Source organism: Hirundo rustica, chromosome 6 (genome assembly GCF_015227805.2).
Source record: "Hirundo rustica isolate bHirRus1 chromosome 6, bHirRus1.pri.v3, whole genome shotgun sequence".
Lineage (NCBI taxonomy): Eukaryota > Metazoa > Chordata > Aves > Passeriformes > Hirundinidae > Hirundo > Hirundo rustica.
This window is the reverse complement of record NC_053455.1, coordinates 149,412-220,280: the sequence shown is the minus strand read 5'-3', so window position 1 is coordinate 220,280 and position 70,869 is coordinate 149,412. Positions and strand designations below refer to the sequence as shown.

At 56.5% G+C, this 70,869-nt stretch overlaps 1 protein-coding gene across 3 annotated transcripts; it reads right to left on the bottom strand.

Annotated features, from left to right (window-relative positions):
- Positions 1-19,982: 19,982 nt before the first annotated feature.
- Positions 19,983-62,883, bottom strand: LRFN5 (leucine rich repeat and fibronectin type III domain containing 5). Of its 3 annotated transcripts, XM_040068671.2 has the most exons (4): positions 62,789-62,883; positions 29,696-31,103; positions 28,025-28,737; positions 19,983-20,405 (listed from the first exon to the last, which is right to left on the bottom strand). In XM_040068671.2, the coding sequence occupies exons 2-4, from the start codon at positions 31,081-31,083 to the stop codon at positions 20,296-20,298; spliced, it is 2,211 nt and encodes a 736-aa protein (XP_039924605.1). In that variant the 5' UTR covers positions 31,084-31,103; positions 62,789-62,883; the 3' UTR covers positions 19,983-20,295. The 3 variants fall into 3 exon arrangements, with proteins under 3 accessions (XP_039924605.1, XP_039924602.1, XP_039924603.1); XM_040068668.2 differs by lacking the exon at positions 19,983-20,405 and having other exon boundaries at positions 27,203-28,737; XM_040068669.2 differs by lacking the exons at positions 19,983-20,405; positions 62,789-62,883 and adding an exon at positions 62,448-62,509 and having other exon boundaries at positions 27,203-28,737.
- Between the last annotated feature and the right edge of the window lie 7,986 nt (positions 62,884-70,869).

Below are 70,869 nucleotides of genomic sequence, written 5' to 3'. Positions count from 1 at the left end.
CAAGGCAATAAAATCATTTTATGGCATAAAACTGTTTATGACAAGTCTTATCAACAATCATGCATGAGACTCACACGCATATGGGGATCAGAGAATTTCAGAACTTCACCTCCACCAAAATCATGGATTAGTAACTTCAGTCTTTCGTGGTTGGCTCTGGCTACCATTTTTTAGAAAAGTTGATTTAAAAACACATCATATCCATGTACCTCAAAAGAGCCTATAAATCAGGGCAGGAAGCAGGTCCTAAAGAGTTAATACACAGGGAGCTCTTTGTGACATATAATTATCAATTTGTGCAGTGACTGCATAATTAATATGTGGTCTCATCTCATTCTCTTTTAAATGTATTCCCACACTGCCTAGAAGTTGTTGGCTAATGAATTAAACAGTTTGATGTTGATGAATCACAATTTTGCCTATCAATATTAAAATAATGCCAGAGGTATGTTTTCAGTTTGGGTCATGAAAGTTTAAATTGTAATACTGTCAGAAATGCAGCATCCTGTGTTCCCAAGCTTTGCTGCAAAATCAGAAGAGCACAAGTTTTGTTTTCAGATTTGGGGGCTTTGAACTATCTTTATTTGCTTTCTTCCATTGACGAAATGACAGGAACATAAGGTATCTCGCAAAACTTCAGACTTATCAATAATAGCATCTAAAACAGAGAGATTTTCAGTTACTCGGGAAACCTCAACCCAAAACTGGCTTGTTCCTTGGGCTGTGATTAATGTGGTAAGTGAGACCAGATGGTGAACACTTCAAGAAGCCTCTGTGCTCCAAAGAAGTGTTAATTACCTCCAGAGCTGCAGCTAAAGGATAATGGGGAAGAACAGATCCCAGCCCTGCACCAAAGGGACAAGGAGCAAAGGATACCTTGGCAAGGGACGCAGAAGGAAGGGCTGGATGGGAGATTGGGAATTCCCGGCTGGGAGGGTGGGCAGCCCTGGCACAGGGTGCCCAGAGCAGCTGCGGCTGCCCCTGGATCCCTGGCAGTGCCCAAGGCCAGGCTGGACATTGGGCTGGGAGCAGCCTGGGACATGGGAGAGGGTGGAACAGGAGGGTGTGCAAGGTCACTTTCAAACCGAACCACGGTTCTACAAAACGCTCCCACAGCTGGGGGAGCGGAGCCCTGCACATCTGCTCAACTCCCGGCCGCGGTGACCTGCAGGGACAGGAGCCACAGCCCCACCCAGCCCTGCACTCCCTGCCGTGTCCCGGCCCTGGCTGTCACAGCAGCTCTCTCTTTGCTCTGTTGCCTAACAAAGACATTTCTTGCACACTCGTAAGTCACACGGGCTCACGCAGAGCTTCTGAGGCTCTGTGAATGGTGCAATGTCCAGGTAAAACCCACACAAGGCACAGGGCTGTGCTCAGAGCCCCTGGGAGGGACAGCAGGCTCAGCTGGGGAGGAGCAGGGCTGCGCGGCAGAGCTCTGGGGTAACAAGTCTGGGATTGCAGCTGGCTGGGCTCGGACCAAGAGCCACATTCAGGGAAGAGGTAAAGGCAGAAAACCCATGGCAGCCAGGGAAACTCGCTCCCTGGAGACCCCTGCGGGGCCCAGGCTGCACGGGAAGATGGAGGAGTGGGAGCAGTTAATGGTACTGGGGAGAGAAAAAGATGATGTAGGTGAGCTGAGATTCCCCCCTGATTCCGTGGCCTCTGAGGGCACGGACCTGGCTGAGGATCTGTATTCCACAATTCCAGGTCTCCCAAAAGTCTTGTGGATCAGCGCCTCATTTCATGGAATAAAGGGAAAAAAAGAAAAAAAATAAAGACAAGATAAAGGACATTGAGAGCATCATCAGCCTCTCCGAGCAGTGCCGATGTTGTGTCGGACGGAAACTTCTCAGAGGTACAAAACGAACAGCCGGAAAGCGAGCCCAAGGTAAAGCAGATTTCAGTTCCACAGCAGTGAGATTTGCTGTTTCACTGCGGATTTCCTGTAGGGAAAAAAAGACCCAACAAATGAAACCACAGCTGTCTCGTGAGTTGCCACACCTAAACCCCGGGCAGTGAAGCCGGGCTCGGCTGTCCCTGGCCCCGCCTGGCTGTCCCTGCCACGCCGAGGGCAGCCCCGGGATGAGCGGGTCCGGATCCACTGCACACGCAGATCCACCGGGCTGACAGCCACAGCCCCCCGGGGCACCAGGGAGATCCTCGCAGCGGTTTAAGACAGAAAGCGAAGAGTTACTTGGGTTGTTTTACAGGCGAAAAGAGTAAGTCTTGGAAGCGAGTGTGATGAGGGCTCTGCTGCTTTGGTAATTTCACAGCTGAAAAGGTCACATTGCAGAAAAGCCAGTTCTTTTAAAAACTCCTTCAGAGGTGAGTCTGGAGAGAGTGCCCGAGGAAAGTGGTTGTTAATGTACACTTAACCTCTGCACAGCTGAGAAGGAAATACCTCAGAGCAGCTGCACCACCAGCAGCATTGAAAAACGTGAATTCAGCTCCACAAAATGTCACTTAAAAATGGAACAGTCCCGTCAGCACGGCTGGGGCTGCAGGACTGGCCCAAAAGCTGTAAAAGGAGGTCTGGAGAGGGGTATTTTGCAAGGGCAGGCAAGTGACGGGACAAGGGGAAATGGCTCTAAGCTGAAAGAGAGGAGATTTAGATGGGATATTGGGAAGAAATTCTTCCCTGGGAGAGTGGGGAGGCCCTGGCACAGGGTCCCCAGAGAAGCTGTGACTGCCTCATCTCTGGGAACGTCCAAGGCCAGGTTGGATGGGATTTGGAGCAACCTGGGATAGTGGAAGGTGTCCCTGCCTGGGGCAGGGGTGGAACAGGATGAGCTGTAAGGTCCCTTCCGAGCCAAACCCGTCTGTGATTGTGTGGTTTGAAAAGGGCCCTTGTTTCACACACCTGGTTCTCTGTCTCCTGCCGTACCACTGGGAGGCACAGAGAGCTCCCTTCCTGCCCCTCCCAGCACCCAGGGGAGCTGAAGCCCCTCAGCTCAGGCACGAGTGGTGTTTTCCACCTGGCCGTGATTCCAGCCCCCAGCCCAGCCCTGCACGAGGCTCTGCTGGCTTCACTTCCACAGGAGATGAGGAGTGATTTTCCGTTCAGAACGCAGTGAGGATGGCCATGGTCTCTACAGCTTCTGCACACAATGAAACACCGACGACGCCGAGAAGAACCAGAGCCCAAGAGCTCCACCAGCACTGCACGCTGGCATCAGAGGGGCTCTGGAGCAGGGACAGCGCAGCCCTGCCCTCAGAGCCGCCCTGCAGGGCCGTCCCAGTGACACAGGAGACAGCCGCAGGCCAGGAGACAGGGGAGAGGCTGCAGGGACACCAGGGCAGCCCTGCTCCCGAGGCAGGGCTCGTTCCGCTGCTGGCATCGGCACGGAGCGCACGGAGAGCTCCTCTCCTGGACAAGCTGCTGTGCTGACGGGAGGAGCAGGGGTGCCCCAGTGCCCCGGGAATCTCTGTCAGGGTGCCTCAGTGCCCCGGGAATCTCTGTCAGGGGTGCCTCAGTGCCCCGGGAATGTCTGCCAGGGTGCCTCAGTGCCCCGGGAATGTCTGTCAGGGTGTCTCAGTACACTGGGAATGTCTGTCAGGGGTGCCTCAGTGCCCCAGGAATCTCTGTCAGTGGTTTCTCAGCACACCTGTAATCTCTGTCATGGATGTCTCAGTGCCCCGGGAATGTCTGTCAGGGTGCCTCAGTGCCCCAGGAATGTCTGTCAGGGGTGTCTCAGTGCCCCGGGAATGTCTGTCAGGGGTGTCTCAGTACCCCGGGAATGTCTGTCAGGGTGCCTCAGTGCCCCGGGAATGTCTGTCAGGGTGCCTCAGTACCCCGGGAATGTCTGTCAGGGTGCCTCAGTACCCCGGGAATGTCTGTCAGGGTGCCCCAGTACCCCGGGAATGTCTGTCAGGGTGCCTCAGTGCCCCGGGAATGTCTGTCAGGGTGCCTCAGTACCCCGGGAATGTCTGTCAGGGGTGTCTCAGTGCCCCGGGAATGTCTGTCAGGGGTGCCCCAGTGCCCCGGGAATGTCTGTCAGGGGTGTCTCAGTGCCCCGGGAATGTCTGTCAGGGGTGCCCCAGTGCCCCGGGAATGTCTGTCAGGGGTGTCTCAGTGCCCCGGGAATGTCTGTCAGGGTGCCCCAGTGCTCAGGGAATGTCTGTCAGGGTGCCTCAGTGCCCCGGGAATCTCTGTCAGGGTGTGCTCCGGGAATGTCTGTCAGGGTGCCTCAGTGCCCCGGGAATGTCTGTCAGGGTGCCCCAGTGCTCAGGGAATGTCTGTCAGGGTGCCCCAGTGCTCAGGGAATGTCTGTCAGGGTGCCCCAGTGCCCCGGGAATGTCTGTCAGGGTGCCCCAGTGCTCAGGGAATGTCTGTCAGGGTGCCCCAGTGCTCAGGGAATGTCTGTCAGGGTGCCCCAGTGCTCAGGGAATGTCTGTCAGGGTGCCCCAGTGCTCAGGGAATGTCTGTCAGGGTGCCCCAGTGCCCCGGGAATCTCTGTCAGGGTGCCCCAGTGCTCAGGGAATGTCTGTCAGGGTGCCCCAGTGCTCAGGGAATGTCTGTCAGGGTGCCCCAGTGCCCCGGGAATGTCTGTCAGGGGTGTCCCAGTGCCCCGGGAATGTCTGTCAGGGTGCCCCAGTGCTCAGGGAATGTCTGTCAGGGTGCCCCAGTGCCCCGGGAATGTCTGTCAGGGTGTGCTCCGGGAATGTCTGTCAGGGGTGCCTCAGTGCCCCGGGAATCTCTGTCATGGGTTTCTCAGCACACTGGGAATCTCTGTCATGGATGTCCCAGTACACTGGGAATCTCTGTCAGGGGTTTCTCAGCACACCTGGAATCTCTGTCAAGGGTGTCTCAGCCGAGTTCTGCTCCGCTAGCAGGGCAGGAGCTCTCTGAAAGCCTGAGAGATAAAATTCCCCACATCATTCATCACACGAGGAATTTTACAATTCATGGATGAGGGGGGACTGAACAGTCACATTTCAGCCATCTTTCAAGGAAATTGTCAACACTAATGTTATTGCTCACTAAGCCCAAGGAAAGAGGGGAACGGTGAAAAATAATGTACAGGTTCCTCTACTGACGTTTCATAGCATCTCAGAATCATTAATTTTGGAAAAAAGCCTCCAGGATTGCCAAGTCCCACCATCAATATAGCACCACCACTACGTTCACCACCAAACCATGTCCTCAAATTTGAGCTCCAATGGTCTGAACCCCACAGAGATAACATCCCAGCCATCCATCCAGTCTTGTGTGTGCTACCCTGCCCGAGTTTGTCAGGTTTTAGTTCTCACTGGCTGCCTTTTCTAGACTTTATTTCTGCTGGATGAAAAGAGCTGTTAGGAGCTGTTTGTATTTCTGGCTGCCAGCTCTGCAAACCTCTCCAAGGCTCTGACAACTGAGCCAAGTCTTTTCCTGGGAATAGGGGAAGCATGAGCTCCAAATAATAGACTTCATATGCTAAACTTAATCTTCAGTGACACCTGTGCAAACAAAATGCCTTTGAAGGCATTGCTAAAGTGTAATTGACTGGCCACATGAGCAGAAACCACTGGAGATGCAGGAGACAGCTCAGCTTGCTGCTCCCTCTGTGTCGGGGCTCCAGAAGGAAAAAGAAGCTCAGACGGGTTTTGTGTCACTCAGGCATAGGGACACTCCTCACAGGAAATAAATATCTCTGAAAAGCTTTGAGCATGCAATTCCCCGATCCAGTGGTGATCCATGGCCAACAGGGAAGTGGGACTAGGTCCTGAACGTGAGGGTGGCACGAGGATGGTGCAGCAGCATCACCCCTCTGTAGAAGCAAGGGGACAGGATCGCGTGGAAGGGGAATTCCAGGGCATTCCCCACATTTCTCACACCCAGCTTGGCCCTGGCAGCGGGCAGACAAACCTCACAGGTGCCAGCGTGCTCCCAGGGGCTCACAAGGCACAAGCAGCATCACTCCAGCACACGAGGCATCTTTCCCACCCTGGTTCCCAGGTACTTACCCAGCTAAGTGCAGCAGAGCCAATTATTTCGTGTCTGTGTCTGCGTGAAGCACTGTTTAATTGATAAATTGACCAGAGAAACAAGCAAGGAAATTTCCCCCTGCCCACACCTCCAAGCACCAGCTTGAGCTCTCCTGCAGCACGGGGAGGAGCCTTTGAACAGGGAGTGAAGTGTCACCTGGACCTAGAAGAAACCTTAATTGGATAGAAGAAAAGATTTTGTATATTCGGTGTAAAGGAGACTAAGCCACTTAGGAAAGGATCAGACAAATCCTCTGAAGTGGGTCGGTACCGTTTGATCAGCACTCGGTGCCTCGGAACCCAGCAGTTTCTCCCCTTTGGCTGGGGAAGGAGCGTTCCCGGGCAAGCAGCAGGGTGTAACAGAGAGAGATCGTCATTCCCGCGGCAGGAATCGCCAGCCTCCCGTGCCGAGCAGGGCTCCTGCGCTCTGGGATCCCCAGCTCGGCTGTGCTGCCGCTGGCCGCCGTGGGGAAGGCTGGTGTCACCCGGCCCCGGGCCCTGCTCCTCCCTTTCCCTGCGCAGGATGAGGAGGAGGAGCGCTGCTCTGCCTGTGCCTGCCTGAGCCAGAGGCGATTCCTGCTGGACACCATCTGCTCAGGACCCTGACAGTCTGTAGCACAGAGCGTTCCTGCCTCCCAGCCCATCCGCAGAGCTGAAACAGCCGTGCCCCGCAGAGCTCCGCCGGCCTGTGGATTTCCTTGTGCCCGCTGTTTGCAGCCTGGCAGCTCAGCACAGGGTTTGTTCCAGGAATGCCCTCGATCCCTGCCGGAGCCAGGCCCTCTCCAGCCTCTCCCACCTTCCCAGATGGCGAGAGAGTGAGCAGGGTCTCTCGCAGGGCTGTAGGAACTCCCCTACAAGCACAGGGCATCCCTCGGAGAATGCGAGGCTCGCTGCTGTCTCCCGCTGCGCCTCACACGGGAACTCAAACCCAGCATCCCTGTGGGAACAACCGGCAGAGCCACGTTCCGTGCCAGCCGCCCTTCTCCTCTGCATCATCCCTTGAGGAGCTGCTGACAGCGCCGGGGCAGCAAGAGGGGTCCCAGAGCAGAGCTGAAGTCCGCGGGGCAGCGCTGGTGACTGCCGTGGGGCACAGCCACCCTCCCACGGCCCACAAGACCCCGATGTAGACCCCCTGAGCCGGCCAGAGGCCCCTTTTCCATGGCAAAGGCTGCCCGGGGCAGGCTCACAGGGGCTCAGCAGAGATTTCCCACCCCACCTGTGCACTCCCCGGTGCCAAGGTCCCAATAAATCAGATGATTTTCCAGAAATATTCCCGTCTGTGTTTCTGTGCAGGACAGCTGCTGCCCTGTGCCATTATGGAAACATTCATCTGGAGGCTTTTCCAAGAGGCAGAGGAAAATGCTTTTTCCTCATACAGCAACGAGACACTGGCACAGGAGGAACCAAAGCAATGCCAGGCATCCAAAGCACGTGGAGCCCAGTTAGTTATTACTCTTTAAAACAAACTGCAAAACCTCTCATTATCTGAGATAGAAGTTCATTTTCAATTTCAGCAGAACAGGAGTCCTGCATGTCAGAGCAAAGGCCATTTCTAGAGATGAACAGGGTGCTCTGGGAGGACGGAGGCCAGGGCTCGCCTCTGTGCCTGAGCACAGAGTAAATCTGGTGACGAGTGTCAGATCCGCAGTCGGAGATGTTTCAAAAAAACAAAACAAAACAAAACAAAACAAAACAAAAAAACCACCAGGATTTTTCCCACCCTGAGATGTCGATTTGCCCAGGCTGGGCCAGTGCTCTACTCTGTCAGTGAGCCAAGGTGCACAAAGGGACTTGAGGCTCAAGTAAAGTCCTTTTTGGCTCAGAGGTGAGAGCTGCAAGGCACCAGCAGCACCAGAAAAATCCCCACACTGAGGCTTAAGCAGGCTCTTGGCACAGACAGGGAGCTGCAGTTTCTGTCCCTCTTCTTTTATTCCATTCCCCATCCTGATCATTCATCAGTCACTCCACTTAAATAGCCCCACCAGCATTCCCGGAGCAGGGCAGGGGGAGCACAGGTTCCCACAGGACATCCCATAAATTCATTTATCCTCCCTTTTCTTGGGACCAGAGCTCTGGTTTTTGCCTGAGCCATCTCCTGTACTCTCGACAGACGTGGAGAGCTCTGGTCCATGTCAGTCTGGTGCAAGTGTGGGGTTTACATCAATAGGAGTGGAAAGTTTTAAAGGATTTGCAAAACCTTAGTTCAGTGGCTGTGCCTGCTTCTTACATGTTCTCTGTTTGCATTTGTTTTCCAGTCAAAAAACCTTCCACGAAAACACCCTCAGATGACAAATTACTTTTCTAAGCTCTTGGTCTTTACTTAAGTCAATGTAAATCAGATAGTGAGTATGATTATTCATACCCTTAAAATGTGCTGTATTTTAAATCCTTTCTTCACTGAAACGCCAGCAAGAACGGGGTGGGGGGAAGTGCCATCTCAAAGAGCTGTGCCGCCGGTACAGTTGTCTCAGCCTCTGAAACAAATTTCAGTTTTTGTTTGTTTATTCCACGAGTATAAACTCACTTTCACATGTTTATAAAATACTTCCAGTGAAGGGTGTGTGGATTACGAGCCAAAGCTGCTGTGGACTGAATTGTCCTTCCAAGGAAGGCTGGGGCCAGGACGGTCCCTGCCAGGCTCTCCCGGTCCCCAGAGGGCCATGAGGAGTTGGTTATCCAAGAGGAGTCAAAGACCAGCCCCCCTCCAGCAGCGACTCCAGCAGCAGAAACGACGGAGGAATGCCACACAGCAACCCTGGGTCTGCAGTAAGGATGTCTGGCAGGGTATCACCACTGAACAGTCACTTTCCCTGCCTAAAAATCATCATTTCAATTAACAGTGGAGTTTTCTCAATAATGAACTCAAGGACAATTAGCTGAAATCATCCAGCAAAACCCAAGAAACCTCAGAGGAAGTGTTACGGCTTGCCGTAAAAATGCATCCCCTTAATTTGTCACACCCCGAGCAGTGTCACGGGCAGAGGCAGCGCCGTGCGAGGGGCCGTGTCTGCTGCTGCTCCCATTAATGTTCCACCGGCCTCATCCAAACAAGAGCAGCAGTTATTATTAGTCCAGTTACGGCAGCACTACCATTTGTACTCCAGACTGGCTAAGCATTATTTAAAAGCCATTAAAAAATACAGCTCAATCTCCCCAGTGAATTCCGCAGTGTTCTGGAAGGAGGAGCTCCTGGAGCTGGGGGTGCTGGCCCCCTCCTGCACTGCGCTTCTCCACGCCACACTCGGATGAACCGGGGGTCACAGAGGGGTCCCGCCCCTCAGCAGAGCTGCTCATTAGCATGAGCAAGTCTTTCATTAAAGGAAGATAAAGCACAGCCAAAGCAAACTCTGGCAGCAGGAGTTTGTTCTGCCCACGCACGGCGGTGGCAGGCCCTGCCCCAGCTCAAAGCTGGCTCTGGGATGGGACCTCCCGACCCCACAGAGCCCACAGTGCTCTCTCAGAACAGCAAAATTAAGATTAATGAGATGTTGGAGAGTTCATTCAGTGAGGAAAGTGCCAGAACCATCTGAGGCATTGTAGAATACTGGGGAAGGCGCTCAGGGAGCAGGAGGCAGCCAAGAACAATGGCCGGAGGCAGCAGCTGGCCCAGAGCCCTGCCCAGCATCCCATCCCATGGATCCCATCCCATCCCATCCCATCCCATGGATCCCATCCCATGGATCCCATCCCATCCCATCCCATGGATCCCATCCCATGGATCCCATCCCATGGATCCCATCCCATGGATCCCATCCCATCCCATCCCATGGATCCCATCCCATTGATCCCATCCCATGGATCCCATCCCATCCCATCCCATGGATCCCATCCCATTGATCCCATCCCATGGATCCCATCCCATCCCATCCCATGGATCCCATCCCATTGATCCCATCCCATGGATCCCATCCCATCCCATCCCATCCCATCCCATCCCATCCCATCCCATCCCATCCCATGGATCCCATCCCATCCTATCCCATGGATCCCATCCCATCCCATCCCATCCCATCCCATGGATCCCATCCCATGGATCCCATCCCATGGATCCCATCCCATTATCCCATCCCATCCCATCCCATCCCATCCCATCCCATCCCATGGATCCCATCCCATCCCATGGATCCCATCCCATCCCATCCCATCCCATCCCATCCCATCCCATGGATCCCATCCCATCCCATGGATCCCATCCCATCCCATGGATCCCATCCCATCCCATCCCATCCCATCCCATCCCATCCCATCCCATCCCATCCCATCCCATGGATCCCATCCCATCCCATGGATCCCATCCCATCCCATGGATCCCATCCCATCCCATCCCATCCCATCCCATCCCATCCCATCCCATGGATCCCATCCCATGGATCCCATCCCATCCCATCCCATCCAATCCCATCCCATCCCATGGATCCCATCCCATCCCATCCCATCCCATCCCATCCCATGGATCCCATCCCATCCCATGGATTCCATCCCATCCCATCCCATCCCATCCCATCCCATCCCATCCCATCCCATCCCATCCCATCCCATCCCATCCCATCCCATCCCATCCCATCCCATCCCATGGATTCCATCCCATCCCATCCCATCCCATCCCATCCCATCCCATCCCATCCCATCCCATCCCATCCCATCCCATCCCATTATCCCATCCCATTATCCTATCCCATCCCATCCCATGGATCCCATCCTATCCCATCCCATCCCATCCCATGGATCCCACCCCACCCCATCCCATTATCCCATCCCTTCCCTGTCGGAGCCAGCAGTGCCCCACACCGCACGGTTCCCCTGGGACAGGCCGGGAGGGGCCGGGGTGAGGGCAGCGCCCAGCAGCGCCCCGCGGCTCCGCTCCCGGGCAGCGAGTGCGCGCAGCGAGGGACGGGGCCCGGCTCCGGCGGCTCACCCGCACAGCCGCGCACGGGGCCGGGCTGGGACAGCGCAGCCCGACAGGGATGTGCCCGGGCTGGCAGCAGGGATTCATCCACCCTTAGCGGGATTTATCCACCCTTAGCGGGATTTATCCACCCTTAGCGGCGCAGAACAATGAAACAACCGGGCGAGCCTGCCGGATGAGCACGGGAGCTCACACCTCTTCTCCCAGAGCGCTCAGGGCTGCAGGGTTGTGTCTCACACCTGAGCTCATCCCTGGAATAACGAGGAGTTCCCTCTGGTTCAGAGCGCTCAAAATGCAGGGTATTGGCAGTTTTGGCCCGACTGTCCCGGCGGCAGCTTTTCAAAGGACACTCTGTGCGAAACAGCTCGTCACATCCCGAGCAGAGCCTTCAGAGCCGCCCGGAGGAACCTGCTGCAGTCCCAGCCCCGGCTGCCAGCGTGGCTCTGGGCCACGCGCAAACACAGGGGCAAATTCAAATGCCGTCTTTTGAGAAATTCATACTGTCTTGTACCATTGATATCAAAGCAACTGGATGCAAATTCGATACTCAGTACTCATTTTCTTACAGAAAACAACTCCAAAGGGATGACTAAATTACTTCTCATTCCAGCTTGGATTTATGACTTTCTCAAATATCACATGGATGCATTTGCCTGCCTCTTTTTTCACCCTTCCAAGGTCAGGAAACTTCTTTAGCCTAAGTTTATGGGCAAACAGCCAAGAATGCAGGATTTTCAGTGTTTTAGAGAGAAATATCCATACCAAACAGCAGGACTGCCCAGTGTCTGAGCAGAACTAAAAGTAAAGTGCTGAAGCAATTCATCACAACCTGTCAGCAGCTCGGAACATTTGATCCAAGCCCTCGCGGGGCTGCAGAGCCGTCGATAATCCAGACACTGCCACAGCTCAGCCGAGCGCTGCTTATCCCGCGACATCGCACCCAAGGGTGCACCGGGCGCTCCCTCTGCACTCCCCTGCCCTGACACTGGGACCAGGGGGAAACCTGAGGCTTATTTCTTGGACTCAAATGCAGCAGGAAAGGTTGAAGCTGTGCAGAATAACAGGTCCAGCAGCCACGGCCTCGCTTCGTCCCTGTATCAGAACATTTAAATAAACGGGTGACTTCCTCAGAAACGATGAACAGCTCAAGTCAGCTCCCCCCAGACGGGCGGGATTCCCTGCCCAGGTGTAGCTGCTGAGGGATGTCCAGGCACCAGCACCTCCCTCCCCATGCCAGGGATCCGCGGAGTGACGCTAACAGGGCAGGTGACAGATGCAGCACCCGGAGGGTTTGGTCTCTCCCACCCGTCACCCTTTTGCCAGGTTTGAGTCTCCTCTCAGCGGGAAAGGCGCTGGGGAACACCTCACACCGCTTAATGGAACCACCAAAGGAAAACCACACACAAAAAAAGCGTCTCAGAGGTGATTTGTTTTCTTAACACATTTAGATGGGGAAAATATATTTGAAATTACTTTGATATTGGCAAGAACAACAGTGGGGAACCTATGAGAATTCAACAAGTTCCAGCGAGTAAAGGAATGGGGGAAAAAGCAAGTTCTTTAAAAAAAAACCCCAAAACTAAACCGAAACCAAAAATAAACAAAAAGCCCACACAACAAAAACACCATAAACCCCAAAGCAAAGTAAAATCAAAACACCCCCCAAAAAAACAAATCAAAACCAAACCAACCAAAACACACCAGCACTCCAAGTGCACTGCTAAAATACACATTCTTTCGCATGCAAATCTTCCATTTTCACCGCTTCATTGATTCTGAAGAGGGGTGAAGACAAAGGACACTAAGATTAACTTTAAAGCAAAGATAGAGATACTAGATAGCGAAAAGTAAACAAACTCTCGGGTTTTTGAGGGGGTTAGAAACCAACAACAAGTAGCTGAGCTGAAAAGGAGCCGTTAATGGCAATTTCTTTGTTCACGCCAAATAGGGACGCTCTCCTACACGATACAAAAGATAATTTGGGAACGCAGAAGGAAACACCAGCTCCTCCCTCTCACCGTGTTAACTCTTAGGGGTTTTATTGCTCCGGACAGACTCACAGCCGGGGAGAAATCAAACGGGTTCCATGTGAGGGAGGGCAGCTGTTGGTGAGCAGGACCCGGGGAGAGGCTGCTCCTGCCCCGGGCGCAACAGCTGGGCACAGCTGGGCACAGCTGGGCAGCCGCAGCTCACAGCCCGGAGCGGCTGGGTGCTGTCCCCACCGCCACCCCTCTCCCTGGGCAAAGGGAAACGCCGCGACCCCCGGGATGCTCCAGGGCGGCCTCGGCCCCGCCCGGACACCCTGCACGGCTTGGGCTGCACCCCTGCGGGGCACCGGGAGCCACCGAGACCCCCACAGCCCTCCCCGCCTCCCCCCGACACTGCCAGCCCATCCCGCCTCCCGCGGGGTCTGCGTGCTCCAGAGCATCCAGCTGTGCACAGCTGGCAAATGGAGTGCTACCACACGCACGCAGTGGGATAAAGATAATGAAGATTTAATGTAAAACCGTGGTAAATGTGATGCGGATTCCCTTCCCCCTCCCCCTTTTTTCCTCCAAAGCATCAGTACATTCTTAGGAAGGCAAAGTATGCCCAGAGCACTGCTGGGTTTGTTGTTATAACCACGCAAAGATAAAATCCAGCAGGGAAAAAAAAAAAAAAAAAAAAAAATATATATATATATATTCTTACTGCATCCCTAGTTCCTCTAAATAAAATAATTTACCAACACAGAAACCTTTGCTCAGCTCTGTTCCACTCGTTTCCCTTTCTTAAATTATATTTACATGTGGTTTTTGATTTTGTTTAAGGAATTGTGTGGGTTTGGGGTTCCAAAGGCCCCCTCCATCCCGGGCAGCTGAGGACGGGAAGGGCAGAAGAAGGCACGGTCCTGGGGCTGGGGGTACCCTGCCAGCACCAGGTCCTGGCAGAGCTGGACTGCACTTCCCGCAGGCTGGAGGTGCAACAAGCCTGAGATCCCTCTTAGGACACTGCCCAGGGGACAGAAGGAGGGAGCTTGTTAAAAGAGAAATCCTGGGCAGCTCCACTGCGAAGGGGGCTGAGCGGAAGCAAACCCTCGTGCTGGGGCACCCACTCAGCTCCCACCACCGCGGTGGATCCACCCTCCAGGGCCCGGGCTGCCGTGAATGGCGGCGGGATTCCATCCCGTCACTGACCCTTGCTTCACGCCACAAATACACTTCATGCGGAGCAGAAGGAAAGCGCCTGAAGAACTGCAGGTGCCTTTTGAGCAGATTGCTACAAGAGCCTGTTAAGGACAGTTGTTTGGCTCTGCAGTTGTTACCGGCATCAGAACCAAGCGGAAAGAGAGACTGAGGCACAGAAGTCCCTCCCTGGTGGAGTGGGCGCACCCCAGCCTGGCAGCCGCCGAGGGACAGGCAGCACAGCGAGCAGAGGTGGCTTCCTGGGCAGGGTTTGTGCCGCCACACCAGCACGACCCAGGGCAGTTCAGCCAGGCCGGGATAAAACCATCTCCATTCCGAGGGACAAACCGCGGAGCCCAGGAGCCGCCGGTCTGCCGGAGGACATCAGCTGGGAGCCGGCGGTGCGGCGACAACGAGTCCGGCAGCAGAACGTCACAGGCTCTCGCACGATGGTAACTGAGGTTTAATTGTGTTATCAAAGGGGCTCCAGGACCCACATCCAGCCCTTCAAGGGTTTCCTGGGATCATTTCCTTATGCTTGTAGTCACCGCCAGCATCTTCTAAACCAGCCCTAGGTGACATATTGCAAGTGGAAGAATGAACCGTGAAGGACAGAAAGTAGCGTGTGCCTGGGACACAGAATCACGGAATGGTTTGGTTGGAGACCTCTGAGAATGCCTGGGCAAGGGGATCTTGTCTGGCTGTTCCGTAGGTGTCTGTCTGCGCACTTCCATCTCGCAGAGAAATCGCCGCAGCAGCGTGAGCCGGCCGCAGCAGCGGGGCCGCAGCCGAGCATCCCGCGGGCGCCGCGGCTCCGCCGCTGCCCGAGCCCGACAATCCCGGCCGAAGCCGCTCCCCCGAGCCGGGTGCGCTCTGCCAGCCGTGCCGGCGGCTCTGCAGGAGCCCACGCCTTCGTGCGGCACAGAAATACCCGTGCGGGGGCCGAGCCGACACAGAGCCGGCCTCTCCCGCTGCCCCTGCCCCGGGGAGGGCTCCGTGTCACGGGGAAAGGCACGCAGGGGCCAAGGGGCTGAGCCAGCGCTGCGAGCCAGGGAGCACCGGGGCTCCTGCACACACCTGCACACACCTGCACCCACCCTGCATCCACCTGCACCCAGTCTGCGCCCTCCCTCACCCACCTGCACACACCTACACACATTTACACACACCTGCACAACACCTACACACACCTGCACCCACCCTGCATCCACCTGCACACACCTGCACACACCTGCACATATCCTGCACATACCCTGCTCACACCCTGCCCGGGGTTCCTGCTCCCTGCTCAGCACTCCTGCACCCTGCTCAGCGCTCCTGCACCCTGCTCAGCACTCCTGCTCCCTGCCCAGCGCTCCTGCTCCCTGCCCACCACTCCTGCTCCCTGCCCTGTGCTCCTGCTCCCTGCCCAGCACTCCTGCACCCTGCTCAGCGCTCCTGCACCCTGCTCAGCACTCCTGCTCCCTGCCCAGCGCTCCTGCTCCCTGCTCAGCACTCCTGCACCCTGCCCAGCACTCCTGCTCCCTGCCCAGCGCTCCTGCTCCCTGCCCAGCGCTCCTGCTCCCTCCCTGCCCAGCACTCCTGCTCCCTGCCCAGCGCTCCTGCTCCCTGCCCAGCGCTCCTGCTCCCTCCCTGCCCAGCGCTCCTGCTCCCTGCCCAGCGCTCCTGCTCCCTGCCCACCACTCCTGCTTCCAGTGCAGCAACCTAGAACCAGCAGACCCCGACTCCACTGGCATCGTGTTCTAGATTTTGTTTGAGCATCTTCATTCTCTGATTAGTAAAGGCTGGAAAGAAACACATGATCTACCATTAACTACAGAAAGAGTAATTAGAGAAGTTTTTTACAGTGAAGGTGGGCAGGCCCTGGCACAGGGTGCCCAGAGCAGCTGTGGCTGCCCCTGGATCCCTGGCAGTGCCCAAGGCCGGGTTGGACACTGGGCTTGGAGCAGCCTGGGACAGTGGGAGGTGTCCCTGCCATGGCAGGGGTGGCACTGGCTGGGATTTCAGGTCCCTCCAACCCCAAACAATCTGGGATTCTGTTATTATAATGCTGTTAAAGGGATGGGGTGGGATGGGGTGGGATGGGATGAGCTTTAAGGTCCCTTCCGAGCCAAGCCCTCCTGTGATTCTCCGAACACAACCTTTGCTATGTGATCGATGATGAACCAGGAGGTCCCCTCTAAACCCCAGCACCCCCCTCTCTGCACTGTTCAGGACAGCCTTTGCCTTAGGGAGAGGGGAACAAGTCCCAAGGCCGCTGGGAATTTGGATACAGGGCAGGAACTTCCACCACCACCACCCAGGCACTCCGTGTGCCTCTGGCAATGTCAGTGCACGATTAATAACCTTCCTCGGTGTCCAAATGAGAAACAGAGTCCCAGCTCTCCTATATTGCAGGAATTTTTTTAAGCTCAGTTTATTGCAACCTGTCAAGACGCTCTGTGCAATTTGTACCTGCTGCATCACTCCAAAGCACAACGAGAGCAGCCTCTCAGCTGAGCTCAACCAGTTATTTGTTCAGTTAATGTGAAGGAGTAATGGGGACAGAAAGGACACTTGTGCTCCACATTTATCTACTACATCAGCAAAAATACACAAACAGAGCTCAACCCTGTTGAAGAAGCAGTACGGGGCCGCCGCAGAGCTCCAGACAAGCACAAGTAACGTGCAGCACGATTTCAAACAGCAGTGTTCCCCACCGTGCTTCCAGAGCACCACTTCTCACCAGACATCTCTTCACCCAGTGTCCGATACAGTCACTGCCCAAGGAGTTCGATCCCCCAGCACACTGCTGGCCAAGCACTGGGGAGCATCCAGGACTGTCACCACCCCCAGAGCCACGCTGCTGCCCCACTGCCCACCCTCCTCGGCTCCTGTGCCGTTGTTTGGTGACCTGCTGAGCCCTCACCTTCAGGCCAGCCTGAGCCCAGCTTTGGATGGGTTACAGTAGGAAGCCTTCTGGGAAAGCTACAACTGACTCTTTTTTCTTTCAAGGATGGTTTTTATTGTAACCACAAAATAAATGTTCTCTAAGGGTTTGTCTTTCACCTTCACCGCCCGTAAGGGGTTTCAGCTCTACAAAAACACTAGGCAAATATGCTTAACTTTAAATTTTCCCTGGTTTCAGTGAACCGCACAACAAGCACACTGGCAGGGAAGATGTTCCCTTGGAGGCTGTTGACACGCACACGCCCCCACCACCACCAGCTGCCATCCATCCCTGACACAGGCAAAACTGCTGCAGGGCCCTCCACACCCCCCCAAGGGAGAGGCTATCCTAGCCAGGCACGGCAGCTTTCCCTCCTTACAGCCTTCCCTTTCATCCCAGCAGAGCAACTCATCCCAGCAAACTCCCACCGGTGTGGGTTCACCCTGCTGCCACCCCCACAGCAGCTTTGCCCAGAAAACCAGGTGCAGCACCTCTCCCTTTCCTGCTTCCCCTTCCCTGCCCAGCCCCAGCTGGGGCAGTTCTCCACCGGTGGCTGCTGGGCTGCTCTGGGGTTGCCAGCACCCACACCTCTCCTGCTGCAGGGGCACTGCTCCTTGGCTGGCACCAGGCTCCATCCTGGACACGGCACAGGCAGCGTGAAACACTTGGAGAGAAAAGAGAGGCCTGCTTGGTGCCTGGCAGGTAACTCCAGTGCCCCTTGAGCCTGCCCTGGCAGGGGTCAGCTCCCAAAGGCACTGCCATGCCCTCCTCTGCAGGGTTTTGGGTGAACCCCCATTCCCTTGCTCCACGAGACACGGAACTGCCAGGGTGAGACCCCCGGGGGTCTCTGCCCTGGTCCCTGCTCAGAGCGGGGCCAGCCCTGGGCTCAGGCCAGGTTACCCGGGGCTCTTCCCCCTTGGCTCTCACAAACCTCCATGGACAGAGGTGCCACTCACTGTCCTCCCTGCTCCACTGCCTGGGGGAGCTTCCCCCAAATCCAGCCTGGGCCACTTGGCCAGCAGCTGGACAGGCAGCAGGGCAGAGCCCTACTCCTCCCCTGCCTCCTCAGCAACGCTGGCACAAAATTCTGGGGCACAAAAATCTTCACCTCCCTAATGTTCAGGAACATTCCAGCCCAACAGCGAGCTACCCACGTTGTCCTCCAAGACAGTGACAGGACATCAGCCCAGATTGGATTCCATCCATTTCAAATTTCAGCAGGGTTTTAGGACTTTAAGGGTCAGAACATTTTTTAGGGATGAACATTCTCAAATAATGAAGATGAATATTAGGCTACTTGGAATGAATGAGTTTATGAGCAGTGTAATTCCTGCCCCTCAGCAGCATGAGCACAGATGTGGTGGTGAACATTGCAACCTGAAATGATTCAGGAGGACTACACTATTTCCAGTATAACTGGAAAAGGGATTGCTGTGTCATGGGTGGTCACATCCTCCTCATCTCACCCATTTTTTCCTGCCTGGTAGCCAGGGAAAATCTCTTTTAGGAGACTGACAACGTCATCCTATGGCGTGTGCCAAGGCCAAACCAGCCCTGCCCCCATCCTATGTACACAAGAGAATTTATGGGAAAAAATGATAGGAAACCATGATCCCTTAAAGGGTGACCCACCATCAAATATTTTTTCCCACTGGCCTCAGAACTCCTCACGTTTCTGTGCCAGGGGACACCTGCAGGTTACTCACTTGCCTCTCTGTGCCTGTCCTTGGCAGCCCCGGGGACTCTGACAGCGCAGAGCTCCCACCCCACACCCCGAGCCTGTGGTCACACAGTGACACTGCTCCAAGGGGGCTCTGCCAGGGTGTCTCCAGCTTCCTTGTGCCATTGGGAAGGTCAGGGCCACCTTTCCCAGAGTGTGCTGCTGCCCACTGAGCAGATGTCCCCAGCTGAGCATCTTTCCCAACCCCTGAGTCGCCCTTCAGCGCCCTGCACTGCGCTTGCCCTTGGCTGCCACCTCTGTTTGTCATTTCTAGGAAAATGCCTCTGGAGGTCCTGGATTGCAGCAAACACAGCTCCCACAGGGCCACATCCCCTGCCCAGCTGGCAACACACCGGAGGAGCTGCCTCTGTGCTGCCCCAGGACCTGAACATCCTGAACAACTGGGACCTGCTGCCTGGAAGTGCTTCCGTGGCTTGGTAACATTTCCATGAGACTAAAAGCAAACAAAAAAATGCAACCAAGCAATCAAAAACCCAAATGAAAAAGACAAGGAAGTTGTCAGCAGCATCTGCTAATTTTGAGTGTTGTTTGCATCAAGTAAGAGACGGGAGATTTACACCCTCACTGCAAATCCAGCCCCACCTGGAGTTCCTGCTTCCCAGAGTGACGCTCCTCAATCTGCTTTGGGGTGTCATTTGTCTCCAAACAGGAAGTTTTTCTTCCATTAATTTTCTCCTACTTACAAAAGAAGTAAACAGAACCAACCAAACCCTGTGCTCAGCGCTCTGCCTGCCCCATGGCACCCCCGGCACACAGTGCTGGAGCAGCCTGCAGCGCTGTCACCCCCACAGCCCAGGCTGCCCTCCTGGCACAGGGAACGGGGGGCTCTGTGGGGCAGCAGCCCCTGCCCCAGGGCTTCCCCCAAGGGCAGACAGGATTCCCTCCGCACAAAGCCACTGCCCAGCGCCAAGGGCCGAAGCAGGCAGCTCCCTGGTGGCACGGCTGCCTGACCCAGCTGGTCACCCCGGGCCAGGGGCACCAACGGCTGCCAGCTGGGGCTGCAGCTGAGCACAGCTCACTCAGAGACACGGGGATCAGCCACCATCGCTGCTGCAGTGCCCAGCCCAGCCTCACACAGCCTGGCAGAGCACGAGGAACCCAGGCAGCACGGGGTCCCTCCATGGGCACAGACCCCAGAGAGCACGGGGTCCCTCCATGGGCACAGACCCCAGAGAGCACGGGGTCCCTCCATGGGCACAGACCCCGGACAGCTCAGGGCCTCTCTGAGTTAACCAACCTGCCCAGCACCACCCCCTGGATCAACCAACATGCCCATGCCGTTGTAGTAAAACATTTATTTGTTCAGGTGATTGAAGCTACCGTGTTTACAGCTCGTGACCTCACCGCTGGCGACACAGAACATGACCTGCGACTGCAGCTGCTGCCACCAGAATTTTCATCATAATTCTTAGTTATAAAAACCTTGGACACCAGAAAAAACAGGTATTTTAGACTTGAAGTGGCAGATAGGAGATGGGAGGCCTGTGAGGGGGGAAGACAGTTTATCGAGGCAGCCGACCTTGACGGCCACGCGGCCTCGGCCGCAGCTTCAAGTAAAGGTTTCGGTGGGTGAGCGCGGTGCGACGCGTCAGTCCTCGCAGAGTTGAAACCGTATTGTTTTCTGCCGAGTAAGAACATCGGTGGCAACGCTTTCGGGGAGTGCAGAAGGGCTGGTGTCCTGCAGAGGGGCCCCGGCTTCTGCACAAAGAGACAGAACAGAGACAGTGAGGGGACGAGGAGCAGCATCAGCCTCTCCCCGTGGCCAAAGCCAGGCTGATGTGGGAGGGACCACACCGAGAGCCCCAGGAGCTGCCACGGGGCCACTGACGGTCCCACAACGGCTGCACAGCCAGCTGGGCACACACCGAGGGTCCCAGAAGCTGCCACAGAGCCAGCCCGGGCAGCAAGCAGCAGCAGACCCTGCCTGGGCCCTGGCACCCGCTGCCTTGGTGCCACGTGCGCTGCAGGGGCTGGGGCAGCGGAGCGTGGCAGCTAACAGGGGACTGGGCTAATGGGACACCGGGCTAACAGCACCCAATGTCCCCAGCCACACTCTGCCACAAGCCTTGTCACCGTCAGGAGTGCAGGCACAGCACGTCTGGGCTGCTGCTGCTGCTTCAGGGAAAATCCAGCAAACGAGACAACCCCAAAACCCCAACAGAGCCAGCAAAGCTCGTTGTTCCAGAGCCAGAGACTTCTCCATTTTCTAGATTTGCTTCTGCCCTCGCACAGGCCGAGCCTTTGCCCACGGCAGGGACTCCGGCTCCGCACGCTGCCAGGGGCTGGCGCAGAGCTGGGGACAGCAGAGCAGAGCAGCAGGTGGGCACAGACACAGCACTCACCCCCTGAGGCCGGCACACACGAGGGAAGGTCACCGCGATGAGGATGTGCCACGTCACCGTCCTGCCCCACATCAACCCCAGGGCACAGGGACAGCCTCACTCAATCCCGGTGCCCCACATCAGCCCCAGGGCACAGGGACAGCCTCGCCCGGTCCCGGTGCCCCACATCAACCCCAGGGCACAGGGACAGCCTCACTCAGTCCTGGTGCCCCATTTCAGCCCCAGGGCACAGGGACAGCCTCACCCAGTCCTGGTGCCCCACATCAACCCCAGGGCACAGGGACATCCTCGCCCGGTCCCGGTGCCCCACATCAACCCCAGGGCACAGGGACAGCCTCACTCAGTCCTGGTGCCCCATTTCAGCCCCAGGGCACAGGGACAGCCTCACTCAGTCCTGGTGCCCCACATCAACCCCAGGGCACAGGGACAGCCTCACTCAGTCCCGGTGCCCCATTTCAACCCCAGGGCACAGGGACAGCCTCACTCAGTCCTGGTGCCCCACATCAACCCCAGGGCACAGGGACAGCCTCACTCAGTCCTGGTGCCCCACATCAACCCCAGGGCACAGGGACAGCCTCACTCAGTCCCGGTGCCCCACATCAACCCCAGGGCACAGGGACAACCTCACCCGGTCCCGGTGCCCCACATCAACCCCAGGGCACAGGGACAGCCTCGCCCGGTCCCGCTGCGCTGGCCTCACCTGCCAGCCAGCACTGCCCCACTTACCTGGGGAGTGCAGAAGTGCCGCTGCCATTTGCAAACACCGACCTGGCACCACCCTGAACTCATCTTTGGGCCGCTGTGGGCTCCAGCCCCCAGACCAGACCGGCCTCGGGGAGCCCAGGCTTAGGCCAGGTGGGGGTCCCTGCGTGCCCACCGAGGGCGCTGGGCTCCAACCCTGACTGGTTTTCCTCATTCCCTCTCCCAGCGGGAATTTCCCCTGCAGAGGAGATGGCACAGCTTGCACACAGCACTGCGGGTGCCTCCAGAGCAGCAACCTGGCAGTGCAGCAGGAAAACCAGCTCACACCGAGCCAGGCACACCAGCCTGGGCTCAGCTTTCAGATTCCTGACCCAGATGCTTCTAAAGTGCAGTTCTTGAAACGACCTGAGGTGACACAGCACCACAAAACCTGGAGCTTATTCTGTTCCTTCTAATACAAACACAGTCCCTGATGTGGGGTCTGCAGCCAGCCATGTGCCACATTTGCTCTTTCCCTTTCAAGTTTCCTTCCTTCCAAGCCAAGCTTCCCTTTCTCTCCAGCAGCAAGCTTCACACTGGCTCCTGAGAATGAATCGATTGCATTAGAAGTCCGCAGTCAGCAAACCCAGCAGGATTCAGGGGGTGCAGCACCACAGAGCAGTGACAGAGGACGTGGTGCCTGGCCCGCCTGGGCTGAGGGGCCGCGGTGAGTGACCAGCCCATCACAGCGTGATCAGGCTGTGCCCCAGGCCAGCGCCCCGACACACAGCCAGGCACACAGGGACGCATTCGCAAAGGGAAAACGGGAGAACCACGTTACTTGTAAGCAGGACCCTACGGATGTTACCCTGGTTTTTCTGAGTTTTTTAAAGCCTTTTGAATTTTCATAACAATGGAGTCAGATCTTTTTAGTTACTGTACAATATTAAAAGCAGTTCTACCTTTTTACCACATATGTAACATAAACAAATCCTTTGCTTTTCATTCTCTGTCCTTTGTTTGCATATTTCTAACCTGAAAACAATTGTAACTGATGCCTGGTCTGGCCAGTTGGCTTGAGAGGTGAAAACTCTAAAAGCCAATCTTCTGCTAGACCCACAAATGTATAAAAAGTAAGAAATAAACAAAGAGGCTCTCTCCGCCTGGATTCAGCCTTGAGCCGGATCAGAGAAGGACCTCTGCCCTGCGAAACCTCTCTCCGTGTGACTGCTTTGTGTGTCTCGGTAACATACAGACTGGCCACAGTATGCTGCTTTTAAACCAGAACTCTGACCAACATTAAAATTACTGCCAGGAGAAGGCACCGTGCAACTGGGTGGCTGCTGTTAGCGCAGTTTTGGGCGCAACGGTGCACCCCGGGGCAGCAGCACCCTGGAACAGGGAGGTGAAGGCTCCTGAGCCATCACAGTGCTGACAGCTGTGGCCGCTCTGCGGGTGGGACTGCCAAAGCTCCAGTGTCGCTGCGGCTCTGCTTCCCCTTGCTTGATGGGAAGAGAAGCGATCCTGGTAGCAGCTGTAGCCATTACTGCTGGTTTGGAGCCATTCCCAAGGAAGCAGCGTGCCCTCTCTCTGTGCTGGGTGCCCACCACGGCTTCAGGCACAGCCTTGCCACACACACGAAGGGCTCTGCACGTTCTAGAGGGCACACACAGCTGCACGGCTCCGTGTCACCCCGCGGGTCTGGGCTGCTCCCAGAGCAATGCCCAGCAGGCTGCCATGGTCCCCGGGAGGCAGGAGCACCCTGTGCTGCTGGCACCGAGCCTCCAGCAGCTCTGGGGCCAGCAGGGATGAGAGCAGCTGGTGCCAGTGCCTTGGCAGGAGCTCTCGAGCAGGAGCTCTGGGGCAGAGCTCTTGAGCAGGAGCTCTGGGGCAGGAGTTCTGGGGCAGAGCTCTCGAGCAGGAGCTCTGGGGCAGGAGCTCTGGGGCAGGAGCTCTCAAGCAGGAGCTCTGGGGCAGGAGCTCTGGGGCAGGAGCTCTGGGGCAGGAGCTCTCGAGCAGGAGCTCTGGGGCAGGAGCTCTGGGGCAGGAGCTCTCGAGCAGGAGCTCTGGGGCAGGAGCTCTGGGGCAGAGCTCTGGGGCAGGAGCTCTCGAGCAGGAGCTCTCGAGCAGGAGCTCTGGGGCAGGAGCTCTCGAGCAGGAGCTCTGGGGCAGGAGCTCTGGGGCAGGAGCTCTGGGGCAGAGTTCTGGGGCAGGAGCTCTCGAGCAGGAGCTCTCGAGCAGGAGCTCTGGGGCGGGAGCTCTGGGGCAGAAGCTCTCGAGCAGGAGCTCTGGGGCAGGAGCTCTGGGGCAGGAGCTCTCGAGCAGGAGCTCTGGGGCAGGAGCTCTGGGGCAGGAGCTCTGGGGCAGAGCTCTCGAGCAGGAGCTCTGGGGCAGGAGCTCTGGGGCAGGAGCTCTCGAGCAGGAGCTCTGGGGCAGGAGCTCTGGGGCAGAGCTCTGGGGCAGGAGCTCTGGGGCAGAGCTCTCGAGCAGGAGCTCTGGGGCACAGTTCTGGGGCAGGAGCTCTGGGGCAGGAGCTCTGCGGCAGGAGCTCTGGGGCAGAGCTCTGGGGCAGGAGCTCTGGGGCAGAGCTCTTGAGCAGGAGCTCTGGGGCAGGAGCTCTGGGGCAGAGCTCTTGAGCAGGAGCTCTGGGGCAGGAGCTCTCGAGCAGGAGCTCTGGGGCAGAGCTCTGGGGCAGGAGCTCTGGGGCAGAGCTCTTGAGCAGGAGCTCTGGGGCACAGTTCTGGGGCAGGAGCTCTGGGGCAGGAGCTCTGCGGCAGGAGCTCTGGGGCAGAGCTCTGGGGCAGGAGCTCTGGGGCACAGTTCTGGGGCAGGAGCTCTGGGGCAGGAGCTCTGGGGCAGGAGCTCTCGAGCAGGAGCTCTGGGGCAGGAGCTCTGGGGCAGGAGCTCTCGAGCAGGAGCTCTGGGGCAGAGTTCTGGGGCAGGAGCTCTGGGGCAGGAGCTCTGGGGCAGGAGGTCTGGGGCAGAGCTCTCGAGCAGGAGCTCTGGGGCAGAGCTCTGGGGCAGGAGCTCTGGGGCAGGCAGCATGCCCGGGCGGTGCCGCGCCCTTCCCAGCCGGAGCAGGTTCCCTGTGTCCCCTCTCCAAGCGCAGGACACACGGCCCTGCTGCGCAGCTCCCTGTCCGTGGCTGCAGAGCCACCTGGGCACAAGGGGAGGGCTGGCAAACGCACGGGGACACGCTGCAGAAACAGAGCCGCGCTGGCAGCGCCGTGTGCTCGCAGTGAGGACGTGCCTGCACACAGCGGGAAGGCAGCACAGACACGAGAGACACAACAACACCCAGCTCCTCCACCCAGGCCTGGGCACACCCATGCGCTCCGGCCATCGCAGCAACAGCCAAGAACTTTCTGAAGTAGTTTCTCCTCCACCAGCGGCTGTGAGCAAAGCCCCTCTCAGGGCTAAAACCCCAGCCACTCCATAGCTGAGCAGGAGCAGACGGAGCCCAGCTGCAGGCAGGCAGTGCTTGAGGGGCAGGCAGGCACCTCGGGCTCCTGTCCCTGCAGACCCCTCTGCAGCTGGGGGCGATGCTGGGGCCACAGCTCACCACAGCCCCCGCTCCAGCACTTCCAACGGTGAGGAGTTATTCCAGTTTGGGGGAAATGACCTGATGTTAATCTGCTCCAGGAGCATCTGAGCACCCTTCCGTCTCACACAGCTGGCAACGCATGGTTTTTGCTGAACAGAAAGGACAGAGAATTTCCTCCTCCGCGAGGCATCCCACACTTTGAATCAAGCCTAAATGAAACACAATGTCCCACTGCACGGTTATTCCGGTGGGAACAGGTGATTCCATGCCCAAGGCATTCCCAAGGGGTGACCATCTCAGCCAGGGAGATAAACTGGCACAAGAGCAACCCCCGGCTGCCCAGATCCCCCTTCCTGCACTATCACAGAGAATCAAACCAAACACAGGCCTTGTAGTTGCTTGACACAGAGGCACCACGGACAGAACATCAGCTGCAGTGCTTAGAAAACTATTCCTTTGAGTGAAAAATTACAAATATAAAAATAAACTTCCTTAAACCACAAGACGCCATTAGTATTTTAGCACTTTCACAAAACATCACACAGATTTAGGTTCAGTTTTAGACAACATATGAAAGCATTTTCATTTGATGTTTTTAAAATGCGTGATTAAACCCAACCACTCCACAGCAACTCTCCCTGTACCCCAGTGTGGGGGAGAAGGTGCCTCTGCAGCACAGTCCCTCCCTGGGGCTCAGACCTTCACCTTTGACCCACACTGAGCAAAGCCCTTGTCATCACACTGCCAGACCCTGGACAGGCCACCCCTGTCCTTGACAGCACACTATTTAACAGCTCCCTTCTCTTCATGCAGCGCTCACCAATCCGAGGAGGGATTTATTGTATTTTTTAAAAACTTTTCCATCAGGAAGCGGGTTTTCTCATTTTGAGGCTTTGTTTCCTATTTGGTCTCTGCATTTCCTGAAGGAAGCAAAAAGGGTTTCTAAAAAAGAAGCAGCCTCTTCCTTTTAGGTCCTTTACACCACCCTCACTGACTTTGTTCTTCCACGGCAGGCAGTAAAATCACCCAGAGCAACCCACAATGGCCAAGAGCTTCAGCCCCGTGCTGCAGAGCCCCGGTGACAGAGACGGGGTGCCAGGGGCCGTGCCCCACTGGGAGATGTTCCCCCACAACTGCCCAAGGGCTGCTGCCCTGGCTGGGGTGAGGCTGGCCTCAGGCACCCGCCTTAGTTACGGTGCCCCCAAGAACCAGCATACAGGGTATAAAATTTAACTATTCTCTCACTTTTATGGCCACAAAGTCCATCCTGAGCCTATTATTTGGCATCTGAGAATGCACAATGCTCAAATATTCAGAGTTAAGCTGTCTCTAATTTGAATATGATGACCATATGAGTTTAATTAATATTAACTGCAGGCGTCTCTTTACAGTGAGCAGAGCAGCTGCCATCCACACAAGGAAATTTGCACCTGCTGTCCTCGACTGCTGTGGGGCTCTGTCCCTACAGAGTGGCCCAAAATCACTCTATCCCAATTAGGCATGGCAATTAGGAGCAGCTTAAAGGTGAGACCATCATCTTCCGGGCCCTTCAAAGCACTCAGGGACTGAAAAGAACTGGATCGAACCGTAAAGTTCAGAGGAAATACGCCCCAAAAGTCTAGGACAGCAGGAGCTGACCATCACCAGCGGCGTGGCTGCAGCCCTGCCCAGCCCCGCTCCCTCCCCAGGGGCTGCTCGACAGGCGCCTGCACCGCGGCCGGCGGCTGCTCTGGGACCGAGGGTCGGGCGCCTTTCCAGGAGACCCGCGTGGGATCCCCCTGCTCGACCCGCGCCCGGCCCCGGCACGAGGGAATGGACCCCGGCGCCTGCTCGTCCTCCTCCCAGCCCCACGGTGGGAGCTGTGGAGCACCAGGGCCCCAGCCCGGCTCCGGCAGGGCAGTCACCGCGAGGCTGGCTGGAGTACCGAGTGAATATTTTATTTTACACAACATAACAACACAGCGTTGTTGCTCCTGTACAGCATTTGCCTAAAAACAAAGGCAACACCATTGTCACGGAAAAGAAATGTACAGTCTGACCGGTTTAAAAAATATCATTTTACTGATTGATCCAGAAGTGGTTATTTGTTAGCTTGGAGGAAATTGCATTTCCTTTATAAAAGGCTTTTTCTGTGAAAACTCTCTCTTTTGTTTTCTGCTACCGCAGAACCAGGAAGCCAGTCCTAGAGCAGGGAAGGCACTGGTGCTGTTTCGTGCTTTTTTTCACCCCTTAATCTTTTTTTCCTTTTTTTTTTTTTTTTTTTTTTTTTTTTTAATCTCTGAATGTTGCCTTCGGTTTTGATATTAAGTAAAACCAAACGAAAACTAAATAACCCCCCGTGTGCACTGGGTGGCTTATACAGAACCCGGCATGAACAAGCCATTAATCAGCGAGACAGCAGTGGACATCCAAATCCAATTCCCTGGGAAAGGGAGTTTCACACAACGTTTGGTGTTTTAAGTCAAAATAAAAATAAAAAAAAAAAAAAAAAAAAAAAGAAAGAAAAAAAGAAAAAAAAAAAAAAAAAGCAGGTCACACAGTGCTTTCCAATATCCACTCAGAACTGGAGAAAGTTGCTTTTCCGCTATCGGCACCGGCGCGGTCTGCCTGGACCAGCATCCCGTTCATGGACATGCTCCGTTTGGAGCGCAGTCCACCGGCGCCGGCGCCGCGGGGCTCCAGCAGCTCGCCGCCCAGCGACCGCCGGCGCTTGGCTCGGGACGCGTCGGCGGGCAGAGTGAGGAACTTACTTGGCTTTGATTGTGCTCTTTTGTACGTGTGGGCCGCGGGGGCCGCGTCCGGGGGGCGGCTCGCTAACTGCAGCGCCGTGGAGTTATTTCTGTTCGAGTTCTGCGGCTCGGCGCTGCCGCCGGCCTCGCCCTGCGGCTCGCTGCCGGGCTTTGGCCCCGACTTTCGCTTCTGCTTCTGCGACAGGGAAGTGCTGGAAGTCCAGGCGGGAGGCAAAGCGGAGGTAGTGGTGGCCGAGTCCTGGCTGGAGCCGGTGTCCGGTGACTGTGTCACACCTTCGCCGGCAGCCTTGCAGCACTGGATGCCCTCCTCGTGCCCGAGAGCCTGCTTGGACATGGACTGCGACAACGCCCCGCTGCAGCCCTGCATCTGAGCCCCGTTCGTCTGCGAGTACACGTTGCTGACCTTGGTGGCCTTCTGCTGCCCGTTGTTGTTACACACCTTGTAGCGGATCATGAGGATGATGATGAACACGAGCACGGACGCCACAATGATCCCACCAATGATGATAATCATGGTCCCGCCCAGGAACTGGGACTGCATGAAGTGGCAGCGCACGTAATCCTGCTCGGTGGTGAACTGCGTGCAGCCCACGACTCTGGTGGCCGTCAGCGAGGTGATCCCGTCATCGTAGATGGCCAGGACGCACAGGTCGTACATCGTCCCCGCAGCCAGGTTGTTGACCAGGAAGGTTTTGCTCGTGGGAGGTATCATTCTGGGGGAGGAGGAAACCAATGTGAATGAACCTGGCGGACACACCGGCACCTTCCCACCCTGTGGGGCATCCCAGCCCGTGCCCAGCACCACCACGGCTTGTCTGTCCTGCTTCTGCCGCAGCCCCCGTGGGACTGATCTCCATCCCCACAGCAGCTCCTGCCCGGCCTCTGATGCAGCAGCAGTCACTGCCAAGCCCCCTGGCACGGCTCAGCATGGCAGAGCCCCCATTAGACCAGCCACATCAAAAATATGGAATCACAGGATCACAGAACGGCTCGGGTTGGAAGTAACAATTAAAGACCATCTAGTCCACCCTCCTGCAAAGGGCAGGAGCACCTTCCACTAGACAAGGCTGCTCTGAGCCCTGTCCAGCCTGGCCTTGGACGCTTCATGGGATGAGGCACCCACAACTTCTCTGAAGAACCTGTGCCAGGGTCTCACTGTCCTCACAGGGAAGAATTTTTTCAGTTATCTGATCTACATCTACCCTCTTTCGGTTTAAAGCCAGCAGCCCTTGTCCTAGTAATGGACAAAGAAATTCACAGAAGAAATGACCAAGCACAGAGCCCCCTGCACTTCCCCAGCACGGGGCTCATCAGAAAGCACTGTGAGGAACGAGGTCACAGACGCTGTCCACCCTGTGCTTCCATAAAGCTGAGCACATTAAGATCCATTTAATCCATCTGCCTTCACAACCTTTCTCAGATCAGTTCAGAGGATTAGAGGTCCATTTGGATTATCTAAATATAATACTGTTCTAAGTAATTCTCCCTTTTGTGAGTAGAAATGGCACGAGCCCTTCCTGAGGCTCCCAGCACGAGCTGCCGGGGCTGGGCTCCGTTCAGCTGGCACGGCATGGCACAGGAACTCCGGCAGAGGGGCTGCCCAGGCCAGGGCCACACGCCAGCGCCAAGCACCCGGCACGGTCCCACACGGGCAGGCTGGGGCTGCCTTACCTGTAAACAAGGGAGTCATCGTAAGTACCATTGTACTGGATTTGAAACATACGTATCCCAGGTATATTCCTCTGAAAATTGAATTTCAGCAGAGCCGTGGAGGAGGTCGCTTCCGCAACAACCACCTTCTTATCCTGGCTGACTTTAGTGTCCCCGTTGCTACTGCTCGCATTGGAGCCCGACTTGGTGGATGTGGAGATATCCGAGGAGCCTGGGTCAGGCTCGTGGATGTGGTTTGTGCTGTTCAGCAAGTGGGGGAGCTTGATGATGTGCAGGTCCACCGTCTGCGTGGCCTCCCCTGCCGGGTTGGAAGCAATGCAGGTGAAGGAGCCCGTGTCCTTCACCGTCGTGATAAGGATGTCGAGCGTCCCGTTGTCGTACACCGTGGACCTGGTTGCATTGGAAATCAGTTTGCCCTCTGGAGAAATCCAATGGATTGCTGGCTCGGGGTCACCCCGGGCCTTGCAGCGCAGGGCTGCCCGCTGCCCCTCCAGCACCCGCAGCTCGTGGGTGTGCCGGGTGATGAGCGGGGGCTCGCAGAGGAACTCCTCCTCAGGGATGGACCAGAAGTACCGGCCGGACAGGAGCGTAGGAGAGGCACAGGTCTCCAGGTCGTCCTCCCTGGAAAGGCGCCTCAGCCACAAAAGCTCGCAGTTGCAATGCAAAGGGTTCCCACCAAAGCTCAGCGCAAACGTTGAGGGGCTGATAATTCCTGAGGTTGCCAGCACCTGAGCGCGCTGGAAGAGCGGATCAGGCGGCAGCTTCTGCAGTTTGTTGGATGTGACGTCCAGCCTGGTCATCTTGTGGAGGTGGGAGAAGGTCCCCTTAGGTATATGGTCAATCATGTTGTGGTCAAGACTGAGAGTGTGCAAACTGACCATTTTCTCCACGGCATCCCAAGGGATGGTTTCCAGATTGTTGTAAGACAAATCCAATTCCTCGAGAGCTAAAACATCATCGAAAGCTGTGGAAGAAATTAAAGTCAGCTGGTTATTGTTCAGTATCAAGTGGTGGAGATTGGAGAGCCCACTGAACATGTCGTTCGTGATCTTAGTCAATCGGTTGCTGTTCAAATGCAGAGCCCGCAAATTGCGCAGGTCGGCAAATGCGTGAGGTGTGATAAAACTGATTGTATTCCGGGACAGCGTCAGGTCCACCAGGCTGGTCATGTTGGCAAAGTCTTTCCTTTTAATGTTTGTAACGAAGTTGTCTGCCAGCCGCAGCTCCACGGTCCTCCTGTCAATGTTGGGAGGAACAAACAAGAGCCCTTTCTTGGCACAGAGGGTGGCGAGGTTCGGAGACAGGATCTGACAGACGCAGCGCTTGGGGCAGATCTGAGCTCGCACCGCTACGCCAATGAACAGCAGAAACAAAAGCAGTTTTTCCATTGTAGAACTGGTTCAAGAGCCTGCAAGGGAGAGCAAACGGCGGTTAGTCTCTGTGAGATAAGATGGACAAAATAAAAAAGCCAAGACAGATAGTCTACGGTTAAACCACGGAACTAAAGTTCAGGAGCAGCGAGTCACCCTCACCGTGTCACCTGGCTCTTCTTCATCCCCCCACCCCGACACAAGAGTGCCAATACAGGAGTACAGCTGACAAGCAGGGACGTTTGCAGATGCACGTATCCACACCCCGACCCTCACATACAAATCACAAAGCGATTGGGAAGCCACTCGCCGTCCCTCAGGCCCCTCCTGCTAGAGCCCATCCTGCTGCCCAGCACAGTTCCACACCCTGGCAGAGCCCCCGACCTCCCAGGCTGCAGGCCGTAGTGACGAATGTCCAGGTATAGAAAATGAGAAGTGGTTCATGTGTGCTTCCCTTGCTAAGCTGAAACTCTCGGCGGCCTTGCTATCACAGCAACTCAATGCGTTTACAGCCATCTCCACTGAACATTTAAGCTCTTGATGCTATTTTCAGAATAAACTCAGAAGGAGCTAATTTTATGTCATTCAAACCCCAAAAATGCAAATAAAACAAAACAAAAAAACCCACCAAAATCCAAGAAAAGCCCCCACAACGGAGATCTAAATAAAAATGAATCTTGGGCTAATTTTAGCTGATCACAGTTTTCTGGCTCCTCCTGGAAAGCCCAGCAGTTCAACCAGCTTCATCCCTTACACTGCCAGGCCCAGCTCCTCGTGGCAAGTGGGAGCAGGGCCGATAGCAGCAGTGCCCACGCCAGCTCAGTGAGATCATCCATCAGTGACTGTGCCAAAGGCTTCACGGCACAGGCAGGTGCAAGGGCTGGGGGATGTTCCTCCGTGGAACAGGTGGGAGCACGGGCCCATGGCGAAGCACCCACGCGTCTGAGAGGGAACCTGTGCCACGGTGAGCAGTGGTGCTCAGAGGGGCTCCACGCTGCAGCTGAAGCACTCAGCTCCCTTTGGGACCGGCACAATTATACCTGTTTGGATCAGATTACTCAGACCCATTACCATCCCAAAGATGCATTAATGAAGCTCAGCTAAAATACAGTTTTGCAGCTAGCCAGAACCAGAAGACGTACTAGATGATAATACGAACTGCAGGACCTGGTGGCTTAGGAGGACAGCCATCAAAAAACACGTCTGTTGAAAGTCAGCCTGGACGTGTGTGCCCCTCCTGTCCCAGCCCACCTCATCCCCCACACGGTTGATTTGCAGAGAGTAGCGCTGACATGCCTTAGAGCTCATTGCAGAAAACACCTTTCTGACTAATGAAAGCAATATGTGATTCTCATTACTTGCTTAAAGATAAAAAAAACAGAAGGGAAACTGCATTCATACATAAAACAAATGCCAGCTTCCTGGGAAGGTGAGCACTGCTCATTTACTGCTCGGTGCCTGCAATAGGACAAGGGTAGTCAAGCTCTTCATGTGACATTCGTGATTCACAAAAAAAGCCTCTCACATATACTACTCTTTACATCCATTCTGTTGCTACATTTGATCATTTTGAGTTATTCATCTGTCTATAAAACCTAAGTCAAGTTGCTGCGGGCTGCACGGCCTATGGTCACACAGAGTGGGAAGCGTGTCTCCAAAGAGCAGGGAACCTGCGAGCCCCAGCACACTGCCGGGGCCTGGAGCCCCTCCACTGCTCCCCCATCGGCTGCTGGGGAGTCCCCAGACTTCTGCTCCCATCTCTGAGCTGAGGAAGTTTTTTCCTGCGCCATTTCTCGGGCACGGAGCAGGTGTGGCAGTGCTCGGGCAGGGCCGAGGCTCATTGGAGGCAGAGACCCCTCCAGCACTGTCACCCCCTGCCCGCCTTCCCCTGGCCACTCTCAGCTGGGATGTTCCCACACAATGGGTGACACTCCCATGGTCCTTCCCCTGCCAGGTGTTTCCCACAGGTCTCCTGGCCTTCACGCCCCCTCCAGCCCAGCTCTGGAACACAGAGCTCCATTTCCCCCAGCGTGGGTGCCAGGCTCCCGCCAGCCCCGGCCCTGCGCGGAGGAGGAACCCCGAGCTCACACAGGCAGGGTGCAGGCTCACCTGGGCACACGCCAACTCCAGCTCCACACAGCTCTGTGACACACACTGAGGATTTCCACCACTTCCAGAGGAGCCACCCGCTCCTGTCGGGGGTGACAGCCCCACCAGCCCCTCTGGGCAGCACTTCCTAAGGGCAGACTCCCACCACAAACCTCTGCAGGGTCTGACAGGTGCTGGGGAACGGCCGAGTAACCCCAGCCCCTGTGGGGACAGCCGTCCTGAGACCCCACCAGCACTGCCAGGGGCAGCAGCAGGCACAGCTTGGCATCCAGGGAGAGCAGCAGGCACAGCCTGGAACCCAGGGAGAGCAGCAGGCACAGCCTGGAACCCAGGAGCAGCAGCAGGCACAGCCTGGAACCCAGGAGCAGCAGCAGGCACAGCCTGGAACCCAGGAGCAGCAGCAGGCACAGCCTGGAACTCAGGGAGAGCAGCAGGCACAGCCTGGAACCCAGGAGCAGTGGGCACAGCCTGGCATCCAGGGGCAGCAGCAGGCACAGCCTGGAACCCAGGGAGAGCAGCAGGCACAGCCTGGCATCCAGGGGCAGCAGCAGGCACAGCCTGGAACCCAAGCAGCAGCAGGCACAGCCTGGCATCCAGGGGCAGCAGCAGGCAGTGGAAGTAACTACCCACCTGTTCTGGCAACAGACAGGGGTCAGGTGAAGGAACTTGAAATTCCTGCCTGGAATGGATCCAAGGAACCCAGGACTGAAATCTACATTCTGTGATGGCTCCTTGTGCCCAGCATCCTGCACGCTGCGGGTTCTGCCTCCTCCTTTTCGGGATATGAGCACAGTGCTCCAAGGGGTCATTTACATGTCATGGATCACACAACACGTGGGAGCAGCAGAATCCGGAAGACAGGCATTAATTAGCAAAGAAATTCCACTTCATCCCATTCCTGTTTGGATGGTCAGCACGCCAGGGATGCCCAGTGTGCACACCGGGAGCTGCTGGAGCCAGCAGCCAGCTCAGGGCCTGGCTCAGACATCGTCTGTCACCACTGAGGTCACAGCAGAGCTACTGAGTGCCCTTCCCACCCAGCAGTCAGGATTCTCAGGGTCTTTGCAAACGCAGTTTCACAATGGGGGCAAAAATAGTCTGGAAGATGATGATGTTCATCTGCTGGGGATGGAGGAAGGGAAATCACGGCACCAGGCACCCCTAGCCATGCCAGAATGTGGTATGCAAAAGGAGACTCTGGGATCTGTGGCATTCCAGCTGCTGGGACCGGTAAAGGGGAGAACAAGGAGCTTCAGTTTCACGAATGTCAGTGGTTTGTAAACAGGCGGCATGGTTTTGCTGAATTGGAAAAAACCCGTTTGAATCGAAGAAACTCATCCAGAGGTTTGCTTTGGGGGCTGTGCTAGCCACCCAGTGCTGAGCCGGCCAGGGTCACCAGCCAGGAGCACCAGCCAGGAGCACGAGGTGTGTTTGACACCTGCGATAGGAGTGGACAGGTGAATCCCCGTGGGGAGCCATAAGACTGGGAAATCCTGGTCCTAGTCAAAGGGCTTCAAACAGCCACGAACCCCTCAGACGCCTGTGAATCGTAGAAGCAGGAGCAATGGGAAACCCAGTCCTAAAGTGCAGGCCAGGGACAGTGCTGCCAGATCATACAGGGATGATACCTCTCCTGACATAATGTATGTTCCTTCCTCAAAAGCTCGATTGCTGGATCTTTGCTGGGTTTCCCCTGCCTTCTACACAACAAACAGCTTCAGCACTTGCCCTTGCAATACACAGCTTAAAAACATGCCCATAAAGTTCAGAAATCAAGGAGAAAAATAGAATATCCTTTTTAAAAAGCACTTTATTTTAGAACTGCTTCACATTGTCTGGAGCAGACAACACTCAACAATGCCAAGTGCTCGGAAAGGTAAAAAACCCACGGGGTTCCTGCATCAGTGCACATGTCACAGCTGGAGTGTTTCCAACAGAAGCAGGGACATGGGCACGTTCTAGGCATTGTCCCTTCCCTTGTGCTGACACAGCATCCTGCGTCCTGCGTTTTCACAAGACTGCTGGAGCCTTCCCAGGAGGCACGGGCAGGGATGGCTGCACTCAGGGGAGTGCCCAACGCTCACCACCCTGGCCCTGGCCCTCACCCAGCACTGCCTGCTGCTGGCTCCTGGAAGCTCCCCTGGGACAGTGACCCTGGCACCAGAGACGTGGCATTGCCAGGGATTTCATTTCTTTCCTTTCTCATGCTGCTCCCTGCAGTGCCCCACACTGCCTCCATCACACGTGTCCCAGTGAGCTGCTCAGGGCACCCCGGGACCAGCACCCCTGCTCTGGGCACAGAGGGAGCAGCACCCCTGTCACAGGCACACAGGGACCAGCACCTTTGCTCCGAGCACACAGGGACCAGCACCACTGTCATAGGCACACGGGGACCAGCACCCCTGTCATGGGGACACAGGGACCAGCACCCCTGTCATAGGCACATGGGGACTGGCACCCCTGCCATGGGCACACAGGGACCAGCACCCCTGCTCCAGGCACACAGGGACCAGCACCACTGTCATAGGCACACGGGGACCAGCACCCCTGCCATGGGCACACAGGGAGCAGCACCCCTGCTCCGGGCGCACCGGGAGCTGCACCCTGGCACTGCTGCCTGCAGCACACTGACAGGGGCAGAGACAAGGTGGTAGCACACTCCCAGCACGGTGTCGGTGTGTTCCCCACACACTCGGAGCAGTGTCGGTGTGTTCCCCGCACACTCCCAGCACGGTGTCGGTGTGCTCCCCGCACACTCGGAGCAGTGTCAGTGTGTTCCCCGCACACTCCCAGCACGGTGTCGGTGTGCTCCCCGCACACTCGGAGCAGTGTCGGTGTGCTCCCCGCACACTCCCAGCACGGTGTCAGTGTGTTCCCCACACACTCGGAGCAGTGTCAGTGTGCTCCCCGCACACTCCCAGCACGGTGTCGGTGTGCTCCCCGCACACTCGGAGCAGTGTCAGTGTGCTCCCTGCACACTCGGAGCAGTGTCGGTGTGCTCCCCGCACACTCGGAGCAGTGTCAGTGTGCTCCCTGCACACTCCCAGCACGGTGTCGGTGTGTTCCCCACACACTCGGAGCAGTGTCAGTGTGTTCCCCGCACACTCCCAGCACGGTGTCGGTGTGCACCCCGCACACTCCCAGCACGGTGTCGGTGTGCTCCCCGCACACTCCCAGCACGGTGTCGATGTGTTCCCCGCACACTCCTAGCACGGTGTGTTCCCCGCACACTCCCAGCCCTCCCCCTGCACACCTGCCTCTGGCACGGCCCCGGGCCCGCAGCCACAGCGGGAGCTGGGCACACGGCTGCCGGCGGCCCGGCCGCAGCGGCCGGAGCCGGGATTAAAGGCTGAGCGAGGCCGAGCTCAAGGGGGTCCCGCCCGGCGTGGGGCTGCAGGGGAGGCTTTGGTATCACAGACAAGAGCCAGGAGTGATCCAGGGGATGAGTCAACGCGCAGCGCGGAGCACGACTGCAGCTCGCCTCGGTATTAATAGCTGTGCCGTGAGGAAACGCCGATGATGCCGCGGCCCCCGGGATGGGGCTCCTCCCGCAGCTCCGCGGCGGAGAGGCAGAGGGGCACTGAACCAAGCACAAAACAGAGCTGCGCCTGAGAAACGTCCTATGATAAAAAAACACACCTGGAGAGGCCATCTCCCATTCCTGGGGGACAACTCTGCACTCCCAGCTCGGCCCCCGTCAAACCCCGTGCTCTCTAGGCTGTGTCACTACCCGGGGCTTTGCAGGGGCAGCCAGGAGCACATCTGGGCTCAGTCCACTGTATCCTCCTCAGCAATGCACGTCTCAGTCCCGTAGCAGGGAGCACCAGCCTCCCAAGGCACCTCTAACCCCTGTGTAAGCAGCACACAGCGCTGGCACTGTCCATCACCATCCGTGACTGTCCTTGTGCCCCGACGACCACCAGCACCCAGGGCTGCTGCTCCATGTGCCAGCAGCCAGGCTTGTGCACACCACAGGTACACACAGGTGGACAGGCTGCTCCGCTCCCCTGGCCCCCTCTGTAAAACGTGCATCAGGAATTCCATCCTGTTCCTTTCCTCCAGCCCGCAGGAATCATCCCTGCACTGGTACTCATCACAGGGAAAGCAGCACAGCCCCACTGCACTGAGGAGCTTCCAGTCCAGCTGCATCCCCCTCCCAAAGCCCAGCCCAGGGCTGCCAGTGCCATCCGAGACAGCTTCCAACCTCATCCCCCTGAACCCATCAACCCTGCACCCCACAGGCCCCATGCAGTGCAGGAGCCAGGGCAGAGCTCTGCACACGGGGATGTCACCAAACAGCATCTCAGGTACAGTGGCGCACACATCGTGTTTTAAGGTCAGAACACCAAGACATTCAAGGTCCCTCCAACCCAAACCATTCTGTGATTCTATGCAAAGCTTTCCAGCTCCTGAGGAGTCCCTGTACCAAATATTACACAGATACACTAAACACAGACACCAACATCAGCATCAGCCACACAGCTTCCAAACGGGAGCAGCCCTAAGTGAATAATTGTTTAAACAAGGCAGCTTTTAACTTACCAAAATATTTTTATTGAATTGGGGTATTGTGGCATTTTAAAAACTCCCACACACCCCAAACTCCCTGGAGCTCTCCATCCCTGACACCACCCTACAGCAGGATACCCAGCACTGGCCATTTCTAACTTAGTGCGGGGATAAATACGTAATAATGGAAAAATGAGGTAATTGATGCCTCATCCCCAGAAATGTTCAAGGTGAGCTTGGGCAGGACTTGGAGCAACCTGGTCTAGTGGAAAGTGTCCCTGCCCAATCCAGGGGCATGGAACAAGATGAACTTGAAGGGCCCCCTCCCAACCAAACCATTCTGGGATTCTGTGAGTCTACGAATAAAATTATTCTTAAGGTTTCCTTTGCCAACAAATGCCACTGTTTTTAATGCACCAACATTCTCATTCCCCAACAGGCACGGGAAGAGGGATGAGGGTGAAGGGGGACCCAGGCACTGGCCAGGGCACTGTGGGCAAACCCACTGTGCCCACTAAACACACAATTTAATTGGGGGAAACCAGAAGCAGAGGAAAGAGCACTGTGAAGGGTGACGCTGTCAGCACAACACCAGAGCAAAGCGGGGGATTAACCACAAGCAGATTTCCAAACACTTTGCAGGTTTTATCAAGCACTGTAAAAATAACTTATTTCTTCCATGGCCTTGCTTCTGCACAGCCCACCAAATTAAATGAAAAGTAAATTAACAATGATTTACTCCAGACGGACATTTATTATCTGCGTAATAATACCTTGCAATGGTTGCAGCATTAACGGAGGCCACTTCTTCTCTTAGTCACTGTACTCTTACATAAACATATAGTAAATTAAACAATCTAAAACCAGGCATTTATTAGGGCTGTCTCTACACTTGCCTGAACATCACTTGAGGATGTGAGTCGTAAAACAAGTTGGATTTTGAGTTCTAAAGTTTAATTTAATGTCAAGGAGCACTGGGTGCAAACCATAGATCGCTCTCGTGGAAGAACACCTATTTAGTATTTAGGTCTGGCTTGTTAACTGGCAAATCAAACAGATGTGGTCAAATTAGCTACGGAGATGATCTAAGATGTGCCATGTCTACAGCAGCCCTGACACTTCAAAGGCAAACCCAGGAAATCTCAAGGAGATAAAACATTTCCATCACAATAACGGGTGACACGCGCCGGCAGGATACATGTAATAAAGGAAGGACAACAAGAGATGAAATGGAAATTTGTTTTGCAGAAGCCAAGAATAGAACATGATTTATATGCACTTATTTTAATTTATTTCAGGCTGAATGCAATTTATCTAAAGTCATCAAAAATTAATAGGCCATACAGAAACTAGTAGTAATAAATCCAAACTTGGGAGCAAGCACATCTCTTTTCAATCGCTATTAGCACTTACTATCTAATTAAACCACCGTGTTATCTCGTCTGGAAACCCAGGCATTCCCGCCTGGCAGGACAGGCACCGACTGCACGGCCCCTGGCACAGCCCCTGGCATGCTGTAAAACATTAGGAAGACAGAGGCCGAAGCTGAGACCACCCCAGAGAGGGAGCCCAGCAGAACCTACCGCCCTGGGACCGGGCACCCCGAAGCTGCTGCGGCTCCAAGCCCCCGTGTGCCACAGCGGTGCCGCAGCCAGAGCCCCACGGGGCCCCGGGAGGGAGCTCCCCAAGGTGCTGTGAGGTGGCACCACCCCGGCGGTGAGCCCCCGCCACAGGCTCTCACCCAGCCCCGAGGGAATTCCGAGCACTTCCATCTCCGCACGCAGCTTGTGTCCGGCACCAGCAGCACCGAGGCGGGGGAGCGCAGGGCCAGGGCGGTGCCAGGGCAGCGCCTGCCCAGCCCGGCTCCCGTGTGCTGGTGGTGCACCCAGGCAGCAGGAGCAGCACGTCCTGTGCCAGCACCCTGCTCACAGGGACTCTGGAGGCACGGGGGGGGCAGGGAGCAGGAGCTGCCTCCTCCCAGTGGGAGGGTGGGAAAGAAGTGGGGGTCACGCAGTCCCCACCAAAGAGTGAGCAGGGAGCAGAACCCCCTCCCTCCTCTCCCTGCACCTTCTCCCCGTCCGTGCCGAGGCTCAGGCAGCCGGGGCTGCCCAGGGGACAGGGCTGCAGCTCACAGGAGCTCAGGGCACTGCCTGACCACAGAGCCAGCCTGCAGCAGCTGCTCACACACCCGGAGCCCACTGCTCACACGGCTGCAGCAGGAACACGACAGACTCTTGTCCGTACTTAGATCCAAAGGAAATCGATGGGCACACCAAAAGGAATATTTTCCTTTACCAAGAATGACAGTTTAAGTGAAATAGTGGGACTCATATTTTTCAGAACTTCAGATACATCTGTCAGGGTTGGACAATTTCGCCTAAAAGGGAAACTTTCAATGTGCCATAAGGGAGAAACTATTTTTGCAGTCTTCCCTTTGGCTCAAAATCTGCTGCTGGGATTTTTCAGGAGGCAGCACTCCACACGCTCGAAAAAACTGACGGCTCTAAAATACATATTTATGGTTTCCTGATATAGGGAATAAGAACAGAAGAGAGTAATGATAAGCTGCAGGAAATGTTACAGAGCTCTGGCAGCAGGACAGAGAGCAAACCGGGATCAGCAGCGGAGCCGGGGGAGGACAGGAGTAGGAGAAGGTGGCAGTGAACCCCAGGCACTGTCCCAGGGATTCTGGCCAAGGACGGGACAGGCTCACACGGCCACTCAGCAGGCACGGGGATGTGCTCAGACACAGGGATTCTCAGCGCAGCACAGGGGTGCCTGGATGCTGGCACGTTTGGGGACACGGATGCTCAGCTGCAGGCACGGGGATGTGCTCAGACACAGGGGTTCTCAGCACAGCACAGGGGTGCCTGGATGCTGGCACGTTTGGGGACACGGATGCTCAGCTGCAGGGGTGTTTGGGTGGGTCTGGGGATCCTCAGCACAGCACCGTGCTCCAGCTGTGGGTCACAGGCTGCCATGACCCACAGCCCCCCTCAGTGGGACCCTCGGGGGAGGCACGCCGTAACTCAGTGCATCCCCGCTGGGTCCCACCCCGAGAGCCGACCCTCTCGGAAGGAGGCAAGAGCACATGGGAAGAGCACAGGATAACACTCAGCAGAACGTCCCACGGCCGATCTCTGTCACACGGTCAGGAAATCACACTCCAGCCTGTGCCGTCCGCTCACCTCAGCTCTCTGTAGCTGCTGCCTGACTGCCGAGAGGAAACAGCAATCGTGCCAAAGGGCTCCAAGATCTGCTCTGGAGGTGATAGGAGGCCTCTGTGTACAGGGAAACACGTGAGGAAAGCTGTGTTGGGCGGGATGGAGACACGAAAACCTCAGAGGGCTGTGAAATGCACAGCCTGGCTCTGCAATGAGGGCTGGTGATGGAGATGAGAACACTGACCCGGCCCCTGGGGCACCCGTGCTCAGGGAGTGGGGCTGCTCATTTGCTGGGTCAGCACCCGTCACTGCACCGCCCCGTGGTCACACCCCACAGCTGCCCAGCTGGCACCTCCCAGGCTGGGCACGCCAGAGGCTGGCGCAGGTGGCAAAGGCCACGGGTTGTGGGACTGCCACGGAACCGGTGTCCGGGATCAGCATCTGTCGCACAGCCCCCGGTGGCATCGGCCAAAGCGCTGCCCAGCCATCAAATGTGCCAGGATGGGGCGGGAGCGAGGCTGAGCACGGCCAGGCTGTCCCAGCAACACATCCACCAGCAGCAGGAAGGACGGGAGATCCCACTGCTTTCTGTGCCCAGGCCTGCAGGAAGAGCTGGTGGTGGAAACAATGAGGGATGCAAGCGGGAGGAGAGCAGAGCCAATGGGAGAGGGATCCAGCCCGGGAGGAGCAGATGGCACAATTCCCCCTAGACCAAATCATATTTAATTCTTCTATCAATTTTCATTAGCCTTTTCCCATGCCTCTGGTTCATCTTCAGCATTTCAGGATTTGTTAAAAATAAACCATTACTGTCTTAGGGAGATTCTTGGCCAATTATTTTAATACTCCTGGGTACCAGTTATCCAGCTCTGCCACTTTTAAACTGCCTTACTTAAACTGTCCCTCTTTAACCTTTTTCTTAGCTCCTGTAGCAATAGAAAACAGCTGCCGTGAGTTTGCATTTTGCTACTCCTTTGCAAATGGCAAACAGAAATAATCATAGAAAACCTCTGTACCACCCCAATGTATTTCCCGCTTTGGCTTGTGAGGTCCAGCCCTGTCAGAGGCTTATGTTTGTATCTCAAATGTAGCCCTCGTCCTGCAATTGGAACCTGACCCAAGGATAGTGAACATCTTAATTAGAAAACTTCCACCAATCTCAGAAGACAGATATTTAGGCACAAAAAAGACCCTCAGTGTGCAGACACATTTTTGGACATCAGAGCAAAGAATTAAACCCCTTGGACACAGGAAGAATTTCTTCATGGAAAGGGCTGTCAGTCACCGAAACGGGCAGGGAGGTTTGGAGTGCCCATGCCTGGAGGTGTCCAAGGAACGACTGGACGTGACACCCAGAGCTCTGAGCTGGGGACAAGGTGGGGACTGGACACAGCTGGCACTTGATGCTCTTGGAAAGCTCTTGCAGCCCTGATGGTTCTGTAATTCAGTGCTCTGGCAGAAATGTGGGTCGTGAGAAGGTGGTGAGATGGGGTTTCAGCCGCAGCAGAAACTCCAGCCCCTCCAGCCCCTCAGTGCCGCTGGCTCCCCGGCAGCTGCTTTGGACCCACAGCTTTAGACAAGTTGCCACCAAACAAGTGTCTCATTATTCCATCTGTTAATTAGCATCTTCTCCATCCTCTGTCACCTCACATTAGCAAGCCCTGCTGTCAGAGCCCCCAGGGTAGTGCCGACACTGGTGTTTGCTGGTTGTTAGGATGGAAGCTTGGGCTAGAAAGCACAGCACAGAGCTGAGTGGAGCTATTCTCATCAATGAACCACAGCTCCTGAACCTGCAGACCATGGATTAGTGGAAGACAGCATCACTGACACCAGGAGAAGCTGAACCATGACTGTTGGTGACCTCACCTACATCAGAATGACAATGCTGAAAAGTCTGTGAACAAACAAATGACCAGAGGTGGTGTGAGCTGGTCAGGCAAGGGCTGACAGAGTGGCACTGTGTCCCTTCCTCTGCCTCCAAAAGATAGATCAAACATCTTGTAGGACGGAAAAAGTAATATAAGCAAATAAAACGGGTGTCCCTTCAGCTGGACAAGATCAAAACTACTTTACACAGACTTCTGGAAAAAGAAAAGACAGTCATTTCCAAAACTTCTAGCCCAGAGAAATTATTCTGAAAGGTCATTTTCCTCCTCTACAACTCAGTGCATGAGGCAGATACCATCAGATCTGCCACATGCGATCCCATCAGTTTGCAGGATTTATATCCTTCGTCTGTGCCAGAAAATTTAATGGGTCTCTTGCTCCTAATGTTCTTCACTCAGCAAAGTGTCTGAGTGTTTCAGATAAGAGACATACTTAAGGCTTTGGCAAAGAAATTTAGATTTTAATTGCTGCTTCAAAAATTGATCAACCATGCTGCTATGGCAAGATTTCCACAGAAGTCAAGGAACGGATGCCGACAGACGGCCACCCACACCCCAAATCCAGCTGTATGGCAGGTCCTGCCCCGAGGCTGCAGCGATGCCTCACAGGAGCCACACACCTGCAGCCGCCACAGTCTGCTCACACCACAGTCCAGCTGTGGGGCAGCTGTGCAGGACCTGCACAGCAGCTGCTGAGGACCACGCCAGGCTCTGTCCCTCGTGCTACATGCCCACAACCATGCTGTAGAAGTCTTCACCTAGCACTCCAACCATGGCCCGGAGAAGGCAGAGATCTTGGAAGATCCCGACGACCTTTCCCCACATCGCCACACCCAAAGCATCTCACCAAGGCTCGCAGGAGCAGCGCTGCTCTCTGAACCAATTGACGAGGCAGCTCCTGAGTCCCATCAGGTGTAAGCAGCACTGCCTGGGACTGCACAGAACCCTGCACCGGGTCCACTCGGAAAAACTGAATCCCTCACCCTTTAGCAAAAGGGAATTCAGCACGTGGAGCCCACCCTTGGGCACTGCCAGCTCCGGCACATCACCTCCTCGAGCCTTGCCAGGTCTGCAACAGAGCTTGCACAGGCAGCACCTTCACCCCCTGCCCGGTGCTTCCCTGCCTGGCACCACCATGGCAAGGCAGCAGCAAGGAGCCTGGCTCAGGAGCTCCAGGCACCAGAGTGGCAGCTCTGGCACACAGCTCTGGCACACAGCACACAGCACACGGCACACAGCTCTGGCACATGGCACATGGAACATGGCACACGGAACACGGCACACAGCTCACAGCACACAGCTCACAGCACACAGCACACAGCACACAGCTCTGGCACACGGCACATGGAACATGGCACACAGCTCTGGCTCACAGCACACAGCACACAGCTCTGGCACACAGCTCACAGCACACAGCTCTGGCACACGGCACATGGAACATGGCACGCAGAACACAGCACACAGCTCACAGCACACAGCTCACAGCTCTGGCACAGCACACAGCTCTGGCACACAGCACATGGAACATGGCACACAGCTCTGGCACACGGCACATGGAACATGGCACACAGCTCTGGCTCACAGCACACAGCACACAGCTCTGGCACACAGCTCACAGCACACAGCTCTGGCACACAGCACACGGCACACAGCACACAGCTCTTGCACACAGCTCACAGCACACAGCACACAGCACACAGCTCTTGCACACAGCTCACAGCACACAGCACACAGCACACAGCTCTTGCACACAGCTCACAGCACACAGCACACAGCACACAGCTCTGGCACACAGCACACAGCTCACAGCACACAGCACACAGCTCTGGCACACAGCACACAGCACACAGCTCTGGCACACAGCACACAGCACACAGCACACAGCACACAGCTCTGGCACACAGCACACAGCACACAGCTCTGGCACACAGCACACAGCACACAGCACACAGCACACAGCACACAGCACACAGCTCTGGCACACAGCACACAGCACACAGCACACAGCACACAGCTCTGGCACACAGCACACAGCACACAGCACACAGCACACAGCACACAGCACACAGCACACAGCTCTGGCACACAGCACATGGCACACAGCTCTGGCACACAGCACACAGCACACAGCACACAGCACACAGCACACAGCACACAGCTCTGGCACACAGCACACAGCACACAGCACACAGCACACAGCACACAGCACACAGCACACAGCTCTGGCACACAGCACACAGCACACAGCACACTGCACAGCACACAGCTCTGGCACACAGCACACAGCACACAGCACACAGCACACAGCACACAGCACACAGCACACGGCACACGGCACACAGCACACAGCACACAGCACACAGCACACAGCTCTGGCACACAGCACACAGCACACAGCACACAGCACACAGCACACAGCACACAGCACACAGCTCTGGCACACAGCACACAGCACACAGCACACAGCACACTGCACAGCACACAGCTCTGGCACACAGCACACAGCACACTGCACAGCACACAGCTCTGGCACACAGCACACAGCACACAGCACACAGCACACAGCACACAGCACACAGCACACAGCTCTGGCACACAGCACACAGCACACAGCACACAGCACACAGCACACAGCTCTGGCACACAGCACACAGCACACAGCACACAGCACACAGCACACAGCTCTGGCACACAGCACACAGCACACAGCTCACAGCACACAGCACATGGCACACAGCTCTGGCACACAGCTCTGGCACACAGCACACAGCACACAGCACACAGCACACAGCACACAGCACATGGCACACAGCTCTGGCACACAGCACACAGCACACAGCACACAGCACACAGCACACAGCACACAGCTCTGGCACACAGCACACAGCACACAGCACACAGCACACAGCTCTGGCACACAGCTCTGGCACACAGCTCTGGCACACAGCACACAGCACACAGCACACAGCACACGGCACACAGCACACAGCACACAGCACACAGCTCTGGCACACAGCACACAGCACACAGCACACAGCTCTGGCACACAGCTCTGGCACACAGCTCTGGCACACAGCACACAGCACACAGCACACAGCACACAGCACACGGCACACAGCACACAGCACACAGCACATAGCACACAGCACACAGCACACAGCACACAGCACACAGCACATAGCACACAGCACACAGCACACAGCACACGGCACACTGCTCTGGCACACAGCTCTGGCACACAGCTCTGGCACACAGCACACAGCTCACAGCTTTGTCTCACAGCACCTCCTTGCACCCAGAGCTCCCAGCCACAAGGAGATGGAGCCCATGTAGTGCCACACTTGGACACACACTGGGCTCTGTTATCCGTGGCCATGCAGCTGCTCCGGGAGAGCAGTCACTCGCACAGGGACACCCTGGGAGCAGGGGCAGAGAGGGACCAGCTCCCACGCTATGCAGGCCCTGGGCTGAGACTCCGGGAGCCCCAGCAGAGACACACTTCAGCTCATGGTGGGCACAGCACAGCCACTCTCTTGCATCCCCTCCCTGTGTGAGCCTTCCCCACTCACCACGATTTTCAAAGGCAAATGAAGTCCAGGTGGATCCCAAGTGCCACCACAGCTGGATCTCCCCACAGAGGCTCCTGCTTGGGGTGCCAGTGCTGTGCCAGCAGACAGGGACTGTCATCTGGAGTTCGGGCATGTTTTAAACTTGTTTATTTCCCATTTAATACATTTTGGTATAATTCTCTCTTATCTTAATTAATATCAAGAAAATTACACAGCTCCCTCTCACAAGAGGAGGCAGAGCAGCGTTGTGCAGGGAAATGCTTGTAGAAACAAAACAAGGAATCTCAAACTCTTACCTCAAGTAAATCAGGGTGACTTTACTGCAGCTAATTGGGTTATCTTCAAATTATGCCCAGAAATCAACTTTGCCCTCCACACAATGTCCTCTTTAAGAAAGCATCGCTGCTCCTCATCTCTCAGCCCCACGGCACAGGAACGTGTCTGTGTGACGCGTCCCTGTCACATCCCACCCCTGACCCCAGCAGGTCTGGCAGGAAGGCACTGAACAGGAGGAACAGGGACAGATGGGAGAGCTCCAAGCTCCAAAAGGCAGAGCAGGGTCCCAGGTGCCACGAGCACAGGGAGCAAGACCCAAACACCATTCCCAGTCCTTCCCACAGCCACTCCTGCTGCTCAGACGCTCCTTGGAGTTACACAGGGAGATGAGCGAAAGTGAGAGGCAAACACAGAGATGATGGCAGGGGATGTCCCTGGGAGTTTTTTAACTTTTGTTTCACTCTGAATGGATCAAGAATCTATCTTTTCCTCCAAAATTATTTCTGGAGAGCCCAAACACCCCAAGCTGACAGGGGTCAGCACCACCAGCAGTGTCTGCAGTGCTGGCGGCACACAGGAACCACGCAGCCGTCCCTGTGGCTCAGCATGCCTGGCTCAGCACCAGGGACCCTCAAAGCCCCCCACCCCGGCCAGGCCACTGTTGCTGTGTGTAATTTTGTGTTTTAATAACCTATGGTTTATTCCTTTTCCCCCCCTGGTGGTAGTTTAGCCTGGGTTGTCTGTCTTCTCTGATACCTACCCCTATTCCCAAATGTTCTCTGTCAATCATTCTGGTGCCAGCCCCTGTCTGGACTGCCCCTTGGGGAATCCCCTATTCCTCGAGGCTCCATTGGTCTGCTTATATAAATCTCATCATTGGCCTTCCCATTGGGTTTATGTTTTGTAAACTCCCCCTTGTGTCCCTCCTTGGTCTTCTCCCCATTGGCCCCTTGACACCCAAACTCCATCCTGCTTCTGTCCCTTAAAACCCACGGTCCAGGTTTGTCTCCTGTCTTCACCTCTGCTCTGTATTCGAGTTATGTGAGGTTAATAAAGGAATCTCAGACTGCATGTGAAGCCCACTCAGCTCCTTTTACACTGACAGCAGCGACCGCTTAGGACCCCGAGGGTTGTGGTGTGCCTCCACAAAGTGCCTTATCACCAGGCACGAGACAACAGGCCACACCAAAACCTGGCCTAAATATACGGAAAAGTCATCCAACGGGAAACACGTTGAGAAGAGCACTTTGTATTCCAAAAAAATGGCATTTTTTAGCAGAGAAGTTCACCTTGACAATTTTCTGCTTATTTCCTGACACAGAAGAAGCTGCGCCTTGGTTACAGCTCAGGAAGCAGCCAGAGGCTTGAGCCCAGCTAAAATATGGATCCAGTGTGCCCAGGGATGGGGGACAGGGGACAGGTTCCAGGGCAGAAGAGGGGACAGGGGGCAGGTCCTGGTACAGTGAGGGGGGGCATTGCAGCAGATCACAGTGCCAGAAAAGCATCACAGCCATTTGCCAACATTTTAACAGTTGTGTTGTTGCAGATTGTTTTTTTAAAGTTTTTCACCTTTTTTAGCTCAAGTCCTCTTATATTAAAGAAAGAAACAGAAAAGCAAAGGCACCATGTCCTTCCCGCTGTACTGGAGATTCCTGAGATACACAAATTCTTTTACATGCACTTAATTTCTGTTGCAAAGATCCGATGCTAATTGAATCTCTTTTAAAGAGAAAGACTTCCACTGGAAAAAAAAAATCTTACTTTAAGGAATCCATAACTTTTTTTATCGTTCTCAGCTTTGCTATCTCAGCTCTCCCTTGCCTATCTCTTCCACTGTCTGGTCCTCTTGTTCACTTTTGTAATTAAGAATGAGGTGGGGAGCTGGAGAAAACTTAAATTACTTCAGTGTCCCAGCAAGGGGACAGAGCAGCCCAGAACGACGCCCTGGGCAGCACTTCCAATCCTGCTCACAGAACCGAGTCATTTTCAAGTTCTTTCCTCAGTCAGCAGCTCCAGCACCACTGCTCCTGGGGGCACAGGGACCTTACACAGCTCCAGCGAACAGGACTCGTGGAGCTTTCGAAAGACCAAACAATCCCAGCGTGGTCTGAGTTGGGAGGGACCTTGGAGGCCACCCAGTTCCATCCCCTGACACGGGCAGGGACACCTTCCACTAGACCACACTGCTTGGGGCAAGAGTAAATTTGCCAAAGTAAAACATCCTGGCAGGACGCTGCCACTCCCAGAATGACTGCGACCAGAGGAGGCACCTGGAAGCATCACCATCGGGTCCACGGTTGCCAAAACCCCACCGAGACCGCCCAGGAGCTGCTGGGAGGAACACAGCCACCAAGAGATTGTGTCAGAGACAGCACAGAGAGGAGAGCTGTGAGGAGCAATGCTCCAGGAAATGCAGAGCCTCGTCTCAGGAGAGAGACATGAAATCCCACCCTGAAATGAGGGAGGAAGGAAGCCAACACCCTCGACTCCCTGCTCCGGGGGACGGGGATAGCACCAGGCACAAGGACAGCTCCTCTGCTGGCTCTGGCACTGAGGGATGACGTGGGGACAGTGGGCTCCTACCCAGCACTTCTGTGCCCCCAGCACAGGAGAGCTCACACCACTGGAATGGGATACGGCAATGCTTCACCCTGCTCCACACGTGTGAATCAGGGAATGTGCTACCTTGCTGTGTGCTGCCAGTTAAACTCGCGCAGAAGGAAACAAACAAATCCCCAGATCTCCCAGAACAGGGTCTCCTAGAGAAGGATCTCCTGCAGCAGGATCTCCTCACCCCCAGGCAGCCTTTACTTCACACTCACATCATCTGAATGAGACGCAGCTGTCCTCATGGCATCCTCCAGTGTAAGAGCCACTTGTACGTGCAATTTCCTTACCACACATGGGCACTCCACACATGAACCCTCCGGGGCACAGCTGGAATTACACTGGAACAGACTCTTTGCAAAGCACAGCGATCCTGTTTGAAAGCCTGGTGCCCCCATAACCAAGGCTGATGAACAGCAACCTGGCCCACACCCAGAGCAGACGGCTCCAGCCCTCATCTCTGCACCCTGCGATAACACCCGGGAGTGCACTGACAGAATGTGACAAACGGGCCCTGGGTGTGACAGGCATTGACACCTCTGCAGCAGCAGTGACACCATGGTCCCGATGCCTTTCCCTGGTCTGAAAAAACTGAGAGCCAGACGTGGTTAAGGGACGAGGGGGTTTTGCCTCAGTGTTTCAACCAGGATCCTTATGGTGCACCACCTTGCCAAGGTGGAACGGTGTGCCGCAATGCACACACACGATAGATCACGTACGCAATTTATAAACCTTACAAATTAGCACATCTAACAAGGGTGCCCCAATGGGAGGTCTGGATGGATGGTGTGATATTCCCTCATATATCCATGGAATTCCCCCCTGGATGGGCCAAACCTCTGGTTTACAGAATATGTTCTAGAGAGGACCTTGGTTTCCCAAGATACCGGAGGGTTTTCCAGCCTCCTGCTAACAGACCTTTAGGGTGTTTGGTCTCCTGGCCTAACAGAATACTAGGGCTGTGCTAAACTGTCAGATTTAAGGAATTACAGGTATGCATGCTAAGAATACAGAGGATACATAAAAGTTAGATAAAAGGTAGATAAAAGAAAAGGCAAAAAAGTCATCCTGGCATCAGTCTGAAAAACGGGAGTTTCCTGCGGGATTCATTCCATGCCTGGCACGGGCAGGACGGGGTACAGGAGCACACTGACAGCACTGCACCCACCCCTCCTTCTGCCCACAGCCTCAGCCTCACGTGCTGCGCCGGCAGCCCAGCACCACTGCACGTGTGCTGCAGGCCATGAATGCCTCTTCCTCCCCATCCATCAGCCCAGATCATCCTGAACCTGCCGCTCAGCCCTGTCCTGCCACAGCTCCGGGCACACAGGGACCCTGCCCTCCAGGAGCACAGGTCAGCACACTGTGCAGAGGGGAAGCCAACATTTGCAAGGATTTGCACCAGCATTAAGTCACCAGAGCTGTGGGCAGGTTGCTGTTTCCATTTCTGCCTTCCTGTGCAGGGAGTGTGTCGGGTTTTTTCCCCGAGATTCAGGTGGTTTTAGAGTCTTTTGCCCTCTGCAAAGCTCTGAGCCAAACGGAAGAAAGAGACAGAGTCTTCAGGTCCTGATTTTTTAAGGTTGCATGCTTCGTTTATTATTTCTTATTTTACAATTTTCTCAGTGCCCAACAAGATGTTTGCAGCTGCCTGGACATCTGGTGACTCCTCCCGAGCTGGGCAGTTGTTATCTTTTATACTAATTGCTACATATTCTTTATTTATCATTACTTGCCAATACCTATCACTTATACTAAAAAGGTCATCTCTACTTTGACCCAATCTCCTTAAACTACTTTGTGCCACCGTCACTGCAGAAATGGAGTGAGGGAAGACGAAAGAAGAAGCAGGAGACAACGCTCCAAATCCTCCATCTTGCCCCCATTCACTTCTATACTAAAACCCCAAATTTACTGTTTTCTCACCCTGTGATGAGCTGAACTCCTATCTTCCACACTCTTGTGGCCTGCAATCCCTCCCGCAGTGCAGGAAGCCTTTCCCATGGACTGGGATCAAAGCCAGTGTCCCTCTGGGCTCTGGGCCGGGGTCCCAGACCCCCCTGCCCAGGTCTCTGACCCTCCAGGGCAGCCAAAGGAATGCCCTGGACTCCAACAGGAGTGGACACTCCTCCATTATCTCTTTCCCCTTCACTCATCGGTAATCAGCACCCTCCCAGCTCCAGCCCCTCCAACCACCAAGAACTCCCTCATACTCTGTAATCTTTATCTCAGGAGCAGGGAGCATGGCAGTGATGGCTGTTTCTGCGTGCCCAGAAGCGCCATACCTGCAATTAAGTTCAGGGGGAAACAGCGTCTGTGCATCAACACGAACTGACGTTCAAAGGACCAGAACTGCATCCCACGGCCGTATGACTCAGGTGTGCCAGTGCCCAAAGCCTGCTGAGGGCTGGAATGCCGTGACCTGGGAGCAGCAGCAGGGCACGGGTGAGCGGGCACTGCACTGCACCAGGACAGGAACAGGAAACACGTTGGGAGAGCGGATCGCCATCAGCATGGGCACAGCAGGAGAGCTGCCAGGCTGGGACTGAGCACGGAGATCTTTCACTCTTGTCCGCCAAGAAAAGCAATTCAAATCTTGTCATCTTGGAGGGCTCCAAATAGCTGCTCAAGGTTCACTGACAGGAGCAGCACCTGGGAGGTTTCCCAGCGTCAGACGGGCAGCGGCAGCCCCGGGAGCACAAGGCTGGGCAGCAGGCACCACGCTTCAGGCAGCCCACGCTGCCCACGAGGGCGGGAACGGGCTCCCACTGCCCTGCAGAGGGAGAGCAGAGGGGGCCAGGACAGCTCCCCCCCTGCAGCACCCTCAGCCAAGATCACCCTCCTGGCCCTATTACTTTTTTATCAGGGAGAGTTCACTGCCAGGGCTGTACCCTCTGCCCAGCTCAGAGCTCACCAGCTGCCAGCCCCCAGCGGTCCAGGTTTTCCACCTGACAAATAAGAACTGCCAGACAAGCAAAACCCTGTGAAGTGCAGCTGAGCAAGTAAATGCTACGAAACAAGAGCAATTTATTCCACAGCTTACGAGTCAGTCTGTGGTCCTCAGAGATAATTCTGCTGTCAGGTGCTTATGTTCCTCCAGCAGTGCCAGGCTACACAAGATGCTTTTGTGCCTCTATTAGCCCACACATGTGCGGATCCTCCTTTTCCACATCATATTTGCATTCAACACATAAAATTTTGCTTGATCTGTGCTGTAAACTAACCACAAATCTGTCACAAGATTGCATGGAAAACCCAAGTGGGCTTCTCAGCAGTATTTATTATTCAGGACACTGAAACGTACTGGTCTTTCTGGAAAGGTCTGGCAGTCTGGAAACACCTTTTGCACTCACTTCTTCCCAGCAACACTGGTGGTGTGCTGTCTGAGTTGCCGTGCCTCTCACCTAGGAGCAAACCACCCCTTACTGAGATTTGAACTTTAATGTATTCTCCAGATCTGCTGAATCAGCCCTGTTCGTTCCAGAGTCACTCCTGCACAGCCTCACTGATGTACAGGGTATTTTACACTTCTGCTTCTCCCCGTCTTTCCTGGCAGACAGGTGCCCAGGCAGTGCTTTGCTCCAACGCCAAGGCACCACGAGTCACCCACAAGCCCCTGAACTCCCCTTTCCAGAGGAGAAAACCCCTGCAGCCCTCTGCCGTCCCTGGGCTGTCACAGGGCCCAGAGCAGGGGGGCTTCCCGTGGATGGGACTGTCGGCACTGAGGACCTCAGCAAAGGGAGCGGACGCTTCACCCCGTCCCCACCACAGCACCCCTGCGGCGGTGCCCACACCCAGGGCACGGTGCTGCAGGAGCAAGGAGCAGCACATGGCACAGCCTGAGCCGGGGACAGCGGGGACCTGCAGCTACCCACCGTCACCCTCACGCAGGCACGGGGCACAGGCTGAGCTTTGGACACCGCCCGGAGCACGGGGCTTTCTGAGCCACGACCAACAGGAAACACCCGGCCCAGCCTGAAACCTTCTCATAATAATGAACCATCGCATTTCTATGGAAGAACTTCTTCCCTGGGACGGTGCTGAGGCCCTGGCACAGGGTGCCCAGAGCAGCTGCGGCTGCCCCTGGATCCCTGGCAGTGCCCAAGGCCAGGCTGGACATTGGGCTTGGAGCAGCCTGGGACAGTGGGAGGTGTCCCTGCCATGGCTGGGGTGGGATGAGCCATAAGGTCCTTTCCAACCCAAAAGACTCTGGGATTCTGTGACTCTGTAAAGGGAACATGTCAGGAAAAGCCATAAAAAACTCCCACGGTTCCATGTCGGGCACGGGGAGCTATCGGAGGGGCAGCTGCTCCCCTCAGCTCCTGCTGCTCCCATCTGGGGAGCAGAGCTCGAGGCCAACCTGACAGGCATCCACATTTGACATCAGCAGGTCAGCCTGTCACTAATTGAATTATACCTGCATTACTTAATAAACAAAGAATACTCTCCACATTACAAGGATGTAATCCTTTAATTGGTTTATGAGCACAGAGTCCCATGGGAAGTGTCACAAATCCATCAGGATGCCCTGAGCGCTGCGTTTCTGAGCTGGAGAGATAACGAGTGTCATATGCCAGCAGTCAGCTCTGGGCTGAGCTGGAGAGGGAGCTGAGCCACACTGCTCTGCTCCACACCACCAGCACACCCAGCACCAGTACTCCCAGCACTGCTCCTGAGGGCTGTGCAGCTGCACCACCAGCAGGAGCCGGCAGTCAGACCCCATCCTTCCAGTCCTTCCAGCCCCGCAGCCCTGCGGCCCCCTCCCTCCCTCCCAGGCTGCTGCCCACCCCGCTGTGCAGGGCGTGAGTGACCCCAGGCTGCCCCAGAGGGCACCCAGGGCCCCTTCCAGGCACAGCGCTGTGGGCAGCTCAGCACTGCAGCCCCCAGCAGTGCCTCCAGCCCCCCGCCCGCACCCGATCCGTCCATGTGGGGCCTTGCCAACACAGCCCCACCTGGCTCCCCAGACACACACGGAGAGGACGCGGGTCCTCCTCGTCCAGCATCTCGCCCTAGAAATCCCCTCTGCTGCCCCACACAACTTGCTGCTGCGGATGTAAACCAGAACCCGTATCGATGAAACGCAGCGCGCTTCAAAAGCCGGGGCAGAGGGAAACCATGCTCTGCACGGGGCAGGTGTCCTGCTCCACGACGCCTCACGCACGCTCCTCGGCTCAGGATCAAGTGTGCCGCTCCAAATCCACTTCAGCATCCGGACCACCAGCAGTGTCGCTCCACTGGCCGTGCTGAGGGCAAGGACGGAACGGGGCACGGACACATGCTGGCCACCTCGGAGGGCACAGAGCACTGCTGGCCACACCCACGGCACGCAGGGAACAGAGCGTGGGGCACGGGAGCGTGGCTGGGACCTGACTGCTGCATGCTGTCCCTGCCACACGGGGACACCCGGACAGCCACAGACACGTGTGCTGCTCCCCTGACACTTGGGTTGGACCTCCTGTGCCTGGCACCGCAGGAACAGCGTGCTGTGCCCCTGGAGCACGAATGATTCCTCTGATCTGTGCGTGGTAGCTGTAACACCTCTGTCCTTCACTCTCCTCCTTCAGCCTTCACCTCTCCTCACATCCCCAGAACAAACCAGGGAAACGTTACTGACCATTGGGGAACCATTTGGATATTTTATTAACGCCTACACCCAAATTCCAGACGGCACAGAGCAAGTCCAGCCTCTCCTCAGCATTCCAAGTTTGCGCTCTACCGGTCACACAATTTCACTCGTTATTGTACTTTATTTACTGTTATTATAACTTTCCAGATGGAATTTAAGTGCATCACACACTCTGTACGTTGATTGGCTTCCTCGATGCTTCTTAGAAGAAATGAAGATTTTCAGCTCAGCCCTTGGTACCTGTTGGTGACCCCACAGGAGGCCCTGGCAGAGCCAGAGCTGCCCGGGGCACTCACCTGAGCAGTTCGGCTGGGACCCATCTGGATACACAGCACAAGGCTCATTCAAAAACCACTGTCCTAATCTGTTCCCTTAGAAATCAACACAATCCTCCTCTGGCGCTAACAGCAGCTGCAACCATCCATCCTGACCTACCATGTCTTTTTCTGTGGTGTCCATTATGCTTTCCTTCTAGACCAGGGAAGGACGGGAGATTGCTTCAATCCACAGAAGTTGCATGTTTGCAGAATGCTTCTCAAATAACACAGGTCAGGTGCGTCCAGCTCAGGGCAGGAGTGAGCGATGATGAGCACAAGGGGAATGCCAGCCCTTGGGGAGGCAACCTGTCACCCCAACCACATCAGAACCTGTCATTTCAACCACATCAGAACACTGGACCCCGAGGGAGGGATCCTGCTGCTCGCCAGAGGGGGAACGCAGAGAGGGGAGGAGTATGTGGGACACCTGCAGGATCCAGCTGCCGACGAGCAGGGGGCTCTGTGCAAGGAACACGGAGTACTGGAAAGGAGGCCACCTCCTCCAGGCACTAAATGCAATCCTCGCCATGTGCCTGGGGACAAGGACACATCTGTTTGAAGTGGCCCAACATGCCAGGGCAGCAAGTGACGACTAGCCCACGAAGGAGTCCCCAAGCAGGTGCTCTGCTGGCTGAGCCTCTGAAGCCACACGTCACCAGGGTGTCTGATTGTCTCCACGTTCATCCCCACCCCTGGTCCTCAGCACAGCGTATGGGGCCTGAATGTTACCAGACCCACACTATGAGGACAGGCGGAGGCACTTGCAGCACATCTCCAACCCACCATGGCCACGCCAAGGCCCCTTGCACAGTGCCTGCCGGGACATCCCGCTGCTGGGCACCGGCACACACCGCTGGAGCCTCGACTGGGGCTCGTGCTGTTATCCCGGCTCTTTACAGCGCGGCTGAAAGATGCTGCTGTCTGCGTCAGCCTGCCCAGGCTCGGCTGTGCATCCAGGGCCCCGGTGCTCCCCTGACCAGGGCACTAGTGCTGCGCAGAGCCCTCCCCGCACGCCTGTGACACGGCAGACTGTCCCCAGAGGCAGCCACGGCCGAAGCTGAGGCTGGGAAGCAGGGAAGCAGGAAAGCACCAGTCACTTCTCGGGAGCTGCAGTTCGGAGCCCGGTCCCCGAGAGCAGCGTCACTGCAGCTGGGCGCCGGCGGAGATGAGACACAAGGCTGACGTGTCAGGAGGAGCCACGAGCACAGCAAACCTGCCCACGGCACAGCGACACCGAGGCTGCCCACGGCAGCGCCAAAGCTGCCCACCGCGCGCACGGCGCAGCAAGGCGATGGCAGCCGGCAGCAGAAGGCTCCTGTGAAACAGCACGTACCCGGCAGCACCACTGAGTCACGGCTGACAAGGCGACAAATCCCGCTCGCCTTACTCAGACCCGCTCCCACGAGCCCCATCAGGGAGCCGCACATCGAGGCTCTCAAAAGCGCGTTGGAGAAAACAAGAACGACGCAGCTCCCAGAGCCCCAGCAGTGCTGCCACTGGCACCTGTGGCACCTGCCCTCCTGTGCCAGTGGCACCTGTGACACCTGCCCTCCTGTGACAGTGGCACCTGTGGCACCTGCCCTCCTGTGCCAGTGGCACCTGTGACACCTGCCCTCCTGTGCCCAATGTCACCTGCCCTCCTGTGCCAGTGGCACCTGTGACACCTGCCCTCCTGTGACAGTGTCACCTGTGACACCTGCCCTCCTGTGACAGTGTCACCTGTGACACCTGCCCTCCTGTGACAGTGTCACCTGTGGCACCTGCCCTCCTGTGCCAGTGGCACCTGTGGCACCTGCCCTCCTGTGCCAGTGGCACCTGTGACACCTGCCCTCCTGTGCCCAATGTCACCTGCCCTCCTGTGCCAGTGGCACCTGTGACACCTGCCCTCCTGTGCCCAAAGTCACCTGCCCTCCTGTGACAGTGGCACCTGCCCTCCTGTGCCAGTGGCACCTGTGACACCTGCCCTCCTGTGCCAGTGGCACCTGTGACACCTGCCCTCCTGTGCCCAAAGTCACCTGCCCTCCTGTGACAGTGGCACCTGTGACACCTGCCCTCCTGTGCCCAATGTCACCTGCCCTCCTGTGACAGTGGCACCTGCCCTCCTGTGACAGTGGCACCTGTGACACCTGCCTTCCTGTGACAGTGGCACCTGCCCTCCTGTGACAGTGTCACCTGTGACACCTGCCCTCCTGTGCCCAATGTCACCTGCCCTCCTGTGCCAGTGGCACTTGTGACACCTGCCCTCCTGTGCCAGTGGCACCTGTGACACCTGCCCTCCTGTGCCCAAAGTCACCTGCCCTCCTGTGACAGTGACACCTGTGACACCTGCCCTCCTGTGCCCAATGTCACCTGCCCTCCTGTGACAGTGGCACCTGCCCTCCTGTGCCAGTGGCACCTGTGACACCTGCCCTCCTGTGACAGTGGCACCTGCCCTCCTGTGCCAGTGGCACCTGTGACACCTGCCCTCCTGTGACAGTGGCACCTGCCCTCCTGTGACAGTGGCACCTGTGACACCTGCCCTCCTGTGCCCAAAGTCACCTCCCCTCCTGTGCAGGGGCAGACACTTCACGTCCCAGGCAAAGCCTTCACTCTGGCTGAAGCACAGAGAACTAGCACCTCACGCATGTGCAGCAGAACATTCCTGCACGACTCCTCACGGGTGCTAAAGCAATCCCATCCCAATCCCAGCACCAGCAGCACCAGGGGACTAAAACACATCCTGGGGATTCCTCTCAGTGTGACTTTCTCCCCCGCATCTCCTCCTCTTTGTTTGTGTTTTCCCCTTACACCTGCTGTCCTGCATCTGCTGAGTCCTGCTGCAGGAGTCACAGAGCTGTCATAGCTCACTGTGGTGGGCCCCCGCCTCTCCATCCCCCATGGCCAGCTACAGAGGCCAGGAAGTATAAATAATTGGAAATAGTTACATGGGGAATATCACCTGTCTGGCAATGAAACAACGCTGAAGCAACAAAAACTGAAGAGTTTTATCTGTCTCCAATCCAAAGAATTCCAATGTGATCTTGACAGAGAAGCCTAAATAAAAACTTCAAGGGAAAAAAGATATTTGACTTTAAAGCAAAGCTACCTAATCATATGTTTTCATGGAAATGTTTTGCCACGAGACAGTTCCTGGGGAGAAGCTTCATCTACAAAAGCAAACTCAAAACCACAGCACTGGACACGAACTCTGCAGCATTAGGAACTGGCTCAAATACTCCGAGGTCCCACTGGCCACGTGCTACACAATTAGAGGCACCCACCAAGGCTCCCATTACTGCCTCAGCCATTTGACAAACCACCTTCTACATTATCCAGCCTGCTCAAAACAAATGTGACTTGTAGAGCCATTTATTCCCTGGAAACACCAAAGCTGCTGCCCAGCTCAGCAACAGGTGTGGCGTGGCCAGCGAGGCCGGCAGGACAGGGCACGCGGGCAGGGGTCCCTGGGACAGCATGACCACCCTCAGAGCACCTGAGCTACGCACCAAGTAGGCAGGTAAAGCAGTGCCAGGTACCTGTGCCCACGGTGCTGGGCAGGACACGGCTCCTGGCACCGCACCACAGATCTCTGGCCTGCGGAGCCCAGAGCCCCGGCCAAGGGACCTGGGGTGACCTGGAGGATCAGCACTGACTTTGGCTCGAGGGGCTCTGGGCCAGGGCCTTCTGCAGGAGCCCTGTCTTCTCCTCTCCTCATCTCACCTGCTCCCCTGTGAATACCAACCCCTTCCCCTTCTCCCTCCTCCTCTGCAGCCTCTTAGTTCTCCAAGAGCTGACAGCAAGAGCTGCCACAGAAAACAAAACGATGGCCATCACGACTGCATGTCAGGCTGCAGGCAGGCAGCCAGCCATCACTGCCACCAGCCCCCAGCCAGCAAGCCCATGGGCTACTCGGGGATGCAGCCGAGGTCTCCACCCCTCCTCAGGAGCCCCACCGAGACCGACACCAGCTCCAGAGAGCTGCACACAGGGACACGGAGCCCCCTGCAGCAGGGCTCTCTGGGAACACCCTCCCAGCCGGGATCCAGGACTGCAGAGGAATTCCATAACCTACCTTACTTCAAGCTTTGTCATTTTGTTTCCAGAATGGCATCTCAAACTCCAGAGTACCAGAAGGTATATCTGACTAATTTGAAGCAAATGTTTCTATTTTGCTGCAAAGTGCTTGATTATTCGACAAAAAATTTCTAGAAAGAATGGTTCAATCTTCAGCAACAAAACCTTATACTTTGCATAAGGTTTGGATTTGGTTTTCCAGGCTTGAGCATGTCTCCAGTGCTGCTTCTGTTCAACCACATTTCTCCCTGCTACCCAGCCACACAGACAACAAGCTTTTGTTTCCAATGCATTTTAGGTAACTACCTCAAGAATAGTTTTTATTTTAAACAAACACAGACACATAAGCTTCCCCCAGCACAAACTTCATCGGATAGCATCAGCAAGCACGTTTTAATAGCACGATATTGAAAAATAATTTTACTACTAGCTAGAAAAGTCTGAAGACTGCAGAGGATATATTTAGATGTGTATAAATAGACAACACTCAGTGATGTCTGGTCCAAGGAGTACAAATCTTCCCTAATGCATGGAATATGCCTGGCCCAAAACGCTTGAGCAGCACTTACACAGCCTTTTCAGTCTGGCTCGGGTTCTGAGCCCGCTAATAGCGAGGCCATTAGAGCGGCGCTCGGGCCCAGCTGCTTGTGCAGGGAATATGCAAAGATTGCTCTCTAAAACCGAGCCCGTCACCACATCTGAAAGCACAGGCGGTATCGATCAGCAGTGGAAAGCCATTAGCTCTCCAGCCTCTGAACTATCTCCACGTGCCCCAGCGAAGGGACAAGCCCTCCAGGCACCTCGGGCTGCTGCAGCTACCCAAGACAGACCCTGTGTGCCAAGGCCATCCTTCCCGATGCACCCGCCTTGGCGTCCCCTCCAATCTTTCTCAAAAAACTGGGCAAGATCCGGTTTTTTCTTGCCATGCCGCTCCGCCACATCTCTTCTTGGGTTTCCCACATTCCCAGCCAGTCCAGAGCCCCGGCTGGCTCTCATCCTCCTCCCTCTGGCCCCACTCACACCTTCAATGGCCAGCAGGAGCCTCTCCAGACAACAGACCGGCATGAAAAATTCCAGCCAACCCCCTGAGACCCCATGGTGAGCAGTGCTGCAGTTGAGCACAGCTTCTCTTGGCTGTAAGGATGACGTGAGCACTCAGCCCACCGGCTCCCACTGCAACAGGACAATCTGGAGCCCACTGCTGCACGTGTGTGGTGCAATGGTCAATCTCAAGTCCTCCCCCCCGCAGCTGGAAGCATCTGGTGAGCAGGCAAACTAGTTCAGCTTTAACTTGCATTGGGTACCTGAGATATTCAGGATTTTCTTCCACTGACAGCCCTACCATGACAAAACCAGAAACTGCTCTTTCTGAAAGCAGAAATATGAGGTAATATGCCAGGAGATATATCTTAGAGAGGCTTGTAACTGGAGGCCAAACTGGCAAGCTCTGGTGTGCATTACGATCCAGTCTTCTGCATTTAAACACATTTATTATGCATTTAAACAAATGCATAATCCCTTGAGTGCAGTATATATTTAGCAACGTGGATTAGGAAGGTGTTGGGCACTGAGAACGCTCAGTCTCTGGTTTGTGCAAAATCAAACCTGACTCCCAGACCAGCAGTGGAATTGCCAGGCCTGGCACACCTCTACCTGCCAGGACCGACTCTGGCAATACCACGGAGTCCACGGGCCAGCCCGGAGGTGTGGCCTGCACACAGCACCGGGGTGCCCACTCAGAGTCCTCGTGGCAGCACACGCAGGTCCAGGCAGCTGGGATGCAGCCCTGCCACGCCAGGACAGGCCGGTGCCAGCACACGCAGTCCGTTCGGGCAGCACTGCCCCATGCTCCTGGACACAGCCGCGGCCAGGATCGCTGCTGCCAGAGCCAGCCCAGACCCCTCCATCTGCGGATGCACAGCCGGAACCAAACAGGCTCCAATTCCAGGACGGATTCATTTGGCCTCGCCGGGGTTCTGGCTGGCCGTGCCGGCCACGAGCGCTGGCCCCAGGATGCTCAGAAGGAACGAGCTGACACCACGTGTCACGCAGGAACATGCGAAATGGAAGCGTGGGTGGGGAGGATCACCAGCACGACAGCGCGATGGCCAAGGGCAGGGACTCCCAGCTTGTCCAGTTCCACGGCACTCAGCCTAAGGCCACACGGGGCTGGGCATGGCTGGGGGCGTTTGCTGCCCCACCCGTGGCCTCCAGGACTGGTGAGGCCGGGTTCACGACCACAGCTGGGACCAACGCATCCCTCTGCTCCACACACAACATAATGAGTGCCCCGGAGATGCAACAGACTGGGAGGGAGGAGGCGAAAGTGCAGGAAGGGAAGAGCTGCTGTCCCAGGATGCAGAGGAACCGCAGAGCCGGTGCTCCCCAGTCTGTGCCGGGAAGGACCAGCCCGGAAAGAGGCTTCCCCAGTACACCTGGCGCAGACATGCCGGCTCGCACACCCGCTGCCGGCCGCAGCCGGGCCCCCGGAGCCGCGAGGGCTGATGCTCCGACACCAACATGGCTGCGAGGCTCCGCCGGCTTCTCCGCCGCTGCTCTGCCATCTCCCCAACGGGAACCTTCCGGCGGGGAAGGTCCATTCCCGGGGACGCGGGGGACCGCGGCGGCCCTAGAGACAGAGCGGCCGGGAGAGCGGCGTGTGTGGCAGCCGGGGGCGGTGGGACGGGGCGGGGGAAGCCGCGGGGGTCCCGCGCCCTGTGGCAGAGCCCCGCACCCCCCGAGCGCCTCCCGAGCCTCCCGCGAGAGCGCCCGGGATGGCTCCGCAACGGCGGCGCCTCCGCCCGCTCGGGCAGCGCCGCAGCGCCAGCGGTGCCGGGTAACCGGGCGGCGGCGGCACCGCGGCGCGGAGGGGGCGGCGGCCGCGGCGCGGGCGGCCCCGCAGCATCGCAGCCTGGCGGCAATCTCCGCCCCGCGGCATCTCCGGCCCCGCGGCACCCCAGCACAGCCGGCCCGGCGCGGGCGGCCGCCGCGCCGTCCCGCGGGCAGCGGCGGCAGCGCGGCCCGGCCCGGCCCCGTCCGCGGGGCACCCAGCCCCGCCGCTCCGCGCTCCCCGCGGCCGCCGCCCTCCGGGGAAGGGCGTCGTCCCCGCGCCCCCCGCCGCGCCGCGGGGTCGCCCCCATCGGGACGTTCGGGACCGGCCGGGCCGGCCCCTCACGCCCCCCCCCCCCCACCCCCCTCCCCGCCCCGTCCCCCTGGGCCGGTACCGCGGTGCAATGCAGATGCGCCGGGCGCGACTCCCCTCGCGTTACCTGGTTCCTCCGGGGACGGGGCGGCGGCCGGAGCGCGTCCCTGCGGGTGCGGCCGCGGCCGGCCCGGCGGGCTGCGGGCGCTGGCGGCAGGCGGGCTGCCCGCCGCTCCGCCCCGAGCCGGCGCTCACCGCCCGCATCCTACCGCGGCTCCGCGGCGGAGCTGCCCGCGGCCGGGGCGGGCAGGGCGGCCCGGGGACGGCCCCACGCGGCGGCTCGGGCGGGCGGCGGCACACGCACACACGCGCGGCGGGGGCGGGAGGCGCGGGACAACCCGCCCGCATCGCCCCGCACCGGGCAGCCCGCCCCGTTCCGCTCCCGCCGGCGCTGACCTTGTCGCGTACCTGCGCCAGGTTAATCCTCGCCAAGCGCTGCCTCTCCGCACCCCGCTGCGGGATCCCGCGCGCCGGGCGCCGCACCGCGCGGGACGGACGACGGACGGACGGACGGACGTGGCCGAGGCGCGGGCAGCCCCCGCCGCACGGGGCCGGCGCCTCCCGGGTGCGGGGTGCCGCTAGCGCGGGGCGGCCGGCAGGCAGGGCCATGCGGCTCCGCGCCGCTCCGCGCCGGGTCGCGCTCAGGCGGAGCAGCCGCGGCGGCGGGAGCCGCGGCGGGGGCAGAGCGGGGAGCGCGGCGCCCGCGGCTCGGCCCTCCGCGGCGGCGGCAGCCGCGCCCATCCTCCGCGCCGCCGGCCTCCGCCCGGCCCCGGCCCCGGCCCCGGCCGCGTGGCAGCCGCGCCGCTCGCTGCCGCATGGAGCAGCCGCCGCCTCCCCCGCTCCGCGCCGCGCCGGGGCGGGCCGGAGCAGCCGGGCCCTCCCCGCCCCGCCGCACGCACGGCTGAGCCGCGGCCGCCCGACCGCCGCCGCGCAGACGTGCGGCCGAGCCGCCCCCCGCCGCGCCGGGCTCGGGGCTGCGCGCCGCCGGGCGGGACCGGCCGCGGGCGCCGGCACGGATGCGGACACGCCTCCGCCTTGCCCCGCCGCGCCGGGCGCCGAGAGCGGCCGCGGTCCCCGGGGCGCCCCACGACCCTCCCCCGGCCGCCGCCCGGGGCCCCACGTCCGGAGCGGGCGGCGGGCGGGGGGCGGTGAGCGGGAGTTTGACCCGACGATCGATGCCGGGGATGCGCCGGCCGAACCGTCCCGCGGCGCCGGGCGGCAGAGCGGCGGCAGCAGCTCCGCTCTGCTCCGCTCCGCTCCGCGCCGCCCGGCACGGCGAGGGCTCCCGGCCGCCCTCGGGACGGGGCACGCAGCTGCCCGCGTCCTGCCCGCGCCCTGCCGGCCCGAGGACAGGGACTGCAACGCCGGACTTCTAGGCGGGATCATCCTGGCAGGAGAAGGAAAGGCTGGGTCGTCTGTGGGGGCAGTAAACTGGAGCGCTTTGGGGGATTGCGGCATCGTTACCTGTCTCCTGGATCTCTAAAAGGGAGGAGAGTGCGTTTCGTGCTATGGAACACTGACTAGAACCCTTTTCTAGTGCTCTTTTGTGGGAAAACGCCGGGGATGTTGCAGGACCCGAAGAAGAGGAGCGCTGCCTGGAGAGCCTGGAAGAGGAGCTAATTAACGAACCTCGTCAGCGGCCGGTGACCCCGCGCCCGCGGGGATGTGCAGACACGTGCCCTACCACCGCTGGGCAGCGGCCCCTTCTCCCCCGACGCTCTCCCCCTGGGATGGGAGGCAGCTGCAGGCTCCTCGGGGCTGCCCCGGGACTCTGCAGCCGGACCAGCTCGCGTGGCCACTGCTGCTGAGGGTGCGGCAGAAAAGCCATCGACTGCTCGGCAGGCTTGGAAGCAGCGGGAGCGATGCTCCTGGGATACACCGGCATCTTCTCGCCGGGGATGCTAGTGGCAGGATCCCCGTTCCGGAAACGGGAAGAAGCAGTGGCCGTCCTCATTCCTCTCTGCTGATACCGTGCCAAAGTTTTTTGTGCCTCGGGATGCAGCGTCTGGCGTCGGTAAGAGTGAGAAGAGGGAACACGTCACTATTCCCCGGCTCAGGGCTGTCCGTGTGACCTGACAACGTTGAAGTGGTCTCCACAGCAGCCTGTGACCCTGGTCTCTCAAGGAGCACAGCTGCCAGAGCCACATCATCCTCTGTCCTGACAGCCTCTGAGGCTGTGCAGAGACAGGCTGCCAGGCTGGGCCTGAGTTAGTGTTTATCTCCAGCTGCCGTTTCATGGAGCTAGTTCGAGCTTTTACAGGTGGAGAGAGGCTGGCAGGAGGAAATGAGTCCAAATCTTCTCCCTCTCAAAGGAAAACTCATGTCAGCTGGTTTTGCTGGGGTGGTCGCTGCCCCACACTCAGTCCTAGCGCCGGTCGCCTTTGGAGCTGGCGGCAGTGGCGCACTCAGCCCTGATTTGGCGTTCACAGTGTGCTCCCCTGTGGAGAGAGAAGAGAGACACTAAGATGCTCCCTGGTAAAACATCCGTGGTCTTGGCTGGCATCTACCAGTCCCTTGGGCTTCAGGTTCAAGCATTTGCTGCTCTGCCAGTTCTCTGCTGCCCCAGAAGCAGGGGGGCTGGCATTGGAAGAGGAGGCAAACATTGGGGTACGGCTTCCCTGGCCATAGGAACATGGACAAGCACAGTGGAAACTCGGTGGGAGCTTGTGCTCAGGGCCTGGTGTGTGCTGGGGGGTGCACTGGTTTGCACAAGCACACTGTGAGAGCTGCTTCAGAACCACTCTGACCTGGTACCAGCACAGCACAGCCCAGGAGCTCCACAACCTTGCAGCCAAAGCAGCGTCCTGTGCTTTCTGGCCTCAGGTGGTTGAGCATCTTCTTTGTCAGCCTGAAATCCTTCCTGGATGTGAGACTGAGTTGACAACACCGCCTAGTTAATGTACCCAGTGGGAAAACTCCTGGGGCGTCCAGGAGTGTGGGATCTGTGGGTGTGCTGGGGAGGTTCCCTCGCTGATGGCTGGGGTGGAAATCCCGCTTGTCTGATCCTGGGCCCACACCTAAGTGGCTGCGATGCCGAGCAGGTCTTACCCTGACGCTGTTCCCCTCCCCCTTGTCCCCCCTCCGCTGGGGCCTCTCCTGGGGTGTTCCCGCCTGCCCCTGGTGACTCCGTGGGGGTGTCTGTGCCTGAACGCTCCCTTCAGTGCCAGGGACAGGCTGTTTTGGGACAAACCTCAGTGCCCTGGGAGGGACAGGTCTGTGTCCTGGCATCGTTATTCCCAGTGCCTGGCAGTGTGCCTTGTGGACAGTGCTGTCCTGCAGGGCCCTGGCACTGGGGATGCTCGGGGTTACTCCGGTGAGCTCCCACCTAGCTCTGGCCAGGATTCACCCTGCCCTGGGGACCCTCTGGGGCTCAGCACTCAGCCCCATTACCCTTCTGAACAAGCCCTTGCTGGGGGTTTTGTCTTGCTCTCGCCAATTTGTGTTAAAATGCTTTTTCACTTTTCCTGACAGAGCTGAGAACTCCTTAATCTGAAATCTTTTTCCCCTCACAGGTATCATTTAAAATTATTTCGTTGTGGTTTTTTGTTTTTTGTTTTCCCTGAAATAATGAGACTTTGAGGAAAGTGCTTTGTTTAAATAACACAGTGAGCTCTTTAATGCACTTTCTAACCCTCAGTCACCTCCGGAAGGAGGGACCTGGGGCCGAGGCACGGTGCCACCGCGCTGCAGCTGCTGACGACGGGGAGCCGCGCTCACCCCGCCTGCTGCCCACAACACCCGCAGCCCCGGTGCCACAGGGGCTGCCCGTCCCTCATCCCTCCCGGCCCCAGCCCACAGAGCCGAGCAATGCCCCAGCAGTGCCGGGAGCCGGCAGCATCCCGGGAGCTTGCTGGGGCGGAGGAGCGGCGGGCGCTCGCTGCCGGGGCGGTGCTGGCTGTGCCATGGACGGGAGCAGGAGCTGTTCAGGGATAACGTCACTGCACCGAGCGGTTTTCCATCAGCACAGGCCCTTCCCCGGCAGGCTCCGAGCGCTGGTACCGCGTGCTGAGTGTACACCCTAAAGGAGAGCGGCAGCAGTGCAGGGGAGCGGCGCCCGGGCGCTGCAGCTTCTGACAGCCCGGCGAAAAGCATGTCAGAGGCGGGACATGGCACTCCTTGAGAGTACTGCGGTACCTCACCAAAAAGTGCCTGGAACCGGCAATGCTTATTCATCCTTACAAGGAGAAAATTCACTGCCCTAACCACGGAAATGTCAAATGTCATGTTGCGTGAAGTAGATTTCTCTTCCCCGGAGCACCGTGGAGTTGAGAACGCCTCAGGTGCCAGTGCATGCCAGCCTCCCCTTCTAGGACCCTGGGAAGCATGTGAGGTTGACCCAGCGATCATTTCCTGGGGATGTTTTTTCCATTTTAAGTTCTTTAGTCTGTACGATGGGGGAGCTGTTGCATTGTACAAAAATCGGCAGGGACCGATCCTGCTCCTTCCGGAGCCCTCTGTCGCAGAGGTGAGAACGCTCCCCAGCTGTCCTGGTGCCCCCAGCTCTCACCCTGGCCAGGGAGGCTCAGGGCAAGCGGTGCTGAACCTGGCCCAGGCACGGGGGTCCCTCCGTGCTCCCTCTGATTTAATTTCAGGTGAACTGGTGTGACATTTCTCCCAGGGGTGCGTCGGTGGGTGGTGGGGCCCCAGCACGTGTTGGTGCCCTGGCCTTCGTGTGCCGGCCCCACAGTGCCCGACCCTGCTGCTGAGCCGCCTCACACCCGAAACCACCGCGGCCTTAGCCTCAAACAGGGTTCACCTGGGGGAGCCAAACCAAGATACCTAAGAGCTGCAGTGCACCCTCTTGTGCATCTTTAATCAAAAAAACAGCTTAGATTTAAAATCATGAGTGAAGTAATTGTAGTGTCTGTTTGCTTAATCTTTTAACAGATTTGTTAAATAATGTCCTGGTTTGGTTTTGTTGTTTTTACTTTTAATTTCTTGCATGCCTATGTGAAGGCTTCCAGCTGTTGGTACCTGGCTTATTTAAAAGGACAGGAGCTGGCGGATGAGCGTGGATGAGCACACCTGCCACAATTCTGCATTGCACAAGCACAGCTTTGTCTGGGAAAGTCCGGAGGCACAACTGGGAAAAGCTTGCTGTGCTGACGAGGAGCCTTGTCCGCCTCAGCCCAAACCCCATGGGCAGGCTTTGCCCGCCCTGGAGCCAGCACACGAGCTCAGGGCTCTCTTCAGCCAGCTTCGTGCCCCACACAATGGGTTTCTCACCCCTGTGGTGGCCTGGCAGGGACATGAGCTCACCCGGAGCACGGCTTGTTTAATTTGGAAATAAGGATGGGAGGAAATATTATGGGAAGAAACAGATATATTGCAGGGCTGTCAATAAAAAATAGAGACTAAGCCCAGTCATAATTTAGAAAAACAGCCTGTCCAAAAAACCCTGTTACCTGCAAAAGGCCTTTTCCTTCTGAGAGGTGTCATTGTCACCTCCAGGCACTGGGGCTGGTGTTCCCAAGGCAGGCAGAGGCCAAGCACCCAGGGACTGCCAGAGGCTGACAGTGCTGAGGTGTGGGGTGGAGCTGGGGCAGAGCTCACGTGAGGAGAGGGCTGCTGACACCACGGCAGCCCCATCTTTCCATCTCTATAAACACACACACTTGTGTTTTTGAGGGGACAGCACAGCTGGACGTGGAAGGCAAAGCCAACCTGTACACCAGGGAAAGACCCAGGGCTGCTGTGCAGCGGTCTGATGAGCTGGTTTAGGGGAAAACAGCTCCACATTTCTTTCTGAAGGTGACACTAAGCCTGCTGGATTGAAGAGCAATAATTGCCCATCCCTGAGTGCACCTTCTAGTCATTGAGCAGCTTGAAGGTACTGGGAGAATGGTTGGACTCGATGCTCTCAGAGGGTTTTTCCAATCTAAGTGATGCTGTGATTCCATGACTTCAGCAGACAGAAGAGTTGGGTGTTGTGCAGATGGGATGGGCATCATCTGACAAGCAGCACAGACACCTAATCCTGTGCCACCAGGGCTCAGTACCCTTCCCCCTGCCTGTTTAAACCCAAAGACCTGCTTCATTGCCTGTCTCCTCCCCTTTGCTTCTGGAATTTTAATAACGGGCTCCCTTAACACTTGCACTCTCTTCTTCTTGGAGTTTTGGGTCTTGGTCTTTTAAAATTCTTCCTTATTCACATTTCTTCCTTACACAATTTATTCCTTCTCTGTCCAGACAGCTTCTCAGTAGAAAACAGTGAAGTCTCCGTCACCAGCCTGCCCCAATTCCCTCAGCGCTGTCAGAGCCATGTGCACTGCTCGTTTCCATAATAGACAGGAATTTGTTGTTCTACCAGTTGCTGATTTAAGTCTTTTCCTTAAGCCAAATTTTGCATGGAAAAAGAGTGTCCCATAATTCAAACTATTATTCTTCTGGATATTCCACCTCCTCTCTTATATCCAAGCAGCATTAGCTGAGGTCTAATGTTCAACTCACCTTGGTGGGAGAATGAAGAGCTACCCTACATCTCATTTGTACACAGAAGAAAGAATAAACTTTTATTTACAGTCTTTGAAGTCTTCAGTTCATAATGTTTACAGTCTCTACAGTCGCAGTTTAGAGCATACAGGAGCTCACCACTGCCATAACCACAATGAAAAAGTTGCACCAGATAGTTTTCACTGCAAAAATTACTCTGGAATGAAGGCTGGAGTGTTGCTCCAGCAGAGACAAGGAATACAGTATTCCATCGGAACAGGAGGAGAAAGTGAATTTAGTGGTTATTATGTATAAGCATCCCGAACAAGCAGAACTGGGAAAAAAATAAGATAACTAATATTTTTGAGAAGTTGCTAATTGGGAAAAAAAATACACAGAAGCTAAAGAATTCTAGTAATAACTCTTAAAAAAGGAGCAAACTGGCGCCTGGCACGGATCCCCACTGCTTCCGAGCTTGTTCAGTTAAAATCAACACTGAATGAGTTTTCTTTCACTGCCATTACTCAAGCTGCATCCTTCAAAAGGATGCCAAATGATTGATATGCATATGAAAGAACCACAGAGTATGAAATTACAAAATTATACAGGGTTTGGATATTTGCACTTTGAGATATTAAATCTTCTGAAGGAAAATATTTGAGCAAATTCTGAATGAAGAACTCTACAGAGGAGGAAGAAAGAGCAGCAAGATAATCTAATAAGGCAAAGACTCAGCAATCTCCAAGTGCTGCATTCCTCAGTTTAACCACAGCACAGTGTTTGCAGCCCCAGATCTGCTCTTCTCTCTGGGCTGGGCATTCGCTACCAGGGTCTTGTGCGTGTTCATAGCACAAACCAGGTTCAAGGTCCTGAGTCACGCTTAGATTTAACCCTTTCTGGAGATACAGAGATGCTAAAAATCACTCCATTGCTCCCGATGCCCACCCTCCTCTCGTTTTTGCAGGCTTGGCGTTGCTGCTACCTCTCCCCGAGCAGGTGAGACCTTCTGGACTGTCCCAAGGGGCTCCGCAGCACAGCAGCCCCTGCTCCCCTGCAGCCACTGCTCCGGCCTGCCCTGTCCTGCCTGGCCACACACACCCTTCCTCACAGCTGGCAGCTGGCAGGGAGAGCCGAAGGAAGGGTGCCGTGGTCGTTTGGATCCCTCAAACGTACAGGACAAAGTGCTCTGTAAATCAGGCTTCTTTAATGAGCTCATTAGGACAGCAACCAAGCACAACAAACAAGGGTTTGATACCCTTTGCCCAAGGATTCACATGGATTCACTCACTCACCACTCGAGCCATATGAGATTCCATGATGTATAAGCCATGACTGAATCACACACCCATGAGCAAAGAAGATCTCAGCCCAGGGGTGAGTGTTCATCCCTCCTCCTCCATCTCAGAGTGGGCATCCCCTCCAGCACAAACAGAGGCAGGGAAACCTCAGCAGTCCTGCTGCTGCGGGATCCACTGCAAAGGCTTTTGGGGTGAGCTGACTTTTGAACCCCCCAGCTTGGTCTGTTCTATTCCCAAGAGTCAGCAGACTCCAACTGAGCTTCCTGACAGGTGATACGTGGAGATGTTGGCTGCAGGGATGGGGACCAGTGCCTGCAATATTTTAATAATATTATGTGCAGATTCAACATCACTGAAAGTCCTCTGTTGGGCACAAACCAACTTGTCAGGAATATGCTGCATGGAAACCCCCTGGACAGTCGCCTGATGGTCCCTGATCTCACAAGGCTCGCACACTGTGTTTAAAATCCCGGGATGCCGTGACTCGACGGTAATTAGCGGTAATTGTTTCCCACGAAGGCGCAGCATTTGACTGATAAGTTCCTTTACAGGAGTCAGGGAGGTCGGGGACGCCGGGTCAGGAGCTGTCACTGCTAATTACCCTCTCCCTCTGTTGCCAACAGGAGCTCTGTGCAACTCCTGCTGCTGTCACCTGCCCAGGACAGGAGCCTGGCTCCTGCAGGGGTCCGTTCCAGAAGGAGAAGAGGCAGGTGCGCTGTGCCAGTCTGGCCTGCTGCAGGGCACAGACCGAGAGCCACA

Coding starts and splice junctions, on each gene's coding strand:
- LRFN5 (XM_040068668.2), bottom strand. CDS start 31,083: ATGGAAAAACTGCTTTTGTTTCTGCTGTTCATTGGCGTAGCGGTGCGA. Junction 28,738..29,695: donor GATGACTCCCTTGTTTACAG/GTAAGGCAGCCC, acceptor CTCCTCCCCCAG/AATGATACCTCCCACGAGCA.